General features: G+C 49.1%; 1 protein-coding gene and 1 pseudogene across 1 annotated transcript; one reads left to right on the top strand and one right to left on the bottom strand.

Moving 5' to 3' along the window:
* Positions 1-27,685: 27,685 nt before the first annotated feature.
* LOC116972911 (E3 ubiquitin-protein ligase TRIM39-like) lies at positions 27,686-35,848 on the bottom strand. The gene is made up of 6 exons (XM_033020498.1): positions 35,347-35,848; positions 35,162-35,257; positions 32,017-32,250; positions 31,446-31,468; positions 31,230-31,348; positions 27,686-28,382 (listed from the first exon to the last, which is right to left on the bottom strand). The coding sequence occupies exons 1-6, from the start codon at positions 35,755-35,757 to the stop codon at positions 27,853-27,855; spliced, it is 1,413 nt and encodes a 470-aa protein (XP_032876389.1). The 5' UTR covers positions 35,758-35,848; the 3' UTR covers positions 27,686-27,852.
* A 34,859-nt stretch (positions 35,849-70,707) lies between these two features.
* Positions 70,708-70,887, top strand: LOC116973862 (annotated as a pseudogene).
* The last annotated feature ends 1,202 nt before the right edge of the window (positions 70,888-72,089 follow it).

Genomic DNA, 72,089 nt, shown 5'->3' with positions numbered 1-72,089 from the left:
TCCTATACAACTAGAGAGCAGCGCTGAACTAGTATCTTCCTCATTGGTGACCCTGGGTCGATCCTTCTTTACACTGACTGGATAGCACGCAAACAAAAGCTTTTCACTGCATCTCGGTACGCGTGACAATAAACTAATGTAAACTACACTTACAGCCAGCTCTAATTGGTCCCGGACTTTCCTCGCCTCCAGATCTCCATTCCCACCCCACCCACCCCTCTCGTCTGAATAACGGACTCGACCCGAAACGTCACCCACCCTTTCACTCCAGAGATGCTGCCTGACCCGCTGGGTTACTCCAGCATTTGTGTCTATGTTTGGTATAAACCAGCATCTGCAGTTCTTTGTTTCAACACCAAGACTCAGGGCTTCTTATGTCAGGGCAGAGGGCGGCATTCAAAGTCCGTCCTCGAGGATTAGGGAGAAGGAGGGAAGCAACAGGGGCAGATGATCAGGGTTGTAAAAATGTCAAGGTATTGGACCTTTCAAATGAAATGTACTTGCAGTATCATTAATTCCATTCAATGTAATAGATGAATTCAATGGAGATATTCAATGTCACTTCACTGAATTTGGATAATGTGCACGTCTGTACAGCTTGTTTATGCTGGAGAGGCAGCATCTATGCAGCGAAGGAAATAGGAGACGTTTCGGTTCGAAACCCTTCTTCAGACTGATGTGGGGGTGTTTCTATGTTTCTAATTGTTCCATGCCGACCAAGATGCCCCATCTAAGCTAGTCCCATGTGCCGCGTTGCCCCCCCCCCCCCCCCTCCCCCATTACATGCCTCAAATACCCGCCACGATGTAGCTGAGAAAGCGGCGAGGGAGGGATGTGGCTACAACACAAACAAGGAACGTCACCCGCATTGTACAGAGAGGCAGACAGAGCCCACCCGGAACACCACAATGTGTCGACGGGCTTTAGGACCCGGGGGAGCCCGGAGCTGTGGAGCCGCGGCGGCTGCTGCTGAACCCGCGGGTTTCGGGCGCGAAACGGCGGCGGAACAATCAATGAAAGGGGCGGGGCCCGGCTGAGGAGAGGCGGAGCTCAGTCCCGTCAATCACATCCCTGACCAGAAAGTGGATGTCATTTGATATAAGCTTCGGGTAAATTTCATTCCCTTCAATTAAATGCATCAGTGTTTCATATCGTGAATTGTTCATTATGTTAGTCTGCTCAATAACATCACTTCAATACCAGACACTGTAATGAAGAAGGGTCTCGACCCGAAACGTCACCCATTCCATCTCTCCAGAGATGATGCTTGTCCCGCTGAGTTTCTCCAGTATTTTGTGTCTATCTTCGACTTAAACCAGTATCTGCAGTTCCTTCATATACGCTCGATTTTTATTTAATAATCTCATGTGTAAACTTGAATTCAATGATTCAATTATACTCTATTGTCACATGTACCTCGTGACAGTGGAATTATTTGCTTTTGCATGCAATCCGGTAAATTCCAGACCTCGCCTCCTCCATGGCCAGCGTGAGTCCCACCGCAAATTGGAGGAGCAGCACCTCATATTTCACTTGCGTAGTTTGCACCCCAGCGGTATGAACATTTACTTCTCCAATTTCAGGTAGTCCTTGCTGTCTCCCTGCTTCCCCTCCTCTTCCCAGCTCTCCCACATCCCACTGTCTCCGCCTTTCCTTTCTTCTTCCCGCCCCCTCCCCTCCCCCACACCAGTCTGATGAAGGGTGATAACTTCACTTCAATACCAGACACAATAACATCACTTCAATACCAGGCACTGTAATGAAGAAGGGTCTCGGCACTAAACGTCACCCATTCCTTCTCTCCAGAGTATGTTGGGAGTGAACGGTTTCTCCAGCATTTTTGTCTACCTTCGATTTTTCCAGCGTCTGCAGTTCTTTCTTAAACATTCATACTCTATTGTTCAATATTACCTCGGATCAGTGAAATGCCTTGTTTTTACAAGCAATCCGGTAAAATACAGGTCTGACCTGGGCGGTACAGTGGGCGCCGACTAGGTTGCGAGAAGTTCATGGAACAGTCAAAGAGGAGAGGACATCGATTTTAGCACAGTAGAGGGATCATTCAAGGAGATGTGCCGGGCATGTTTCATTACACAGGGCGGCGGGTGCCTGGAACGCGCTGCTGGAGTGGTGGTCGGAGCACATACGGTAGAGGCACTGCGGTCTGATGTGGGCTGAAGGAGCTGTTCTATTCCATTAACATAACCGACAGGTTCATTATAGCTCCCATTCCCAGCTCCTTACCCACAACCATTAGGTTCTTGAACCGACCTGCACTGCCCGCGTTTGGCCCATATCCCTCTAAACCTGTCCTATCCATGTACCAGTCTAAATGCTTCTGAAACGTTGCGATAGTAACCCCCTCATCTACCTCCTCCAGCAGCTCATTCCATACACCCACCACCCATTGTGTGAACAAAGTTACCCCTCCGGTTCCTATTTAACCTTTCCACCCTCACCTTAAACCTATGTCCTCTGGTACTTGATTCCCCTCCTCTGGGCAAGAGGTTCTGCGTCTACCCGATCTGTTCCTCTCATGATGTTTTACATCTCTTCTAAGATCATCCCTCATCATGGAAAAGCAGCCAACATAATCAAATACTTGTTCTACCCCGGTCATTCCTTCTTCTCACTGTTCTTGTCGGGCAGATACAGGTACAGAATCTTAAAAGCGCCTGCTACCAGTCTCAGGAAGAGTGTCATCCCCTCTGTCATCCCCTCTGTTATCAGGCTTCTGAATGCTCCTTCCATAAACTAGACATTGTGGGTTGAAGGGCCTGTTCCTGTGCTGTATTGATGACGTCTTGTTTTCTGTGTTGAGCGGCAGTGCAAGGTTGATTTTCTGACCAGAGTGGAGCTTACTTTACTTTAGAGATACAGCATGGAAGTAGGCCCTTCGGCCCACCGAGTCCACATCGACCATCGATCACCAATTAACACTTGGTCTCTGTTATCCCACCTTTCCGTTCACTCCCAACACACTTGGGGCAATTTACAGAGGGCCAATTACCCTAGAAACCCGCATGTCTTTTGAATGTGGGAGAAAACCGGAGCACCGGGAGGAAACCCACGCGGTCACAGGGAGAATGTGCACCTCCGAACAGTGAACATGGTCAGGATCGAACCCGGGTCTCTGGCCCCGCGAGGCAGCGGTTCAATCTGCTGCTCCATATTACCTCAGAAATATTAACCCTTACCTATCCAGATACTGTACACTGCCCGACCTGCTGAATGCCGACAACGTTTTCTGTTTTTTGTTGGCATTTTATGGTCAGACTCACGTTCCAATCACCCATTTAACTGGAAAAACTTTGAAAACATTGACGCCATTCCCGCCAGTCCGAGACGCTGCCTCACTCTCCCTCCACGTTAGCAGCGGCGGCGCAGTACTGGATTCCACTGCTGGCGGCGCTGAATTCCAAAATTTTAGGAAGGACATTCTAAATTCCAGTTTATACAAGCCCAGCCGTTCCATTCTCTCTCAGCACATGACAGTCCCGCCATCCCGGGAATTAACCTTGTGAATCTACGATGCACTCCCTCAATAGCAAGAATGTGCTTCCTCAAATTGGAGACCAACCCCACACACAATCAGGGCTCTTGCATAACAGTTTTTCCCTGTTGCCAGCCGGGCAACCTTGGCAGCTTTTTAGGTTACCAAATGACAGTTTAGATGGTCATTTAAGACGGCTTGCATGACGCGTGCGATAATGTGCTCGGACGAAGTGCGTAGTTACTGTCAGGTCTCGCGTTTGATCTAGTTTCTGTTTCTTATTGGTTTTTAGTATTAGAGTTTGCATTCTTGTTTTATTTTGGTGTCTCACATCTCCTCTTGTTTCAGGTCCCATTTCCTGTCAGGTTGTTTACCCTCATGTGATTGTTGGCCCCGCCCTGATGTGTTTCATCTGTGTCTCGTTATCCCCTGCTAGTCTGTATTTAAGCCTTTGTGTTTTAGTTCTCATTGCCAGTTCGTTGTGTATGCTACTTGGTATCACCTCGTTCCAGCTCTAGAAATCTTGTGACCTTGTGATCTCGACCATTGCCTGTTTTTCGACCACTGTTTTTTGCCTGCTCCTAGATTGTACTGTTGCCTCTGTTTTTGCTTACCTGTGTACCGACGGACCGATTAAACTCTGAAGACTGATCTGCCCTGTGTCTGAGCCTGCATTTGTGTCCTCCTCCTCGTTCAGTTCTGATAGTTACCAGTCGGAAATTATGGTCAATGAAGCATTCACATATTATTTCTGCTTCAAATAAAGTCACAAACTAAACATATTCACCAATCAAGACATGATATATACCACAATGACATGCAGCAAAATTATAATACAGTATCTGAACTCTTTTTACACATTGCAATATGCAATTTCTATTATTTCTTTCCACTTCCAAACAAAAATCTGGTTGGATTATTCACTGTATGATCAACCTCAGTGAGACCAAGCGCAGGCTTGGCGATCGCTTCGCACAACACCTCCACTCAGTTTGCAATAACCAACCTGATCTCCCGGTGGCTGAGCACTTCAACGCCCCCTCCCATTCCGAATCCGACCTATCTGTCCTGGGCCTCCTCCATGGCCAGAGTGAGGCCCACCGCAAATTGGAGGAACAGCACCTCATATTTTGCTTGGGTAGTTTGCACCCCAGCGGTATGAACTTTGACCTCCAATTTCAGGTAGTCCCTACTTTCTCCTCCGCGTCCCAGGTCTCCCTCAGCCCACTGTCTCCGCCTCTTTCTTTCTTCTTCCCGCCCCCCCCCCCCCTCCCCCGCACCCTCACATCAGTCTGAAGAAGGGTCTCGACCCGAAACGTCGCCTATTTCCTTCGCTCCATAGATGCTGCCTCACCTGCTGAGTTTCTCCAGCATTTTTGTCTACCCATTCACACAAGTTCTGTTATCCCACTTTCCTCACCCACTCCCTGCACATTAGGGGCAATTTTACAGAGACAAGTGAACCTACAAAGCCAATGCATCTTTGGGATGTGGGAGGAAACCCACATGCTTGCAGGGAGAATGTGCAAATTCAACACAGACGGTGCCCGAGAACAGGATCAAACACAAATCTCTGGCGTGTGAGGCAGCAAGTCCACTAGCTATGCCACTATATCTTGTTTTCCAACTCACAAAAAATTATACGTTGATAACTATGGTTACAAAAAAAAGGAAACTATTAATTTTCAGTCTTAAATCTCTAAGTGACGCTATGTCCCCCTTTACAGCTACTGTATGTTTTAATTCAGTTCAAGGCTATTGGGGCAGTACATTGGCCATAAAGTTGCTGCCTAAAATTGCCAGTGATCCGGAATTGATCCTGAATATGGCTGCTGTCTGTATGGAGTTTTGTTTACTCGTTTATAACATTGTTTACAGAGTACTATGTTTACATATTCTGTTGTGCTGCTGCAAATAAGGATTTCATTGTTCTAAGTGGGTCGTGAGAGAATAAAACCTCTTGACTCTTGACTTATGTCGCTAATGTGTGGGATAGAACTAGTGTACGGGTGATCGGTGGTCGGCTTGGACTCGGTGGGCCGAAGGGCCTGATTCCATGCTGTAATAACTAAAATCACTAAAACCAGAGGGAGTCTAAAGAAGGGTATCTACCCGAAACGTCACCCAATTTCTTCTATCCAGAGATGCTGGCTGCTCCATGGAGTTCCCCCGCACAATTAAAGCATGGAATAGTCTTCATCCTACCAAAGGTACCCAACCAGACGCAACTAAATTTAAGGTGACTCTTTTTTCCCCAAAAACCCTTTTTTGCTTAAGTCCAAGTCAAGAGTCAAGAGAGTCTTATTGTCATGTGTCCCAGATAGGGCAATGAAATTCTTGCTTGCTGCAGCACAACAGAATATGTAAACATAATACACAACAGGAGATAAAGGTTCAGTGTGTCTATATACTACAGACCATATATATACACAAACAAACTGATAAAATGCAAGAGGCTGTTATTTTCCAGAGTTTCAAGTTTGGTTGTGGTGGGTCCACTCCAGTTTCAATTCCATTTGGGGCACCTGCAGGGTAAGAGGGAGGTGGGCACTGGTCACTCCGGACAGTGTGGGCACCGGTCACTCCAGACAGTGTGGGCACCAGTCACTCCGAACAGTGTGGGCACCGGTCACTCCGGACAGTGTGGGCACCGGTCACTCCGGACAATGTGGGCACCGGTCACTCTGGACAGTGTGGGCACTGGTCACTCCGGACAGTGTGGGCACCGGTCACTCCGGACAGTGTGGGCACCGGTCACTCCGGACAGTGTGGGCACCGGTCACTCCGGACAGTGTGGGCACCGGTCACTCCGGACAGTGTGGGCACCGGTCACTCCGGACAGTGTGGGCACCGGTCACTCCGGACAGTGTGGGCACCGGTCACTCCGTACAGTGTGGGCATCGGTCACTCCGTACAGTGTGGGCACCGGTCACTCCGGACAGAGTGGGCACCGGTCACTCCGGACAGTGTGGACATCGGTCACTCCGGACAGTGTGGGCACCGGTCACTCCAGACAGTGGTCAATGTTGTCAGCGAGGGCACCACACTCCCCCACCCGTAACCTCCACAAGCGTCCGCTCAAATGCCTTCCCCCTCACTCTCCTCTCTCCCCTCATTGACCCCAGACTCTCCCTCACTCTCCTCTCTCCCCTCACTCACCCCCGAATGTCACCCCTCCACCCTCGTTAAATACAGGAGAGGTGCCGGAAGACAGGAGGGTGGCAAATGTTGTGCCTCTTTTCAAGAAGGGCTGCAGGGAAAATGCTGGGAACTACAGGCCGGTGAGCTTAACATCTGTAGTTGGAAAGTTACTGGAGTATTCTGAGGGATAGGATGTATGGGCATTTGGATGGGCAAGGGCTGATTAGGGACAGTGGGCTGATTTTGTACGTGGGAGGTCGTGTCTCACAAATATGATTGTTTATTGAAGACGGGACCATGTAGATGTTGTGCACATGGACTTCAGTGAGGCGTTCGACAAGGTTCCGCATGGTAGGCTGCTCTGGAAGGTTAGATCCAAGGAGAGATAGCTAAATGGATAGCAAATTGGCTCCATGGTAGGAAGCAGAGGGTGATGGTGGAAGGTTGCTTCTCGGACTGGTGGTCTGTGAATAGTGGTGGCCCTCAGGGTTCGGTGCTGGGCCCGTTACTGTTTGTCATCTACATCAATGATTTGGATGAGAACATACAGGGCAAAATTGGCAAGATTGCTGATGATACAACAGTTAGTGGTTTTGCAGACAGTGAAGATGGTTGTGAACGATTGTAGCAGGATCTGGATCGATTGGCCAGGTGGGCGGAGGAATGGTGGATGGAATTTAATACAGACAAGTGTGAGGTGTTGCATTTTGGGATGTCGAACAAGGGCAGGACCTACACAGTAAATGGTAGGTAGTGTTGTAGAGCAGAGGGATCTAGAAGTACAGGTGCATGGTTCCTTGAAGGTTGAGTCGCAGGTGGTCAAAAAGGCTTTGGCACATTGGCCTTCATCAGTCAGAATATTGAGTATAGAAGTCAGGAGATCATGTTGCAGTTGTATAAGAAGGTAGACAAAAATGCTGGAGAAATGCAGCGGGTGCAGCAGCACCTATGGAGCGAAGGAAATAGGCAACGTTTCGGGCCGAAACCCTTCTTCAGACCCGAAACGTTGCCTATTTCCTTCGCTCCATAGATGCTGCCGCACCCACTGAGTTTCTCCAGCATTTTTGTCTACCTTCGATTTTCCAGCATCTGCAGTTCCTTCTTGAGCAGTTGTATAAGACGTTGGTGAGACCGCATTTAGAATATTGTGTTCAATTCTGGGCACGACGTTATAGGAGAGATATTGTCAAGCTTGAAAGGGTTAAGCAAAGACTTACGAGGATGTTGCCAGGACTAGAGGGTGTGAGCTATAGGGAGAGGTTGAGTAGGCTGGGTCTCTATTCCATGGACCGCAGGAGGATGAGGTGTGATCTTATGGAGGTGCATAAAATCATGAGAGGAATAGATTGGGTAGATGCATGGAGTCCCTTGCCCAGAGTAGGGGAATCGTGGACCAGAGGACATAGGTTCAAGTTGAAGGGGAACAAATTTGATGGGAATCTGAGGGGTAACTTTTTCACACACAGGGTGGTGGATGTATGGAACAAGCTGCCAGAGGAGGTAGTTGAGGCTGGGACTATCCCAACATTTAAGAAACAGTTAGACAGATGCATGGATAGGACAGGTTTGGAGGGTTATGGACCAAGCGCAGGCAGGTGGGACTACTGGGACATGGTTGTCCAGTGTGGGCGAGTTGGGCCAAAGGGCCTGTTTCCACACTGTATCACTCTGTGATTCTATGACTCTTATCACCCCCACTCCACTCCTCCCTTCACTCAGTGACCCCTCTCTCCCCACTTCCATGTGACCCTAGACTGCCCCCCCTCCTCTCCGCTTCCCCCCTCTCCCCGCCCCCCCCCCCCCCCCCCCCCCACGATGTTGCCACCTCACGGCGTTTAGTTCAGGGTAGACAAAAATGCTGGAGAAACTCAGTGGGTGAGGAACGAAGGAATAGGTAACGTTTTGAGTTTAGTTTAGTTCAGTTTAGAGATACAGCGCGGAAACAGGCCCTTCGGCCCGTACACTAACCCTGCCCTACACACACTAGGATCAATTTTTACGTTTACACCAAACCAACTAACTTGCACACTTGCACGGCTTTGGAGTGCGGGAGGAAACCCACGCACGTCACGGGGAGAACGTACAAACTCCGTGCAGACAGCACACGTGGCCGGGATATAACCCGGGTCTCCGGCGCTGTGAGGCAGCAACTCGACCGCTGCGTCACCGTGTTGACCCCCCCCCACCTCACGCTTAACCCCCATGTGGTTAAGTGCACGTTGTCAGATTTTAATAAATGGCATTTTTATACATTTTGGTTTCAACATGTAGAAATTACAACAGTGTTTATACATAGTCTCCCCATTTCAGGGCACCATAATGTTTGGGACACAACAATGTCATGTAAATGAAAGTAGTCATGTTTAGTATTTTGTTGCATATCCTTTGCATTGAATGACCGCTTGAAGTCTGTGATTCGTGGACATCACCAGTTGCTGGGTGTCTTCTCTGATGATGCTCTGCCAGGCCTGTTTTGCAGCATCTTTAGCTTATGCTTGTTTTGTGGGCTAGTTCCCTTCAGTTTTCTCTTCAGCTTATAAAAGGTATGCTCAATTGGGTTCAGGTCAGGTGATTGACTTGGCCCCTCAAGAATTGACCATTTTTTAGCTTAGAAAATTGAGCAGATAGGACACTTCAGAATTCATTATGCTGCTACCATCAGCAGTTGTATCATCAATGAAGATATGTGAGCCAGCACCTTCAGCAGCCATACATGCCCAGGTCATAACACCCCCACCACTGTGTTTCACAGATGAGGTGGTATGCTTTGGTTCTTGGGCAGTTCCTTCTCTCCTCCATACTTTGCTCTTGCCATCACTCTGATATAAGTTAATCTTCGTCTCATCTGTCCACAAGACCTTTTTCCAGAACTGTGGTTGCTCTTTTAAGTACTTCTTGGCAAACTGTAACCTGGCCATCCTATTTTTGCGGCTAACCAGTGGTTTGCATCTTGCAGTGAAGCTTCTGTATTTCTGTTCATGAAGTCTTCTGCAGACAGTGGTCATTGACAAATCCACACCTGACTCCTGAAGAGTGTTTCTGATCTGTCGGACAGGTGTTATGGGAATTTTCTATATTTATAGAGATAATTATTCTGTCATCGGCAGTGGAGGTCTTCCTTGGCCTGCCAGTCACTTTGTGATTAGTAAGCTCACCAGTGCTCTCTTTCCTCTTAATGATGTTCCAAACAGTTGATTTTGGTAAGCCTAAGGTTTGGCTGATGTCCCTAGCGGTTTTAATTCTTGTTTCTTAGTCTCATAATGGCATCTTTGTCTTTCATTGGCACAACTTTGGTCCTCGTGTTGATAAACTGCAATAAAAGTTTCCAAAGGTGATGGAAAGACTGGAGGAAAGATTAGGTGCTGAGAGCTCTCTTATACCTGCATTAAGGAGGCGATTAAACACACCTGAGCAATTACTAACACCTGTGAAGCCATGTGTCCCAAACATTATGGTGCCCTGAAATGGGGGCACTATGTATAAACACTGCTGTAATTTCTACATGTTGAAACCAAAATGTATCAAAACACCCTTTAATGAAATCTGACAATGTGCACTGTAACCACATGTGATTTTTTCTATTACAAATCTCAAATTGTGGAGTACAGAGGCAAATAAATAAATAACAGGTCTTTGTCCCAAACATTATGGAGGGCACTGTATATCTAACGCTCTCTTGAAAACATCCCGTGAATTGTCCTCCACTGCCTTCTGTGGCAGAGAATTGCACATTCACAACTCTCTGGCTGAGAGAGGGGAGGGTGAGAGTGCGAAGGGGAGAGCGGAGAGGGTTAGGGCTGGAGAGGAGGGGAGGGGGTAGAGAATGCGGAGGGGAAAGGGGAGGGGGGGGTGAGTGCGGAGGGGAGAAGAGAGAGGAGAGTAGGGGAGGGGGAGAGTGCGGAGGGGAAAGGGAAGGGGAGAGGGGGGGTGAGTGTGGAGGGAGTGATAGGGTAGTGGGGAGGGGGTAGAGAGTGCGGAGGGGGAGTAGGGATAGGGGAGTGGAGAGCAGGGAGAGGGGGGTGGGGACCGGGATACGGTGGGGGGGAGAGGAACGGGGGTGGGTGATGTAGTTCAGTGGCCCCAACTCCTCCCTCTCACTCCCACACCTCGCTCTCTGATTTCCCCCCTCCCTCTGACCCCCCTCTCTCCCTCACTGACCCCCTCTCTCTCTCTCTCTCTCTCTGTGGGGCAGGTACATGGCCACATCGGGCCTGGATCACAAGCTGAACATCTTTGACCTATGGCCCCTGCACTCCTACTGGGTCTATACCGTCGGTTAAGAAACAGTTAGACAGGTACATGGATAGGTCAGGATTGGGGGGATATGGACCAAGCACAGGCAAGTGGGACTAGTGTAGCTGGGACATTGTTGGCCGGGGTGGGCAAGTTGGGCCGAAGGGCCTGATTCCACACTGTATCACTCTATGACTCTAATTGGCTTTGGTAAAAATGTTAAATTGTCCCAAGTGTGTGTAGGAAACTAGGTCACACAAAGTAGGAGAAACACAGTGGGACGGGCAGCATCTCTGGAGACAACAGACAACAGACAATAGGTGCAGGAGTAGGCCCTTCGGTCCTACAAGCCAGCGCCGCCATTCAATGTGATCATGGCTGATCCCCAATCAGTTCCCCGTTCCTGCCTTCTCCCCATATCCCCTGACACCGCTATCTTTAAGAGCCTTATCTAGCTCTCTCTTGAAAGGAATGGGTGGTGTTTTGGGTCGAGACCCTTCTTCAGACTCGGGATAGTGCTAGTGTGCGGGGATCGCTGGTCGGAGCAGACTCAGTGTGAGGCAGCAGCTCTACCCGCTGCACCACTGTGCCGCCCTTTGTAGTTTAATGGTGTCAATGTACAATTTGTTTTACAATTTAAACCCAAAAGAATAAACTACAAGGCGGCACGGTGGCGCAGCGGGTAGTTGATGCCTCGCGGCGCCAGGGACCCGGGTTCGATCCTGACCACGGGCGTTGTCTGTATGGAGTTTGTACATTCTCCCTGTGACCGCGTGTTTAGTTTAGAGATACAGCACGGAAACAGGCCCTTTGGAACTCCGGGTCCGCGCCGACCAGCGATCCCCACACGCTAACACTATCCTACACCCACCAGGGCCATTTTTTAATTTACCAAGACAATTAACCTACAAACCTGTACGTCTTTGGAGTGTGGGAGGAAACCGAAGTTCTCGGTGAAAACCCACGCAGGTCACGGGGTGAACGTACAAACTCCGTACAGACAGCACCCGTAGTCAGGATCGAACCTGGGTCTCTGGCGCTGCATTCGCCGTGTGGCCACCGGTGATCGCCCCGTACACTAGTTTACTTTAGAGATGCAGCGCGGAAACAGGCCCTTCGGCCCAATGTATCCGTGCCGACCGGTGATCGCCCTGTACACCAGCACTATCCTACACACACCAGGTACAATATACAGGGCAGGTTTGTAGGTTCATTGGCTTTGTCCAGAGTGTCGAGCTCTCATCCTGGGGGGGGGGGGGGGGGTCAGGGGTGGAGGTAGAGTTGGGTGGTCCATGTGCAGTGACCGGTGACCTGTTATCTGCTGTCATCCTGTGCAGAGGTGGGAGAGGAGGGGGAATTTGGTGATGGGGATGGGGGGGGGGGGGGGGTGGGGGAATTTGGTGATCGGGGATGGAGGGGGGGAGGGGGGGGGTTAGGGTGGTCGGGGAGGGAGTGACCGGTGCTCTCGTCCCCTACAGGGACCGGAGAGGCAAACTTTGATGGGCTGGAGTGTAACCCGTACCGCAGCAAGAAGCAGCGGCAGGAGTGGGAGGTGAAGGTCCTGCTGGAGACGGTGGGTGTGAGAGGGAGGGGTGGAGGGGAGGGAAGGAATGGGGCCAGGGATGGGTAGGGGGAGGGGGGGTACACAGTGCAGAGGGTGGATGATGTGCGGGGGAGGGGGGCGTTTCTCCCCCGCGTGCGGTGGTGCCCCTGTGCGTGAGGTGGGGGCGAGGTGGTCGCCATGCGGGCGGAGGGGGAGGATCCCGGGTACAGGAGGAGGAGCAGAGGGGAGGGTTCCTCGTATGGGGGGAGGAGGAGAGGGGGTCTCCACGCAATAGGAGGGCGGGGGGTTCCCTGTGTGAGGGTGGGGTTCCCTGTGTGAGTGTGGGGGTCCTTGTGTGTGAGGGTGGGGGTTCCTGTGAGTGAGTGTGGGGGTCCCTGTGTGTGAGTGTGGGGGTCCCTGTGTGTGAGGGTGGGAGTCCCAGTGTGTGTGTGGGGGGGTCCCTGTGTGTGAGGGTGGGGGGGGGGTGGGTTCCTGTGTGTGTGAGGGTGGGGGTCCCTGTGTGTGAGGAGGGAGTCTCTGTGTGTGACGGTGGGGTCTGTGTGTGTGTGTGGGGGGTCCCTGTATGTGAGGGCGGGGGTCCCTGTGTGTGAGTGTGGGGGTCCCTGTGTGTGAGGGTGGGAGTCCCAGTGTGTGAGTGTGGGGGTCCCTGTGAGTGAGTGTGGGGGTCCCTGTGAGTGAGTGTGGGGGTCCCTGTGAGTGTGGGGGTCCCTGTGTGTGAGTGTGGGGGTCCCTGTGTGTGAGTGTGGGGGTCCCTGTGAGTGAGTGTGGGGGTCCCTGTGAGTGTGGGGGTCCCTGTGAGTGTGGGGGTCCCTGTGTGTGAGTGTGGGGTCTCTGTGTGAGAGAGGGGTCCCCGTGTGAGTGTGGGGTCCCTGTGTGAGGGAGAGGTCCCCATGTGAGTGTGGGGGTCCCTGTGTGTGAGTGTGAGGGTCCCTGTGTGTGAGTGTGGGGGTCCCTGTGTGTGAGTGTGGGGGTCCCTATGTGAGGGAGGGGTTCTCTGCGTGTGAGTGTGTGACCCCTGTGTGTGAGAGTGGGGGTCCCTGTGTGTGAGTGTGAGGGTCCCTGTGTGTGTGTGTGGGGGTCCCTGTGTGTGAGTGTGGGGGTCCCTGTGTGAGGGAGGGGTTCCCTGTGTGTGAGTGTGGGGGTCCCTGTGTGTGAGTGTGGGGGTCCCTGTGAGGGTGGGGGTCCCTGTGAGGGTGGGGGTCCCTGTGAGGGTGGGGGTCCCTGTGTGAGGGTGGGGGTTCCTGTGTGTGGAGGTCTCTGTGTGAGGGTGGCTAATCTGTATGGTGGAGGGGTTCCCCGTGTGTGAGGGGGGGTCCCCATGTGTGAGAATGGGGGTCTGCGTGGGGTGGGGTCCCTGTGAGGGTGGGGTCTCTGTGTGAGGGTCGGCGTCACCGCGAGGGTGGGGTTTCTGTGAGTGTGGGGGGGGGTCCTTGTGTGAGGGTGGGGGGGTGGGTTCCTGTGTGTGTGAGGGTGGAGTCTCTGTGTGTGACGGTGGGGTCTCTGTGTGTGTGGGGGGTCCCTGTGTATGTGTGGGGGTCCCTGTGTACGTGGGGGGTCCCTGTATGTGGGGGGGGGGTCTGTGTGTGTGTGGGGAGGATCCCTGTGTGTGTGTGGGGGGTCCCTGTGTGTGAGTGTGGTGGTCCCTGTGAGTGTGGGGTCCCTGTGTGTGTGGGGGGTCCCTGTGTGTGTGTGTGTGTGGGGTCCCTGTGAGGGTGGGGGTCCCTGTGTGTGTGTTGGGTCCCTGTGTGTGTGTGTGTGTGGGGGGGTCCCTGTGAGGGTGGGGTCCCTGTGTGAGGGTGGGGGTCCCTGTGTGAGGGGTCTCTGTGTGTGAGGGTCGGGTCTTTGTGTAGGTGGGGGATCCCCGTGTGTGAGGGTGGGATCCCGTAGCAGGGGGGTGGCGGGGGTCTGGGTGTGAGGGGGGGAGGGTGGGGGTCTGGGTGTGAGGGGGGGAGGTGGGGGTCTGGGTGTGAGGGGGGTGGTGGGGGTGTCTGGGTGTGAGGGGGGGAGGTGGGGGTCTGGGTGTGAGGGGGGGAGGGTGGGTGTCTGGGTGTGAGGGGCGGAGGTGGGGGTCTGGGTGTGGGGGGGGAGGTGGGGGTCTGGGTGTGAGGGGTGGTGGGGGTGTCTGGGTGTGAGGGGGGGAGGTGGGGGGTCTGGGTGTGAGGGGGGGGGGGGGGGTCTGGGTGTGAGGGGGGGGGGTGGGGGTCTGGGTGTGAGGGGTGGTGGGGGGGTCTGGGTGTGAGGGGGGGGAGGGTGGGGGTCTGGGTGTGAGGGGGGGGAGGTGGGGTCTGGGGGTGATGGGGGGGTGGTGGGGGTGTGCTGGGTGTGAGAGGGGGGATGGGGTGGCTGGTATGCGGACAAACTCATGTGTGAGGGTGAGGGGCGAGGGTGGGGTTGGGTGATGAGGGGGGGGAGGTGGGGGGGTAATGAGTGTGAAGGGACGCGGTGGTCGGGGGTGGTAATGGTTGTGGAGGGGGGGAGGGTCGGGTGTATGTGGTGAGGGGGGGATAGGTGGGGTCTGGGGTTCTGAGGGGGCGGGTGGTGCGGGGTTGTCTGGGCTTGTGAGGGGGGGAGGTCGGGGGTGCTGGGTTGAGGGAGGGTGGTGGGGGGGTGTGTCTGGGTTGTGAGGGGGGAGGTGAAGGGTTCTGGCTAGTGAGTGGGTGGTGGGGGTATGGGTGTAGGAGCGGGGGGTGGTGAGGGTCTGGGTGTGAGGGGGGTGGTGCGGGTCTGGGTGTGAGGGGGGTGGTGGGGGTCTGGGTGTGAGGGGGGAGGGTGGGGGTCTGGGTGTGAGGGGGGGTGGTGGGGGTCTGTGTGTGAGGGGGGTGGTGGGGGTCTGGGTGTGAGGGGGATGGTGGGGGTCTGGGTGTGAGGGGGGGAGGGTGGGTGTCTGGGTGTGAGCAGGGGGTGGTGGGCGTCTTTGAGTGTCGCTGACCCTGCCTGTGATGCAGCTGGAGCTCATCTCACTGGAGCCGGACCACTTGGGGCAGGTCGACCCCATCTCAATGGTGCAGAGACAGGGTGGAGCGTCTGGTGAGTGTCTGACCCCTTTCCCCCCCCCCCCCACCCCGCCACCGTACCCTCTCACCGTACCCTCACACAGTACCCTTCCCAATACCCGACCCTCTCCCCCCTCTGACACCCCCCCCTCTCTGGGGCACCATCGTGGGGGGTAAGGGTCTCCGTGGATTGTCACCTTGTCCGTGGTGGAGAAGCTTGTGTGGTCCTGAGATCCTGAGAGCGATGCCGTCTGGTAAGGTTGAGGGGGGAGGACTCGGACAGAGAGCAATCCAACCAACACCTCAACGGTGGAAAGGGCGGAGGACGATGGCTGACCTTAGTGGAGCGTCACAGGAAGGCGGATGAAGGCTGCAGCAGAAAAGCGTCTCCGGTCGTCTTGGACTCTATGCCACTGGATCCTGACCCAGATCTGTCAAGGGCCGTGGGGTGGCTGCCTGTGTACCAGTCTCCCCACGTTAAACAAAGTCACGCACAGGCATCCTCCATGAGAGGACAGTCATATTTGTTTCGAGTGATCGCCGATGATGACACCACCCCCCGAGCCCCCTCACCCCCCACCCACCCTCATCCCTCACCCCCCCTCACCCCTCCAGCTGGTGAGTATCAGACAATAGACAATAGGTGCAGGAGGAGGCCATTCGGCCCTTCGAGCCAACACCGCCATTCACTGTGATCATGGCTGATCATCCACAATCAGTAGCCCGTTCCTGCCTTCTCCCCATATCCCTTGACTCCGCTATCTTTAAGAGCCCTATCCAGCTCTCTCTTGAAATCATCCAGAGAACCAGCCTCCAGCGCCCTCTGAGGCAGAGAATTCCACAGATTCACAACTCTCTGAGTGAAAAAGATTTTCCTCATCTCCGTTCTAAATGGCCGACCCCTTATTCTTAAACTGTGTGGCCCCTGGTTCTGGACTCCCCCAACATGGGGAAGATGTTTCCTGCCTCTAGCTTGTCCAAACCCTTAATAATCTTACACGTTTCAATAAGATGCCCTCTCATCCTTCTAAACTCCAGAGTGTACAAGCCCAGCCGCTCCATTCTCTCAGCATATGACAGTCCCGCCATCCCGGAAATTAACCTGGCGAACCTACGCTGCACTCCCACAACCCCCCCCCCCCCCCGAACCCCCTCATTGTCCCGAACCCCATCACTCTCCCCCACCGACCCACCTCCCTGGGGCAGAGGCACCGTGACAGGGTGCAGAGCCCGGTGCGTGTTAGTCCCCGCCCCCCTCTGAACCCCCTCCCCGCCCCCCACTGCACCCACACTGCTCTTGAATCCCCGGCCGTTCCCCCCTCACAGGGCTATGACCCCACGGAGAAGGAGAGGTTCGAGCCCAGGAAAGGCCGGATTTACGTATAAACTAGACAAGTTTAAGTTTAGGGCCTCGAGATCTAGAGGGGCCTCTGCTCGCTGCACCAAGGTGTGTTAAACTTTTGAAATAGTGACGTTGTTACAAACTCTACCATCGGTGGCGCCGTGCTTGCGATTCCGGAGGCTTTAGTGGGTGGGGGGGGGGGGGGGGGGGGGGAGGGGGATTAAAATGCAGGTGAGGTTTATATTCGTTGTGGAGAGGAATTTGCTCCACAGATCCTTGGATCATTGGAAGTGCAGGACAAAGGAAAAGGTATGTAGTTTATTTAACCCTTTTCCCCCGCCGAACCTCGCCACCACACGGGGGGCCTACACACCTCCACACCGCACGGGGGGCCTACACACCTCGCCGACTGGCCACCAAATGGTCGGGAGAGAGGTCTTTTTCAAGACTCAAAAGAATTAAAAATGAATTAAGGTCCACAATGTCTCAAGAGAGGTTGTCTGCAATGAGCATTCTGTGCATTGAGAGTGACAAACTTAGACAAACACTTCTTGGTGAACATCTGGATGATTTTGCTGAAGAAGGCGAGAAAAAAACATGTTTGCTCTTAGTGTATTTATAGTTTCTTTATTTCTTAATATTCCACATTCAATTCAAGAGACACTTATTGTCACATGCACCAATTGGTACAATGAAATTTGGGGGTCACCATCCGATATCGGAACGGGAGAACATTCTCAGTGGCTTGGACTTCCGAATTGGCCACTTCCTACCGGAGACCGCGGTTCCCGACGTCCACAGGCTGAGCAGGGCGGAGATTCACGCTGGCGGCTCTCGGCAAAGGGTTCCCAGGGCTCCACGATGTTGAAAACAGTGCGGCCCGAGGCTGGGAGCTCCGCAAACCACAGCTCAATAATGTTCAAGCAGCAGGCCCAACATTCCAGAGCTTCAAACGGCAATCCAGGTAAGGCATCGCCCGCTCCGCGGTGAATCCAATATGTATTTTAAAACCAACTGTTTAATGACAACATACAGTAGGATCTAAAAGTGTCACACTGGCACTGTCGGGTAGTCATGGTCCTCTAGTGTGGGGGTGGGGGTGGGGGATGGGGGGGGGGGGGGCCTCACAAGTGAAATAGCTTAGGGCCTCTCTTCATCTAAATCCGGCCCTGAGCCCAGGCGGCAGATGAAGGGCCGCAGCTCGAGCGGAAACCTGGAGCGCAGGAAGAAGCTGGTGACCAGCGGGGACTGGAGGGCGAGGGAGGGGAAGTGCGAGGGAGGTAGAGAGGGAGTGAGGAGGAAGAGGGAGAGAGATGGAGATGGGGGGGGGGGGTGAGAGCGGATGAGGAGAGAGGGAGAGAGAGGGAGGGGGAAGGAGGATATGACGAGGGAGAGATGGGGTGGAGGGGGAGGGGTGACGAAGGGGGGAGACTGTAGAGAGGATGAGGAGGAGAGAGGGAGATGAGGATGAAGGAGAGAGAGGGAGATGGAGGGTGAGGAAGAGGGAGCAGGGTGAGGGGGAGGGGATGAGGAGGAAGAGGGAGAGAGTGGGAGATGGGGGGGAATGGAGGGTAGAGGGGATAAGGAGGAGATAGGGAGGATGAGAAGGAGATGGGGTGGGGCAAAGGGGGAGGGGTAGGAGTGGGAGGGGGAAGGAGAGGGAGGGTGAGTGGGGAGAAGAGGGTGAGGGGATTGTGGAGGTCACCGTGTCCCCCTCCCCCGGGGGTCAGGGGTTAACGTCTAACGGGCCGCTCCGTCCACAGGACGGGGTTGCGGAGGAGAGTGGAGCAGAAGGTGAAGATGCAGAAGCAGCAGAAGATGGAGGCTCCCACCCCCTCCCTCCCTCCCTCAGCCCTCACTCGCTTCAACAAGTAACCCCGCCCACAGCTCCCCCCCCCACCCCCCCCACCCCCCCCCCCCCCCCCCACCCACCCCCCCCACCCACCCCTGCCCTGTACCCGGGACCCCCGGTAGCGGTCAGCTGGCCCACACCACAGCCCAGTGGCGCAGCGGGTAGAGTTGCTGCCTCACAATATACACAATACAATACAATATTTATTACATGTCATTTGAACCTCAGTGAGGCTCAAACGAAACTGCGTTACAAACAAAGACAATTCCTACAGACATACACACAATTCAATTTACAGAAACATCCATCACAGTGAATCTCCTCCTCACTGTGATGGAAGGCAAAGTCTTTTCTCTCCCCTGTTCTCCATTTTTCTCCCGATGTCGAAGCCCCAGGTGGGCGATGTTAAGTCCCACGGCCATTTTAGGCCGCGCCGGGCGATGTATGGCCCCTCTCCTGGTTTAAATGTCACAACGTTGGAGCCCCCGGCGGGCGCTGGAATGTCCCGCGGCCATTAAAGCCGCGCTGGGCGATGTACGGCCCCGCTCCGGGTCATTCCAACCCCGCGACACAGGCTGGAGAAGTCGCGTTGCGGGAGCTCCGGAAAGCGGTCTCCACCCGGACCCGCAAGCTCCCGATATCCCGACAGTCCACAGAAGCTGCGTTGCTGGAGCCTCCGAGCTCCAGAGTCGGGCAGCAGCAGCGAGCCACCACCGCTCCCCACGCCCCACAGAGACCCGGCTTCCATCCTGACCTCGGGTGCTGTCTGTACAGAGCTTGTATGTTCTCCCCGGGACTGCGTGGGTTTTCTCCAGGTGCTCCGGTTTTCCTCCACGCCCCAAAGACGAGTAGGTTAATTGGCCCTCTGTAAATTGTGTTCGAAGTAGATGGGAAAGTGGGATAACAGATAACGAGTGTGTGACTGGGTGATCGCTGGTCGGCTTGGACACGTTGGGCCAAAGAGCCTAAACATGTGGCGGCACAGTGGCGCAGCGGGTATTGATGCTGCCTCACAGCGCCAAAGACACAAGTGCTGTCAGTTACGGAGTTTGCATGTCCTCTCAGTGACCGAGTGGGGTTTCTCCGGGTGCTCCGGTTTCCTCCGTACAGGTTTGTGGGTTTTGGTAAAATTGCAAATTGTCCCTAGTGTGTGGGATGGAACTTGTGTAGGGTAATCGGCACGGACACGATGGGCCGAAAGGCCTGTTTCTGTGCTGTGTCTCTGAAACTGTAAACTAAACATGAAAAGGCACAAAGTAACTCAGCGGGTCAGGCAGCAACTCTGGAGAACATGGATATCTATGTTCCCCACAGATGCTGCATGCCCCGCTAAGTTACTCCAGCACTTTGTGTCCTTTTCTGTATCAACCAGCCTCTGCAGTTCCTTGTTCCTGCATGAAAAGACAAAAGTTGTAACATGAAGAGAAGAGGAGAAAATTATCTTCTTGTTTCACACCTTCTGTCTTTTCATCTCTGGTCTTTGTCTGTGACCTGTCAGCCTACCAACTTCCGTCCTCACCCTTATCCACCTATCACTCTCCGGATTTTGTCCTGCCCCTCTTCTCTTCCAGCTTCACCCCCCCCCCCCTCTTCACCATAAGCAGTCTGAAGAAGCGTTCGGACCCGAAACGTCACCTATCCATGTTCTCCACAGATGCTGCCTGACCCGCTGAGTTACTCCCGCACTCTGAAACGTCACCTATCCATGTTCTCCACAGATGCTGCCTGATCCGCTGAGTTACTCCAGCACTCTGAAACATCACCTATCCATGTTCTCCACAGTGCAAACTATACCCAGCCACTGACACCCTCCTCCGCCTAGCGGAGTTGGTCCTCACCCTCAACAACTTTACGTTTGACTCCTCCCATTTCCTCCAAACACAAGGCGTAGCTATGGGCACACACATGGGCCCCAGCTACGCCTGCCTCTTTGTCGGGTACGTTGAACAATCCTTGTTCGAGGCGTACCAGGGCCCCATCCCCGACCTCTACCTCCGTTACATTGACGACTACTTTGGGGCCACCTCCTGCACCCACACACAACTGACTGACTTCATCCACTTCACCACCAACTTCCATCCGGCACTCCAATACACCTGGACCATTTCCGACATTTCCCTACCATTCCTTGACCTCACCATCTCCATCGCAGGGGACAGACTTCTGACCGACATACACTACAAACCAACTGACTCACATGGCTATCTGGACTACACGTCTTCCCACCCTGCCCCCTGTAAAGACTCCATCCCCTACTCCCAATTCCTCCGCCTACGCCGCATCTGCTCCCAGGATGAGACGTTCCACACCAGGGCATCGGAAATGTCCTCGTTCTTCAGGGAACGGGGATTCCCCTCCGCCACCATAGATGAGGCTCGCACCAGGGTCTCATCCATACCCCGCAACACTGCTCTCTCTCCCCATCCCCGCACTCGCAACAAGGGCAGAGTCCCCCTAGTCCTCACCTTTCACCCCACCAGCCGGCAAATACAACACATAATCCTCCGCCACTTCCAACGTGACCCCACCACTCGCCACATCTTCCCATCCCCCCCTATGTCTGCCTTCCACAAAGACCGCTCCCTCCGCAACTCCCTTGTCAATTCTTCCCTTCCCTCCCGTACCACCCCCTCCCCGGGCACTTTCCGTTGCAACCGCAAGAAATACAACACCTGTCCCTTCACCTCCCCCCTCGACTCCATTCAAGGACCCAAGCAGTCGTTCCAGGTGCGACAAATGTTCACCTGCATCTCCTCCAACCTCATCTACTGCATCCGCTGCTCTAGATGTCAGCTGATTTACATCGGTGAGTCCAAGCGGAGGTTGGGCGATCGTTTCGCCGAACACCTCCGCTCAGTCCGCAATAACCTACCTGAACTCCCGGTGGCTCAGCACTTCAACTCCCCCTCCCATTCCCAATCCGACCTCTCTGTCCTGGGTCTCCTCCATTGCCAGAGGGATCAACACCGGAAATTGGAGGAACAGCACCTCATATTCCGCCTGGGGAGTCTGCATCCTGGGGGCATGAACATTGAATTCTCCCAGTTTTGCTAGCCCTTGCTGTCTCCTCCCCTTCCTTAACCCTCGAGCTGTCTCCTCCCATCCCCCCGCCCTCGGGCTCCTCCTCCTCCCCTTTTCCTTCTCCCCCCCCCCCCCCCCCCCCCCCACCCCCTGTCAGTCTGAAGAAGGGTTTCGGCCCGAAACGTTGCCTATTTCCTTCGCTCCATAGATGCTGCTGCACCCGCTGAGTTTCTCCAGCCTTTTTTGTACCTTCTCCACAGTGCTGCCTGACCCGCTGAGTTACTCCTGCACTCTGTGAAACGTCACCTATCCATGTTCTCCACAGATGCTGCCTGACCCACTGAGTTACTCCAGCACTTTGTGTGTCTTTTTTCTTTTGTAAAACCAGCATCCACAGAGCCTTGTATCTACTGCCTGAAGAGATCTTTGTACCGTGACGCGGAGACTCGGAGAGAACTCGGCCACTGTTTTAAAAAAAAACTTTTTAAACGTCAAAGGTGAAGAGTTACAAGCGTGAGCGGAGCTACAGCGGGTGATGTGCGAGCCTGCGATGTTGTAATGAGGTGTTGCATTTTGTGACTTCGAACACGGGCAGGACCTACACAGTGAACGGTAGTCCTCTGGGGAGTGTTGTAAGGCTTTTGGCACATTGGCCTTCATCAGTCAGAGTATTGAGGATGGAAGTTGGGAGGCCATGTTGCAGTTGTATCAGACGTTGGTGAGACCACATTTAGAATATTGTGTTCAGTTCCGGGCACCATGTTAAAGGAAATATGTTGTCAAGCTTGAAAGGGTTCAGGGAAGATTTACGAGGATGTTGCCAGGACTAGAAGGTGTGAGCTACAGGGAGTGGTTGAGGAGGCTGGGCCTCTATTCCTTGGAGCGCAGGAGGATGAGCGGTGATCAAATAGAGGTGTATAAAATTATATAGAGGAATAGATTGGGTAGATGCACAGAATCTCATGACCAGAGTAGGGGAATCGAGGACTAGAGGACATTGGTTCAAGGTGAAGGGGAAAAGATTTAATAGGAATCTGAGGGGTAACTTTTTCAAACATGTGGGTGTATGGAACAAGCAGCAGGATGAGGTAGTTGAGGCTGGGACTATCCCATTGTTTAAGAAACAGTTAGACAGGTAAGAGTTGGGGGGGGGATGGGTCACTTGACGCAGATTCTCCTTGAGGCACATGGTGGGGGGGGGGGGGGCGATGGGTCACTTGACGCAGATTCTCCTTGAGGCACATGGTGGGGGGGGGGATGGGTCACTTGACGCAGATTCTCCTTGAGGCACATGATGGTGGGGGAGGGGGGGGGGTCATAAGTGCACTATTTTCCTTTGCTCCCTTCTCGAACAGCGAAGTAATATTTACAATTTTCCAATTGTCCGGAACCACTCCTGACTCCAGTGATATTTGAAAGATCGGCACTAATGCCTCCAGTCGCTAAAGCCACCTCTTTCAGAACCCTGGGGTGCAGTCCATCCGGTGCAGGTGACTTATCCACCTTCAAACCTTTCATCTTCCCACATTCCCCCTGGTTTTATTTCCGCGCTCACTGGGGTTTCACGACGCGGAATTTGGGAATTAAATGGGAGCCGTTCAGCGCCGACCTGTTGTCCACTGGGTTTCTGCCCCACAGCCCCTGGCTGAGCCCCGCTCCTGACGCCGGTCCCGGGACCCGACCCTTTTACACACCCGGAGCGGAACCGGAGCAGATTCTCAGCCACTGGTTTTCATCCCAAGGCCCGAAGAGAGGATAAAGTTTCTCTGTGAATTTATTCCCAGTGAAGGTGTGGAGATGGGACTTGGTGTCCGCGTCGTAAAATGAAACTGTCCCGGACTCGGAACTGAGATAAACTCCCACCCTCCCGGGGATGGGACGGGCGAAGAGATGGAGTGGAGGGGAGGTGACTGCATTAAACTCGTCAAACCACCGCTTGATGCTCCAGGCTCCAGGGTCGGTGTGACTCGTCCTTTCTCCACAGCATCTGCGGCGACTCCCAGACTCCACAACTGACTCCCCGCCATCTCCATCTCCCAATAATGTCTCCCCGATGTGAATCCCTCCGATCCCAGCACACATGGCCAGATTGTAAACCTCTTCCCGGTGTCAGGGAGACTCCTCCGAGTCCATCTCACCCTCTTCCGATCCTCAGACACCTCGAGCTGCGGATGCGCTGTTTCCACATCCAGGGTGACGGAGACTGGGGGGAGAAGCAGAGAATCAGAGAGTCCCCGGGGGTCGGTCAGGGGGGGGGACTCGGGCAGCGCGGCCCCGGGACCGGGGTAGAAGCCGCTCGGCCTTAGGCACAAGCGGGCGGACAACTGACACCTTGTCCGGGGTTGGCCCCACATAAACATCGGATGGACAACAGGAGTTTTTAACCGGGCAGGAGAGGGGAAATTCCGCGGGTTATCGGCAACAGGAGAGGGTGGTCCGTGCGGATGGGGAAAACGAATGCGGAAAGTGAGGATGAACGAGACATTGTGGGTGGGGATGGAGAAATAAGGCAGGCATTCAAATACCTTGCCAGTAGATGGCGAGGGAGGGACAGATTGGATGATGAGGAGACGGGTGTGTGTGGTAATTAGAGGTCGTTAAAGAGAATGTAGAGATGTGGGGTGGAGTTGCCGTGGTCATACTGAACAGGAGTGGACTAGACGGGCGAGGTAATCTGCTACTGTTTACTTGCTTTCCTGCGTGGAGGATGAGACAGAGGGAGGGGTGACTCGAACCATGTTGAGCAGAAGTTGACTAATCGGTAGTTGTATAGGATGTGTGGAGTTTTGTGGTTGTAGGGTCGCTGGAAGAGCGGAGATTTACGCGTGGATTTGATGCGTCTGTACAACCAAGAACACGCGGATCTCACTGTGAACCAATATATGATCTTCACTGAGGGAATTAATAATGTTCTGCATGTAAGGCTGGTCCAGATAGCGAAGGCAGGTGGGATCCAAGCGAGCTGGTGAAATGGATACAAAATTGTCTTTGTGTTTGGAGGTAGAAGGTAGTGGTAGAAGGATGATTTTTCTGCTTGGAGGTCTGTGACTGGTGGTGTGTAGCAGAGATCTGTGTTGCAACATTTGCTGTCGATTTTATGGTTTCATACCTTGGATGTGAATGTAGCAAGTGTGACTACTAAGTTTGCAGAGAATGGGTAATGTACATAGCGAGAAAGTCTGTCATAGAAACATAGAAAATAGGTGCAGGAGGAGGCGATTTGGCCCTTCGAGCCAGCACCGCCATTCATTGTGATCATGGCTGATCGTCCCCAATCAATAACCCGTGCCTGCCTTCTCCCCATATCCCTTGACTCCACTAGCCCCTAGAGCTCTATCTAACACTCTCTTAAATCCATCCAATGATTTGGTCTCCACTTCCCTCTGTGGCAGGGAATTCCATAAATTCACAACTCTCTGGGTGAAAAAGTTTTTTCTCACCTCAGTCTTAAATGACCTCCCCTTTAATTCTAAGACAGTGGCCCCTGGTTCTGGACTCGCCCAACATTGAGAACATTTTTCCTGCATCTAGCTTGTCCAGTCCTTTTATAATTTTATATGTTTCTATAAGAACCCCCTCATCCTTCTAAACTCCAGTGAATACAAGCCTAGTCTTTTCAATCTTTCCTCATATGACAGTCCCGCCATCCCAGGGATCAATCTCGTGAACCTACGCTGCACTGCCTCAATCACAAGGATGTCCTTCCTCAAATTAGGAGACCAAAACTGTACACAATACTCTAGATGTGGTCTCACCAGAGCCCTATACAACTGCAGAAGAACCTCTTTACTCCTATACTGAAATCCTCTTGTTATGAAGGCCAACATTCCATTAGACTTCTTCACTGCCTGCTGTACCTGCACGCCAACTTTCAGTACAAGGACACCCAGGCCTGGCTGTACCTTCCCCATACCAAATCTAACCACATTGAGATAATAATGTGCCTCCTTGTTTTTGCCGCCAAAGTGGATAACCTCACATTTACCTATTTTATACAACATCTGCCACGCATCTGCCCACTCACTCAACCTGTCTAGGTCACCCTGCAACCTCCTAACATCCTCTTCACAGTTCACACTGCCACCCAGCTTTGTGTCATCTGCAAACTTGCTCGTGTTGCTCCTAATTCCCTCTTCCAAATCATTAATATATATGGTAAACAGTTGCGGCCCCAACACCGAGCCTTGCGGCACTCCACTCGCCACTGCCTGCTATTCTGAAAAGGGCCCGTTCACTCCTACACTTTGCATCCGGTCTGCCAACCAATTTTCTATCCATGTCAACACCCTACACCCAATACCATGTGCTCTCATTTTAGTCACCAGTCTCCCGTATCTTAACAAAGGCTTTCTGAAAGTCTAGATACACTACATCCACTGGCACCCCTTCATCCATTTTAATTGTCACATCCTCAAAAAATTCCAGAAGTTTAGTCAAGCATGATTTTACTCGAAAACTAGACTGAATAAAATGTTTCCAAATGTCTCTCCCATCTGTGACAAATGTGCGTCTCAAAACGCCACTATAACACACTCTTTTGTCTCCTGTACAAAACTGCATAAATTCTGGAATGACATTTTTGGAACTTTTACAAAACTATTTAACACAAAACTGAACCCCGATATAGAACTGATTATCTTCGGATCAATGGAAGACGGTTGTAAACTAAAGACGTCTCAAAAATCTCTTCTTAACTTTGGCTTAATAACGGCAAAAAAACTCATACTTAAATTTTGGAAAAATGCAGCCACACCAACTCTCAAAATGTGGATAACAAATATGTCTGAAATGTTACATCTTGAAGAAATGAGACCCCTCCTGATAGGCAAAACATACTAATTGTTAATGATTTGGTCTTCTTTTATCGACTTTTTACAAGCAGACGGTGCAACACAACCTTAGAAATTAAACGTTTCAGAACCGGGTGAGCGGTGGATAAAGATATTAAATAGGTATATCTCTTTCAATCTCTATATTTTTATTTCCTTTCTCTCTGTCTTTTTTTTTTTCTCTTTTTTCTACTGTATCTCCTTCTACCTCTTCTTTGGGTTTTCTTTACCATCTCACGAACTAACACTACAGCTTATGATATTCTTCTCTCCTCTATCTTGACTACTCTCATTTTCTGTTCTATTCTGCTAAATTTGAAAAAAAGAAGTTGTATTATCTCATTATGTATTAGATACTTATGTACTACATTATTGTACTTCTAATTTTTAAAATAGCATGATTTCCCTTTCATAAATCCATGTTGACGGACTAATCCTTTTACTGCTATCCAAATGCCCCATTATTACCTCTTTAATAATTGACGAGCATCTTTCCCACCACCGAAGTCAGGCTAACTGGTCTGTAATTCCCCGTTTTCTCTCTCACTCCTTTCTTGAAAAGTGGGATAACATTAGCTATCCTCCAATCTACAGGAACTGATCCTGAATCTATTGAACATTGGAAAATGATCACCAATGTGTCCACTATTTCTAGAGCCACCTCCCTGAGGACCCTGGGATGCAGACCATCAGGTCCAGGGGATTTATCATCCTTCAGTCCCATTAGCCGACTCAATACTATTTTTGGCCTAATTAAATTTTCTTTCAGTTCCTCTACCCCCTTACATCCTCTGTCCTCCAGTACATCTGGGAGATTGTTTGTGTCTTCCTTAGTGAAGACAGATCCGAAGTACCTATTCAACTCTCTGCCATTTCCTTGTTGCCCATAATAATTTCACCCGTGTCTGCCTTCAAGGGACCCACATTTGACTTTGCTACTCTTTTTACCTTAACATATCTAAAGAAGCTTTTACTGTCCTTCTTTATATTGCTGGCCAGCTTCCCCTCGTACTTCATCTTTTCAGCCCCTATTGCCCGTTTTGTTTCCTTCTGTTGTCCTATGAAAGTTTCCCAATCCTCTCGCTTCCGGCTACTCTTTGCTGTGTTATACATCTTTTCTTTTAGTTTTATTCTATCCCTAACTTCTCTTGTCAGTCACGGTTGCCTCCTACTACCCTTAGAATCTTTCTTTCTTTTTGGAATGAAATGATCCTGCGTCTTCCAGATTATGCCCAGAAATTCCTGCCATTGCTGTTCCACCGTCATTCCTGCTAGCATCCCTTTCCAGTCTACTTTGGCCAGCTCCCCTCTCATGCCTACATAGTCTGCCCCAAAGCCCCTGGCTGAGCCTCGCTCCTGACGCTGGTCCCGGGACCCAACCCTTTTACACACCCGGAGCGGAACCGGAGCAGATTCTCAGCCACTGGTCTTCATCCCAAGGCCCGAAGAAAGGATAAAGTTTAACCGTGAATTTATTCCCAGTGAAGGTGTGGAGATGGTACTTGGTGTCCGCGTCGTAAAATGAAACTGTCCCGGACTCGTAACTGAGATAAACTCCCACCCTCTCGGGGATGGGACGGGCGAAGAGATGGAGTGGAGGGGAGGTGACTGCATTAAACTCGTCAAACCACCGCCTGATGCTCCAAACTCCAGTCTCCGGGGTCGGTGTGACCCGTCCTCTCTCCACAGATTCTGCGGCGATTCCCAGACTCCAGCCCCGACTTCCCGCCACCTCCACCTCCCAGTAATGTCTCCCTGATGTGAATCCCTCCGATCCCAGCACACACGGCCAGATTGTAAACCTCTTCCCCGTGTCAGGGAGACTCCTCTGTGTCCCAGTCAGTCTCACCCTCTTCCGATCCTCAGACACCTCGAGCAGCGGATGCGCTGTTTCCACATCCAGGGTGACGGAGACTGGGGGGAGAAGCAGAGAATCAGAGAGTCCCCGGGGGTCGGTCGGGGGGAGACTTGGGCAGCGCGGCCCCGGGACTTGGGGAGAAGCCGCTCGGCCTTAGGCACAGGCGGGCGGACAACTGACACCTTGTCCGGGGTTTCACCCACAACAACATCAGATGGACAACAGGAGTTTTTAACCGGGCAGAAGAGGGGGAATTTTGTGGGTTATCGGCAACGAGAGAGGGTGGTCCGTGCGGATGGGGAAAACGAATGCGGAAAGTGAGGATGAACGAGACATTGTGGGTGGGGATGGAGGAATAAGGCAGACATTCAAATACCTTGCCAGTAGATGGCGAGGGAGGGACAGATTGGATGATGAGGAGACGGGTGTGAGTGGTAATTAGAGGTCGTTAAAGAGAATGTAGAGATGTGGGGTGGAGTTGCCGTGGTCATACTGAACAGGAGTGGACTAGACGGGCGAGGTAATCTGCTACTGTTTACTTGCTTTCCTGAGTGGAGGGTGAGACAGAGGGAGGGGTGACTCGGACCATGTGGAGCTCAAGTTGACTAATCGGTAGTTGTATAGGATGTGTGGAGACTTGTGGTTGTAGGGTCGCTGGAAGAGCGGAGATTTACGCTTGGATTTGATGCGTCTGTACAACCAAGAACACGCGGATCTCACTGTGAACCAATATATGATCTTCACTGAGGGAATTGATAATGTTCTGAATGTAAGGCTGGTCCAGATAGCGAAGGCAGGTGGGATACAAGCGAGCTGGTGAAATGGATACAAAATTGTCTTTGTGTTTGGAGGTAGAAGGTAGTGGTAGAAGGATGATTTTTCTGCTTGGAGGTCTGTGACTGGTGGTGTGTAGCAGAGATCTGTGTTGCAACATTTGCTGTCGATTTTATGGTTTCATACCTTGGATGTGAATGTAGCAAGTGTGACTACTAAGTTTGCAGAGAATGGGTAATGTACATAGCGAGAAAGTCTGTCATAGAAACATAGAAAATAGGTGCAGGAGGAGGCGATTTGGCCCTTCGAGCCCGCCATTCATTGTGATCATGGCTGATCGTCCCCAATCAATAACCCGTGCCTGCCTTCTCCCCATATCCCTTGACTCCACTAGCCCCTAGAGCTCTATCTAACACTCTCTTAAATCCATCCAGTGATTTGCCCTCCACTGCCCTCTATGGCAGGGAATTCCATAAATTCACAACTCTCTGGGTGAAAAAGTTTTTTCTCACCTCAGTCTTAAATGACCTCCCCTTTATTCTAAGACTGTGGCCCCTGGTTCTGGACTCGCTTAATATTGAGAACATTTTTCCGGCATCTAGCTTGTCCAGTCCTTTTATAATTTTATATGTTTCTATAAGATCCCCCTCATCCTTCTAAACTCCAGTGAATACAAGCCTAGTCTTTTCAATCTTTCCTCATATGACAGATCCCGCCATCCCAGGGATCAATCTCGTGAACCTACTGCCTCAATCACAAGGATGTCCTTTCTCAAATTAAGAGACCAAAACTGTTCGCAATGCTCTAGATGTGGTCTCACCAGAGCCCTATACAACTGCAGAAGAACCTCTTTACTCCTATACTGAAATCCTCTTGTTATTAAGGCCAACATTCCATTAGCTTTCTTCACTGCCTGCTGTACCTGCACACCAACTTTCAGTCACCTGTGTACAAGGACACCCAGGTCTCGCTGTACCTCCCCCATACCTAACATAACCCCAATGAGATAATAATCTTCCCCCTTGTTTCTGCCGCCAAAGTGGATAACCTCACATTTATCTATATTATACTGCATCTGCCACGCATCTGCCCACTCACTCAACCTGTCTAGGTCACCCTGCAACCTCCTAACTTCCTCTTCACAGTTCACACTGCCACCCAGCTTTGTGTCATCCGCAAACTTGCTGGTGTTGCTCCTAATTCCCTCTTCCAAATCATTAATATATATGGTAAACAGTTGCGGCCCCAACACCGAGCCTTGCGGCACTCCACTCGCCACTGCCTGCCATTCTGAAAAGGACCCGTTCACTCCTACTCTTTGCTTCCGGTCTGCCAACCAATTTTCTATCCATGTCAACACCCTACACCCAATACCATGTGCTCTCATTTTAGTCTCCAGTCTCCCGTGCGGGACCTTATCAAAGGCTTTCTGAAAGTCTAGATACATTACACCCACTGGCACCCCTTCATCCATTTTAATTGTCACATCCTCAAAAAATTCCAGAAGATTAGTCAAGCATGATTTTACTCGAAAACTAGACTGAATAATCTTGACTACTCTCATTTTCTGTTCTATTCTGCTAAATTTGAAAAAAGTTGTACATGAACTGTATTATCTCATTATGTATTAGATACTTATGTACTACATTATTGTACTTACGACGTCTCAAAAATCTCTTCTTAACTGTGGCTTAATAACGGCAAAAAAACTCTTACTTAAATTTTGGAAAAATGCAGCCACACCAACTCCCATTCTCCCAGGAAAAAGGATTTATTCAAGCGCAAACTAACTTCGTTTTGAGTCTGCGATGCTTCCCCCAGAGTCCATTAATAGTATCGATCTTCACGTCTAAGTATTACATGGAAACATAGAAAATAGGTGCAGGAGTAGGCCATTCGGACCTTCGAGCCTGCACCGCCATTCAATATGATCATGGCTGATCATCCAACTCAGTATCCCGTACCTGCCTTCTCTCCATACCCCCTGATCCCTTTAGCCACAAGGCCCACATCTAACTCCCTCTTAAATATAGCCAATGAACTGGCCTCAACTACATTCTGTGGCAGAGAATTCCAGAGATACATAAAGATGTCTTTAAAAAGAACAATGGAAAAGGTATTAGTTTTACCTCGTTTGATGATATCAGATGTTTCTCTCAATGCCATGTTGTAGAAAAAGGTGCGATCAAACTTTTCAATCGGTAACGCACCATCTTCCACCGACATTAGTTTGGCTTCATCACTAACCCTGCAAATATTTAACAGCTATTTATTCACTGAGCATTCGCAAATTGTTCAGCCGTTCTATTAAAACATACATTGTTGCAGTCAAAAACATGTCGTACCTCCTCTTGCGACCAACTTCCTCCTGAAATAAACAAAAACACAAATCTTAATTGATCGAGATGGATCATCTTGATCCTGACAGCTGCTTTTTCACAAAATTGCTCCATAAAAATCATAGGAATGTCGATGAAAATAATTGAGAGTATTTAACTTACTTGTAACAGCGGGCAGGTTGTGGGATTATATCTGAAGAAGATGTCAGAGATAATTCGATTGAGCATTTTAAGACCAATGGCGGATTTAAATGGGTGGGGGTTAGAAATATTATCACTACTTTTGGGGAGACCAAAAACCTAAGCTGAAATGTAAGGTGGCCTTTAATGAATTCCATAAGAAATGCAGTAAACAGAACTCACAGGTCAGACTGAAGGCAATATTGCAGATAAATATGGAATAAATACACGTGGATTCCTGGAATTTGAGGAATTATTATCGGATGTGGTGAGTAGATGGAACAGACGGAACATTCACCCAGTTCTGAATTACTGGTAAATGCTACATTTATTTCAGAAACCCACCATTTTATGACTGTGCATTTTCACTTCACCAAACTGTAGTGTAACCCCTCACCTTCAGAAATATCATGCCATCCTTGTGGTCTGTGTGTTCCTGTAACTTTGAGAGATCCTCCTGAATGGATTTTAAATATTCTTGAATCTCCTGAAGATTTTTCTCCATTGTTTTTACAATCTTCTTCTCCTCTTCCCGGATATCTCTGAGTAAGCGCTGCCCTTTCTCAGTGAGAATCTGGTGCAGTTCAACAAACTGGGATGTGACCTGTGACTGAAGGTTGTGTGACTGTTTCTGTCAGATGAAAGATGAGAATTAATATATTGTGTCACTCTGTTGTGTTTCCTCATGACATGGAAGGTGACATTTGGCTGGTCAATGTCGAGCCATGTAGCGCAGAAATAGGTCCTTCGGCCCAACATGTCCATGCTGGGCTCTGTACGTATCTACACTAATCCCATTTACCTCAATTTAATCCATAGCTGTAATTACCGTGGTAATTTAAGAGTTTGTCTTAATAATTCAGAAATATTTGGTGAAAGTAATGTACAAGCACATCATTTCCATTTCCCCAATTCAAGTCCCTGCATCCAGGGGCGTAAACCGCTATCAAAACATGGGGGGATGCATTTTCTTGGCGGCCGCTGCGTACGCACACACTCACACACACACACACACACACACGCACACGCACACGCACACGCGAGGCTTCAGCCGTGGGCACTGCGGACGGTAATTAGCTCAGGATTCTTCCAGTTTCCAACCCCGCAATGTGGATACTTCTACTATGGGGCTGTTAGAATGAGTTAACTAGTGCAGATCTGTACCACAGATTTAAAATACACTGGACGACATGCTGGACAACATAATATAGGACAGGGCACTTTCAAGCTGTACTGTGGAAACCAAGCTATTAGGCAACCTAAAACTTTGAATTCTCGGATGTATTAAACACAATTATCTATATTACTAAAAGTCTGATCTTGACCGCTTTTGGCTCGCTGTGCTGTGATTTCCGAGAGAAAGCCGCCACCTACGGCCGTCATTTTTTGGCTACCTCGCTCAGAGCCCCCCTCCGCTTTCCTGGACCGGAGGAATTTTCCCGTCGATGAAAAATCAGAGAGTTATTAATGTTTTTATTTTTTAATTGCTATTCTCTCTGCTGCCCCTGCTGGCGGCAGGGGGTAGGAACTATAAAACCCGGAAGTGTTGTGCCTCACTCAGTCTCTGCCAGACCCAGGAAGCCAGAGGGTCACGGCTCTCTGATCTGCGAATAATAATTAACACACGTCTAATCCACGGTGAGCCCCCGGGATGTGATTTTCAGCAAATGTGTTTTGTGAGCTTGCTAAGTGTTTTGGCCCTAATTGGCTTTTTTTTTTTAAGTGCTTTTAGCACACTGAATGTCTTTTGTTGGCTTGCTTGCTGAGTGGTTTTGCCCTAAATTGGCTTTTTTTTAAGTGCTTTTCAGCGGACGGATGTGTTTGTCGGCTTGTACGGTGTTTTTTCCCCAATTGCTTAGCTTTTTTAAAGTGCTTTTCAACGGACGAAGTGCATCCGCTGAAACGTGTGTCATTTCCTGTTTGTGGAAAGCAGTGAGAGGGTGACGTCAAGATGGCGCCGAGTGCCGGTGCCGTTTAATAATTCAGGAGCTGACTGATCTGTCTATGGTGAGTGTGTTTGTTGGATGTTATTTAAAGCATGATTTTGCTTCAGCAGCAGTCTGTACAGCAGGCTTTAAAGATTTGTTTTACACACTGTATATTCAACAAGTTCTGAAGTTACTTGTATTGGGTGTGTGTGTGTGTGTGTGTGGCTTCACTGTGTGTGTGTGTGCGTGTGTGTATGTGTGTGTGTATGTATGAGTCTGTGTGTGTGTGTGTGTGTGAATGAGTCTGTGTGTGAATGAGTCTGTGTGTGTGTGAATGAGTGTGTGTGTGTGTGTGTGTGTGTGTGTGAATGAGTCTGTGTGTGAATGTGTGTGTGTGAATGAGTGTGTGTGTAAATTAGTGTGTGTGTGTGTGTGTATGTATGTGTGTGTGTGTATGTTGGAATGAGTCTGTGTGTGTGTGTGTGTATATGAGTCTGTGTGTGTATGTATGTGTGTGAATGAGTCTGTGTGTGTATGTGTGAATGAGTCTGTGTGTGTGTGTGTGTATGAGTCTGTGTGTGTCTATTGCGTCCAGTTTTGGTCTCCTAATCTGAGGAAAGACATTCTTGCCATAGAGGGAGTACAAAGAAGGTTCACTGCCCTTTGAGCCAGCACCGCCCTTCAACGTGATCATGGCTGATCATCCACAATCAGTTCCCCGTTCCTGCCTTCTCCCCATATCCTCTGACTCCGTTATCTTTAAGAGCCCTATCTAGCTCTCTCTTGAAAGTATACAGAAAACCCGCCTCCACCTCTCTGAGGCAGAGAATTCCACAGACTCACAACTCTCTGTGTGAGAAAGTGTTTCCTTATCTCCGTTCTAAATGGCTTACCTCTTATGATTAAATTGTGGCCCCCGGTTCTGGACTCCCCCGACATCAGGAACATGTTTTCTGCCTCTAGCGTGTCCAAACCCTTAATAGTCTTATATGTTTCAATAAGATTCCCTCTCATCCTTCTAAATCCCAGAGTGTACAAGCCCAGCCGCTCCATTCTCTCAGCATATAGTCCCGCCATCATGGGAATTAACCTTGTGAACCTCCGCTGCATGCCCTCAATAGCAAGAATCAATGCTGCACTCCCTCAATAGCTGTTAGATACTGACCAAGATGCCCCAACTGCGCTATTTCCACCTGTCTGCATTTGGCCCAGATAGTTCTAAAACTTTTCTCTCCATGAACTTGTTCAAATATATTTTAGATGTTGTTATGGTACCTGACTCAACTACCTCCTCCGGCAGCTCGTTCCATATACCCACTACAAAAGTTGCCCTTCTTGTTTGTATTACATCCTTTCCATCTCACCTTAAACCAATGCCCTCACATTCTCGATCGCCCTACTAAGGGTAAAAGACTGAGCATTCACCCTATCATTTTGTTTCATGATATTATACACCTGCAATAGACCAATCTTCAGATTACTGAGTTCCAGGGAGTAAAGTCCTTGACCGCTTGGGTCCTCTACTACTGAGCTGTATAGAGTTGCCCATTTATTACACGCATCACATGGATCAAATCTACTCAGAATAATTACATCGATAGTACAAAGCCTCACCTGAACTCCAGAAATGCTCTCTTTCTGTTTCTGCTCCATTTTCTGGATCTCTGATGTTTTTTCTGTGAGAGATCCGAAAGAAGATTGCGCCTGATCCTGGGGTTGGGTTCAGATCAGAGAATAAAAATGTCAGACAATAAAGAAAAGATTAGACAATTATGTGATCAAAATTGATTTGTTTTTACCTTGTATATTTCAACAGCTACTTCTATCGGCTCGAAGCTGTGAGACGTGTGTTCCTGCGCAGACGCGCAAATCAAACTGATCATTTTCTTGTCGGTTTTACAAAACAGCTGCAGTTCTTTCTGATGTTTCTCGCACTGACGTTTACTTTTCTTCGCTGTGAGATTCGGGCTCAGTGCTCGAGCTTTCTCAGACAGTCTAACCAAGGCCCGATTCACCGTGAGGGAGCGGCCTGTAAACTCTTCTCTACATTCCGGGCAGGGGTTTCTCCCCTCCCTGTCCCAACTCTGTGTGATACAGGAGCGGCAGAAGTTGTGCCCACACTCCAGTATAACCGGATCGGTGAAGATATTCTGGCAGATGGAACAAACTACCTCCTCGGTCCAACTCTCGACCGGGTCTTTCGCAGCCATTCCGGCACTTCCTGGTTCAAAGTGTTTCCCACTGCGCACGCAGGCGTCTCGGGGAATGAATGTTATTTGGCTGCAAGTGTTCAGCAAAGATCCGCTATAAGATCTTTGGTGTTCAGTGTCCTGGCCACTCCCAACTAATCTCACACGAGGGAGGGGTTAGTTAGACATCAAACCGGCCTGAATATAGACGAAAGCGGAGAGATTGCCCTGAGATTGTCTAAGGCAGGACAGAAAGGGACTGGGACCAGCGCTAAGGAGGTGTAACTGAGGAGACGTTCCACCTGTTGGGCGGTGGAACCCGCCGCCCGCATCTCCGTTCACAGCCCGGGATCAGGATGGAAGTAAACATAAAGCCGGCTTTAACTCAAGGGCCACAATCCAATAGGAACTGGTGAACTCGAGGCATCAACTGGAGGTTGGGGTGCGGTGGCGAGGCAGCGATTTTCTTATCGAACGAGGAATCCAGCAGCACAATACAGGGACACAATTTTATGTATTTCCCCCACTTTAAATACAGTTAATCATCTCAAATGCTTGAAACTAATAAACGGTCTGAAATACGATGATCGCAACACTTTTATTTTGTTTAAGATCCAACTCGCTCAAAGTGGTTGAAGATCAAATGTCCTTGGAATTGTCCGAGCAATCTACTCAGAGGGCAACTAGTGATTTGTAATAAATGCTGTTCTTGTAGCGACATCTACATCCTGAGAAATTGATCAGCTACTTACATTATCTTCTTAATAAGAAGGTTAAGTTTTGTTTATTAAGAACAGTGTTGTATTAACTCATGAAGTTGATGAAAAACAAGTAAATAATAGCACAGTGTATTACTCAAGTTAGACAACCGGGTAGCTCTTGCGGTCTCTCCTGTTCGTTTCTCTGTGTCTCAGTCACCGCCACTGCTCCCACGTCGATGCCGGCCTCCAGCATCGGAATTTGTTCATTCTCTCTGCTCCAGATTCACCATCTCCACGGGCAATGGGTTAATATATCGGCAGATTATGCAGTATCGGGTTTTACCAGCAGTTGGGGACCCTGGGCCGCGCAGACATTTAGACAGGTGGGAGATAGACAAAAATAGGTGACGTTTCGGGTCGAGACCCTTCTTCAGTCTGAAGGTCTCGACCCAAAACGTCACATATTCCTTCACTCCATAGATGCTGCCTCACCCGCTGAGTTTCTCCAGCATTTTTCTCTACCTTCGATTTTCCCGCATCTGCAGTTCCTTCTTAAGCATTTAGACAGCTTGGCATCAGTTGAAAGCGGCACTGCAGCGAACTGAACTGAACATGCATGAGGTTGCGTGCATGAAATTGGTACTAACCTTCTTAACGTGCTACATATGTTTAAACCATGTTCTACTCTTTTGAAGTTATACAAGCATGCGATTTGTTTCATGTAACAATTCGCACGACCAATAAAACGCACAAGAACCTATGTCCCTGTCCCACTTAGGAAACCTGAACGGAAACCTCTGGAAACTTTGCGCCCCACCCAAGGTTTCCGTGCGGTTCCAGGAGGTTGCAGGTGGTTGCCGGAGGTTGCAGGTAGTTGAAGCAGGTAGGGAGACTGACAAAAACCTCCGGGAACCGCAGGGAAACCTTGGGTGGGGCGCAAAGTCTCCAGCGAGTTCCGCTCAGTGGGACAGGGGCATAATAGAACCTAATAGAAAAGTTTTGTTTATTCGAATTTCGTGCCTTGGTGCTTTCAGTGTTTAAATGAAATAACCCCCAAACTGTATGGACTTTAGAGCTTGGTTTTAAAATCTGGTAGGGTGAAAAGCTTTTGTTGCGTGCACTCCAATCAGCGGAAAGACAATGCATGATTACAATCGAGCCATAATCATAATCAGAGCCGCCTGCTCCATGATGTTAGGCCGCAGAGCGACCGGAGATATGATCCGGAAAATAATCGCATCTCCGGCAAGGTAAGAGTTTGAAAAAAGGTTTCTCCCGACCCTTCCCGCCCCCCCCCCCCCCCCCCCCCCACCCCCAGAAAACAAACCAGAGAAGATTAACGCACACTTTAAAAACACACTGAATATAACAAAAAAGTCGAGACGGCAGACAGACTGTTGTATGATGCAGATCTGCCAATGAGGTAGATAGTAGTTCAGCACTGCTCTCTGGTTGTGGTAGGATGATTCAGTTGCCTGATGACAGTTGTGGGAAGAAACAGTTCCTGAATCTGGTGGTGCGCGTTTTCACGCTTTCAACAAGCCAATGGGATACAAAATTCGCCTGAAGGTCGGATTCCGAGGGCGATTGTAGAGGGTTGCTCCTCAGAATGGAGACAGACGGCAGATGGTTTGCCGCAGGGCTCGGTGCTGGCTCAACTGTTGACCATGTTTTTAAACGTAAACGATGTGGATGTGTATGTAGGTGGCATGCTAACATAGATACGTAGAAAATAGGTGCAGGATTAGGCCATTCGGCCCTTCGAGGCAGCACCGCCATTCAATGTGATCATGGCTGATCATCCAGTGAGATCTATCCAGTGAATCGGCCTTCATTGCCTTCTGAGGTAGAGAATTCCACAAATTCACCTAACTCTCGAGGGTGAAAAAGTTTGTCCTCATCTCAGTTCTAATGGCTTGTCAGTTTGAGATGAGACTAACATTGGTTAAAACTATTGTCCCTTGTATGTGGGATAGTGTTAGTGAACGTGTTATCGAGAATGGACCGACAGGGTTAATATTCACTGGAATTTATAAGGATGAGATGGGATCTTGTAGAAACATATAATTTTTTTGCGGTTTGGACAGGCTGGATGCAGGAAAAATGTTCCCGATGTTAGGGGAATCCAGAACCAGGGGTCACAGTTTAAAATTAAGGGGTAGGTCATATAGGACTGAGATGAGGGACAGCTTTTTCACCCGGAGAGTTGTGCATATGTGGAATTCACTGTCACAGAAGGCAGTGGAGGCCAATTCACTGGGTGTATTCAAGAGAGAGTTAGATATAGCTCTTAGGGTTAACGGAATCAAAGGATATGGGCGAGAAAGCAGGAACAGGGTACTAATTTTGGATATTCAGATGTGATCAAATTAAATGGCGGTTCTCGCTCGAAGGGCCGAATGACCTACTCCTGCACCTATTTTCTATGTTTCAATATTTCTACGTTTCTATGGTGACATTTTGGAGAGTGAATCCATTTATCTGGGAAGGAACAAGAATTTCATGAACTGGGTCTATGGGCGGATTAAAGGCTAATTTATTTATCTTTGATAAAAGTGATGCAAGTTGGTAAAACATGCCAGGGCAGATTATACACATTAAAAGTTACGCCCTGTGTTGTTTTTAGCAGACTAGAGAGACATTGGAATGCAGACACACAGCTCCATGAAAATTGCACCAGGGATGGGCAGGGTGGTGACGAAGGCGTTTGGCGCATTTCCTGGGGTCCGTAAGGGTATGAAATACATGATTTGATACAACTGTACAAGTCACTAGTAAGAAGCACACCTCCAGATTCAGGGACAATTTCTTCCCAGCTGTTATCAGGCAACTGAATTCTCCTGCCACAACCAGACAGCTGTGCTGAACTACTATCTATCTCTTTGGTGACCCTCGGACTGTACTTGATGGGACGTTGCTGTCTTTACTTTGCACTGAACATTCTTCCCTTATCGTGTTTCTACACACGGGAAATGGCTTGATTTTCTGCTGACTGGACAGCACGGAACAAGAGCTTTTCACTATAGCTCGGAACACGTGACAATAAACCAAACTGAACAACTGAACTGACCCACCTCCTTCCAGGGATCACAGCCGTCCTTCCGAATGAGACAGAGGTTCACGGTCACCTCATCTACTGCATCCTGTATTCCTGGTGACGCCTGGTGCACATTCGTGTGAAAGTCCAGAGTCGCCGACCATTTGGCTGGACACTTGCACTCGGTTCGCCAAGGGCTGTCGGATGCCAACCATTTTAACTCCTCTTCCCATGTTGACCTTTCTGGCCTGGGCCTTCTCCGTTGGCAGAGTGAGGCCACACACAAACAGGAGGAACAGTACCTCATATTCCCAACAACATCAATAACAGTATTTTTTTTATGTGCAGCAGGACTGACAGGGTGAGGCAATTTCGCCCAGAGACTCGGAATGCTAACTCATGTCCTCTCTCCGCAGATCCTGCCTGACCAACTGCGGACCCATCCCAAGCCCACTTGACTATCTCAGCTTTGTCCACCCGCACAACAGAGGTCTGGGCTCAGATAAAAATGCCTGAGTCAGAGATTTTGCAACCCACTTTGTTGTGAGTTGGGAATGCTGATTACAAATCCGGAAGATTATGGAGGATGGAATAGCAACATTCCTTGAGTGAGGAGTGAGGATTTTTACTAACATTGGAGTAAGGAAGACAAGTTGTGTGGCTCGCAGTTGAAGGAGGAGTGTGATTTCGATGCAAACTCAGATTAAGGACATGTAAGAATGTAATTACTCCGCCTCGGTATATATAACAATTAAAAACTCATGGCTCTTTCTCTCTCTTGGGCTGAGGGCGGCGATTAAAGTTTCACCTGGTGGATTGGGTGAAAGAAGGGAAGAAACAGAGGCAGATAATCAGAGAGGAAAACATGTAAAAAAGGGTTGGTTCATGGAAATCAAACCCACTTACAATATTGTAGGTCAGTAGATTAATACAACAGATACATCTAATACCCTGTTGGTGAAGTTGGATAATTTGTACAACCAATAACATTCATAAGAACCGAAGAGAAATATTGTGATTATTCGAGTTATGTGCTTGGTGCTTCTAATACTGCAATTGAAATAAACCCAAATTCGTTGCACTGTATAGCTTGCTTTTAAACTCTGTTGTGTATCTCCCTGCCTGCATTTCAGTTGCCAATTCGTGGCTGCACTTCAAAGAGATTTACGCCGGAAAAACACTTTGCGGTCTCCTGAAAGATATGCGAGGACATTGTGTAAATGTAAGGGGTTTGTTGCTGTACGTACTCGATCTTGGAGCGGATATTCCATTTCCTATGCACAAACTGGGGTAGTGGATAGACGAATGGATAGGGTGAATGCACAGTCTTTTACCCGGAGTAGTGGAATCGAGAACTAGAGGACACAGGTTTGTGGTGAGAGGTGGTAGATTTAATCGGAACCTCAGGAACAACAATTCCACACAGAAAGTCATGGGTATATGAAACAAGCTACCAGATAAGGTTAGCGAGACTGGACAACAACGTGTCGACGGGCTTTAGGACCCGGGGGAGCCCGGAGCTGTGGCGCCGCCGCGGCTGCTGCTGAACCCGCGGTCAATGGGGTTTCGGGCGCGAAACAATCAATGAAAGGGGCGGGGCCCGGCTGAGGGGAGGCGGAGCCCAGTCCCGTCAATCACAGCCCTGACACAGTGGATGTCATTTGATATAAGCTTCGGGTAAATTTCATTCTCTTAAATTAAATACATCAGTGTTTCATATCGTGAATTGTTCATGATGTTAGTCTGCTCAATAACATCACTTCAATACCAGACACTGTAATGAAGAAGGGTCTCGACCCGAAACGTCACCCATTCCTTCTCTCCAGAGATGATGCTTGTCCCGCTGAGTTACTCCAGTAGTTTGTCTTCGGTTTAAACCGGCATCTGCAGTTCCTTCCTGCACGCTATAATTTTGTTTACGAGTCTCATGTGCAAACTTGAATTCAACTCAATTATTAAATTATTGTCACATGTACCTAGGGACAGTGAAATTCTTTGTTTTTGCATGTAATCCGCTAAAATACAGACCTCACTGAGGCGGTACACAAAGCGTGGCCACGATCATCCACAATCAGTGCCCCGTTCCTGCCCTCACCCCATATCCCTTGATTTTTCTAGCCCTAAGAGCTCTATCTCACTCTATTTTGAATGCACCCAATGAATCGGCCTCCATTGCCTTCTAAGGTAAAGAATTCCACAAATTCTCAACTCTCTGAGTGAAAAAGTGTTTCCTCATCTCAGTTCTAATGGTTAGTCAATTTGAGATGAGACTAACATTGGTTAAAAGAATCGTCCCCAGTGTAGAGGATAGTGTTGGTGTACGGGTGATCGAGAATGGATCGACTGGGCTAATATTCACTGGAATTTAGAAGGATGAGAGGGCATCTTACAGAGACATATGTTTTTTTTAGCGGATTGGACAGGCTGGATGGAGGAAAAAATTTCCCGATGTTGGGGTAATCCAGAACCAGGAGTCACAGTTTAAGAATAAGGGGTAGGTCATATAGGACTGAGATGAGGGAGATCTTTTTCACCCGGAGAGTTCTGTGGCATTCTCTGCCACCGAAGGCAGTAGAGGCCAATCACTGGGTGCATTCAAGAGATGGTTAGATAAAGCTCTTAGGGTTAATACAATGACGAGATATGGGGGAGGAAGCAGGAACAGGGTGCTAATTTTGGATGGTCAGCCATGATCAAATTAATGGCGATGTTTGCTCCTGCACCTATTTTACTTCGGAGTCACGTGAGTGACTACGTGAAGAACCCCGCCAGGACGCATGCGTGCCATATCGTTACATGCATTGCAACGAGTCACAGCAGGGGGAACAACGTTCCCCTTAGCGGCAGAATTTAAAAGCCGGGAACAGCAGGTAAGGAGACTCTGCGTTCTTTCCACTTACTTTACAGGTGGAGGCATGGACAGATCCACGAGAAACAAGAAGGCTGCGAAAAAGCTGGCGGAGGAGAACCGCGGAGTTGCGGGCAGCCAGCAGCAACCAACGGCACACCAATCTCCCGTAATGGGAACAGCTGTGCCCGACTTCGCTCCCGCACCGGCCAAATCAACACCACGGCCGGGCGGTAAAGCGAAGCAAAATACAGACAGAGTCGTTGACTCCGATGAGTCTGACTTTGAACAGCCGCGAGCGGCCAGTGCCCGTGAGCATTGGAGCCGGTTGGAGCGGCTGGGGGAACAGGAGCAGCCGCGAGTGGCCTGTGCCCGAGAGCATTGGAGCCGGTTGGAGCGGCTGTTGGAGCAAATACTCCAAAGTGACAGGCTCCGGGAGAGGGAGCCTAGTCACAGTGGGCAGCTAGTAAGTCCTACAGCAGTACCTCTTGTAGGGCTGCACAGTGTTTCTCCCTCATCAGAGGGGAGTACGGGGGTCAATTCTGGGCTGACCCTCAAGAGGGGTGTGCAGAACATACCCCTAGTGTGCATGGGGTGCAAGAAAACCTATTGGGTATGGTGTCCCAGTTAATCTAACCCGACCAAACTGGCCAAAACCTGAAGCCCAAAATAGCTGCAAGTATCGACTACATGTCATTCAATCAGCTACAAGGACAGGCATTATTGGACACCACAGCAAGACACTTACCGCCAGGGAACTGCAAATCACTAAATGTTCCCAGTGTCAACCAGTGTATTTGGAAACATGTCGGAGCATCAATCAGAGCCAGGGACTTGAAAATACAAAAAGTTCTGAAAGTCCTAACAGCGGCAATTACGGCTTTCGCCCGCACATTAAACGAACAAGACATGACACAAGATCACCAAGATGCACTGGCTTTATTTTGCAACTCCCAATACGAGTTAAATAGTATTAGGAAGAGTGCCATCCAACCGGCTTTAGACCCCAAATTTGCAGGCCTCTGCAAACCTGGAACCTCCAAACCACCAATATTACTATTTGGAGGTGACTTATCTAAACAGGTAAAAGAACTTGACGAAGAGGCTAAAACCCTGGGGCTCATTAAAGCAACGTCCAAAAACTACTTCGGCCAGAAACAGCACCCCTACGCACCCACCAGTCGACCAAGACAAACTGGTGAAAGCTCGAAGGCCAGGAACACTCAACATCGGTCTTTTTTAGGCCATGGTCCAGACCGGCCTTCCTGGAAAATGCGCAAACCCTCAACACCGACCCAACTACAGACCCAGACACCGGCGCCTCAACGTCCACGGAGGATGCCGAAAAAGTAACAAACCTACCACTGGTAACCATGGAGGTAGGTGGGTCTGGTTCCTTACGAATTGAAGGGGGCATGGAGGTTGGTGGGAGATTACACTTCTATCTGGATGCATGGAATAAGTTAACTACCGACACTTATATTTTAAGCAGTATCCAGGGTTATACCATAGAATTTATACAAAAACATAACCCTCCAGTTCAGCATGTACCGAACCGAATGTTCGTGCTTACAGGCAAACAAAAATCAAAAGCACATGCTGAACTACAGCTGCTTTATAAAAAAGGAGTAATTGAGAAAACCCAACACGAATCACAGGAATTCGTGTCCAATATCTTTATCAAAAACAAGAAAGATGGTGGTTGCCGCATCATCATAGATTTGACTAATTTGAATACTTTCGTACAATATATTCATTTCAAGATGGAAACCTTTGTTACTGCTAAGCAAGTGATTTCCAAAGGTTACTACATGGTAAGCATCGATTTAAAAGATGCTTACTATACAGTACCCATAAGAGGTGACCACAGATGTTATTTAAAATTCAACTGGATGCGTCAGCCCTGAAAGTACAGGGCACTACCTAATGATCTAACATCAGCCCCCACGCTGTTCACTAAAATTTTGAAACCAGCCCTAGCGTTTCTGCGGAAATGAAAACACATGGTAATGGCATATCTAGATGACATACTTATTGTGGGCAAAACTTTGGAATTGGCTAAACAAGCGGTAACAGCCACAAAACAATTATTTGAAAAACTGGGGTTTATCATCCATCCAGTTAAATCTAAATTAACGCCTTCAACCACAATGGATTATCTGGGGTTCACCATTAACTCAGTTCACATGTCAGTGACTTTGCCGAAAGAAAAGGTTACAGCCTTAATAGAGGCTTGCAGCAAAATCATTGACATCACTAAACCATCCATCAGACTGGTAGCAAGAATAATTGGCAAAATAGTGGCTGCGTTTCCAGCCACACAATTCGGACCTTTACATTATCGAAATTTACAGAGGGCTAAAATACGAGCACTCAAAATTAATGGTGGTCATTTTGACAGACCAATGAAGCTACCAACAGAAGCCAAAATGGAACTAAAATGGTGGAAAGATAACATTAGGCATTGTTCCAATCCAATCATTATCAGCAACCCGTCTATGGTACTACAAACTGATGCCAGTGCACTTGGTTGGGGTGCTACCAATTCCATCTCCAGCTGTGGAGGGAGATGGAATGCACAGGAGGCATCAATATTACAAACACTGGGCATAAACTACCTGGAGATGTTAAGTGCATTCCATGGCCTTAAGTCATATTGTTCTGGGTTATTTCACCAGCATGTTAGACTACAAATTGACAACACCACCGTGGTAGCATATATCAACCAAATGGGTGGAAACAAATCGACATCATGTGACAATCTGGCCAACACAATTTGGCAATGGTGTATCCAGAGAGATATTTGGATATCAGTTACCTTCTTACCAGGTAAACTAAATTTAGTGGCAGACACCAGGTCACGCAAAATCAATGAAAACACTGAATGGATGTTGGATAAAAATGTATTTGCTGAAATTACAGCACGGTATGGAACACCAGATATCGATCTATTCGCATCCAGGCTCAATCACCAGTTATCGAATTATGTTTCATGGGAACCAGACACCGGGGCAGCGGCAACAGATGCATTTTCGCTGCATTGGGGAAATTGTTTATTTATGCATTCCCTGCTTTCTGCCTCATCAGTCGGGTATTAAGGAAAATACAGCAAGACTCCGCGTCTGGTATTTTGATAGTACCCAATTGGCCTACTCAACCATGGGTCCCGGTGATACTCGACATGGTATTAGAACCATGCATCACCATCCATCATAGACTTAATTTACTGGTTCATCCCGCAACAAGGGGAAGTTACCCATGTCATAATTATATAAACCTATTAATTTGTGGAGTTTGAAAGCACCTCTACTACACCTGGGACTGACGGACCGAACAGTGGATATTATTTCAGCAGCCCACAGACAGTCCACCAAAAAACAGTACTTGGTGTACATCAAGAAATGGGAAATGTACTGTCACAACAATAACATCACCCACAGATCTATGAACATCCCGTCTGTTCTGGAATTCCTGGCAAGCCTCCATTACGATGAGGGGCTCAGTTATAGTGCCATCAACTGCGCCAGAAGTGCTCTGTCAACATACCTGTGGCAAGGAACAGAGCGGCATTCTGGTGGGACACACCCCCTGGTAACCAAACTTATGAGGGGCATTTTTAATGTTAATCCCCCAAGAACCAGGTACTCCCAAATATGGGATGTGAGCATTGTACTGACCATGTTAAGAAACTGGTCTCCAGCTACAGCTCTGTCCCTACAGAAACTGACTATGAAAACAGTCATGCTGATGGCCTTGGTAATGGCACAAAGGGTCCAGTCGCTACAGAAACTAAGGTTGGACAACATGACTATTTCATCTGGAAATTTAACTTTTCACATCAATGAATTAGTCAAACAGAACAGACAGGGGTCAGCAGGCCTAAAAATAGAATTCAGGGCCTACCCGACAGATGATCGTCTCTGTATTGTAACACACTTACTATTATATATGGAGTATACTAAGATCATCAGAGGCAAAGAAATGGCACTTTTAATCAGCTACAAACAGCCACACAAAAAAGTGACAGTCCAGACCATCTCGAGATGGCTAAAACAGGTCCTAAATAAAGGCTGGAGTAGTCACTAACATTTTAAAATCTCACTCCACCAGGGCTGCAGCTACATCGGCAGCTATGAAGTTGGATGTTCCTATGGACCAAATCCTCAAGACAGCAGGATGGGTCAGAGTACAGAAGAGAGATCGATTAACTGTCCATATGGTGCCAGCGCAATAACCTGGCCCTCAACACCAGCAAAACCAAGGAACTGATTGTGGACTTTGGAAGGAGTAGGAGGGGGACCCACAGCCCCATTTATATCAATGGGTCGATGGTTGAAAGGGTCAAGAACTTCAAATTCCTGGGCGTGCACATCTCTGAAGATCTTTCCTGGTCCGAGTACACTAACGCAATTATCAAAAAAGCTCATCAGCGCCTCTACTTCCTGAGAAGGTTACGGAGAGTCGGATTGTCAAGGAAGACTCTCTCTAACTTCTACAGGTGCACAGTCGAGAGCATGCTGACCGGTTGCATCGTGGCTTGGTTCGGCAATTTGAGCGCCCTGGAGAGGAAAAGACTACAAAAAGTAGTAAACACTGCCCAGTCCATCATCGGCTCTGACCTTCCTTCCATCGAGGGGATTTATCGCAGTCGCTGCCTCAAAAAGGCTGGCAGTATCATCAAAGACCCACACCATCCTGGCCACACACTCATCTCCCTGCTACCTTCAGGTAGAAGGTACAGGAGCCTGAAGACTGCAACAACCAGGTTCAGGAATAGCTACTTCTCCTCAGCCATCGGGCTATTAAACCTGACTCGGACAAAACTCTGATTATTAGCAACCACTTTCTGTTATTTGCACTACCAGTTTATTTATTCATGTGTGTATATATTTATATCATGGTATATGGACACATTTATCTGTTTTGCAGTAAATGCCTACTATTTTCTGTGTGCTTAAGCAAAGCAAGAATTTCATTGTCCTATACAGGGACACATGACAATAAACTCACTTGAACTTGAACTTGAACTTGGTCAACGGAGAAAACTTTCCAACGATTTTATAACAAACCAGTAATTGAACCTGGAACATTTGCAGAAACAATTTTAAGTTCTGTAATATAATTTTACCCCATAAATAGGGGCTACAATTTGGTGTTAATAAATTTATCGTTGTTTTTCAATATCGTATTGATGTCTAATGATGTTAACACTATTCTCCCCATAATCAAGGCAGATGTGATGCATGGACTCGTTTCCACGGCATGAAATCACAGAGCTTTAAAATCTTCACGTAGTCACTCACGTGACTCCGAAGTAAAATAGTAAGATTAAACGAGTACTTACCAGTTCGAAGTTTGATCGTTATTTTATGAGGAGTAACGTTGAGGGAATACGTGCCCTCCGCTCCCACCCTTGATCATATGATCAACTGGTATCTCTGCTCTAATCTTACTATGTTTAGTCATTACAGTTATCTGTGATTTCACACCGCTGCTTTGAAGAATGACACGCATGCGCCCTAGCGGGGTTCTTCACGTATTCCCTCAACGTTACTCCTCATAAAATAACGATCAAACTTCAAACTGGTAAGTTCTCGTTTAATCTTACTATTTTCTATGTTAAAATGTTTCTACGCTTCTATGGTGACATTTCGGAGAGTGAATACATTAATCTGGGATGGAACAAGATTTTCATGAACTGGGTCATGGGCGGTTTAAAGACTCAGATAAAAGTGATGCAAGTTGTTAAGACAGGCCAGGGCACATTGTACATATTAAAAAGTCACGCCCTGTGTTGTTTTTAGCAGACTAGAGAGACATTGGAATGCAGACACACAGCTCCATGAAAATTGCACCAGGGATGGGCAGGGTGGTGACGAATACGGTTGGCACATTTGCTGGGGTCCGTGAGGGAATGAAATACAGGATTTGATACAACTGCACATTCCATTGGTAAGAAGCACACCTCCAGATTCAGGGACAATTTCTTCCCAGCTGTTATCAGGCAACTGAATTCTCCTTCCACAACCGGACAGCTGTGCTGAACTACTGTCTACCTCTCTGGTGACCCTCAGATTATACTTGATCGGACTTTGCTGGCTTTGCCTTGCCCTGAACGTTCTTCCCTCATCATATACCTGTATAATGGAAATGGCTTGATTTTCTGCTGACTGGATAGCACGCAACACGAGCTTTTCACTGTAGATCGGTGCACGTGACAATAAACTAAACTGAATAACTGAACTGAACTTATAGTACCTTCCCCCTCACCTCCATCAGGGACCACAGCCGTCCTTCCAAATGAGGCGGAGGTTCACGGTCACCCCATCTACCGCATACTGTATTCCTGGTAACGTCTGTTTACCATGCACTTTAGCTGCTGTTGTCCCTTCAGCTCTCGCTTCTCTTTACCTTCATTTCGCTTCACTTTTGGAATTCTAAAGTTGGGTACTTGTCTCTCACTTGCCCCGACTTCCACATTTTCTTTTCAGCGCAAAAATTCAACATTTTGGCAGTTTTTAACAGGTATGAAAGCAAGGCTGCCAACATTGGGTGAGAGTTTGGAGTGAGAAATTTGCGAGAGACCAATCCCGAGGGAGCATCGTGACCGGGGGTGGGAGGAGGGTGCCCCCTCCCATTGGTACGGAACATTTGTATTTTTCAGCTTGAAATTGTGCAATATGGTGCATGCTGTAGCGAGTCTTATAACTTACACTTGAATGCAATATATATGCTTTAAATTGGATTGGAGCGTTTTTGAAAGGGGGGAGGCTGTGCGATCACTAATCACTGGCCTTGGGGGTACCCGGTGAGGGAGTGGAGCAACCGAGTGGGGAGAGGGTGTGGAAGAAGGGTAGGAACTTTTTGAAATTTGATGTATTAAAATCATGTTTTAGTGCACTGTAGGAGTATGATTTCAATGTTTTTTGTATGAAGTATTTTTAAGAGGTAACTTTTTAAGGGGTAACTTTATCCACACAAAGGATGATGGATATATGGAAGAAGCTGCCAGAGGAGGTAGTTGAGGCAGGGACCATCCCAACATTTAAGAAAAAGTTAGACTGATACATGGATAGGACAGGTTTGGAGGTATGGACCAAAAGCAGGGACATGTTGGCGGGTGTGGGCAAGTTGCGCCGAAGGGCCTGTTTTCACACTGTATCACTCTATGACTACATTATACCTCCACCATGCATGAATGCTTCAAAATCAAGTGATCGAGTTTTATTGCCATATACTCAAGCATAGAAACATAGAAAGGTGCAGGAATAGGCCATTCGAGCCAGCACTGCCATTCAATATGATCATGGCTATTCATCTAAAATCAGTACCTCTTTCCTGTTTTTTCCCCATATCCCTTGATGTCGTTAGCCCCAAGAACTAAATGTAACTCTCTCTTGAAACATCCAGTGAATAGGCCTGCACTGCCTTCTGTGGCAGAGAATTCCACAGATTCACAACTCTCTACGTGAAGAAAGTTTGTCCTCATCTCAGTCCAAACTGCGCCCCCCTCCCCCCCTTTATTCTTAAACTGTGACCCATGGTTCTGAACGCCCCCAACATCGGGAACATTTTTCCTGCAGTTACAGTAAGTGAAAATCTAGCAGGCAAGCAGGATGCTTTCTCCAACCACCCCCATTTGAAGTCCACTACCTTCCACCGTTTCTACCCAGTGCTTGGTACTTACTTCCAGCAGCCACTGGTTGTCCTCCAGGATGCACCGAGCCGCAGCCTGATCCATGCCGGTCACCTGGGCAAATTCGACACAGACTCTCTCTCTCTCTCCCCCCTCTCTTCAGCTCTCTCTCCTCTCACCCCCCCCCCTCTCTCTCTCTTTCCCCATCTCACCCCTCCCCCTCTCTCTCTCTCCCTCTCTCCGCTCACCCCCTCTCTCTCCCCTCCCCCTCTCCCCTTCCCTCTCTTCTCTCTCCCTCCCACCTTACTCTTCCCCCTCTCTCTTGTCCCCTCTCCTCTCTCTCTCTCCCCCTCTCCCTCTTTCCCCTAACTCTCTCTCCCCCTCTTTCTTCTCTCTCTCCCCCCTCTCTCCTCTCTCCCCCTCGCTTCCCCCCAACCTCTTTCTCCCTCCCTCTCTATCTCCCCCCTCCACACACTCTCCCCTCTCTCTTTCCCCTCTCTCTCTGTCTCTCCTCACCTCTCTCTCTTTCCTCCCTCTCCTCCTCTCTTCCCCATTTCTCCCTCCTACCTCACTCTTCCCCTTGCCCTGTCTCCCCTCTTTCTCCTCTGTCTCTATCTCTTTTTCTTTGTCCCCTTATCTCTCTTTCCCCCGTTTCTCTTCCCCCCTCTCCCCTTCTCTTTTACCACCCCTCTCTTCCCCTTCTCTCCTACCGTCTCCACCCCCCCCTCTCTTCCCTCTTTCATCCCTCACTCCCTCTCTCTCCCCTCTCCCCCCCTCCCTCTTCTCTCTCTCCATTCACTCCACCCTCTGTCTCTCCCCTCTCTCTCCTCTCACCCCCTCTCTCTCTCCCCATTGTCTCCCTGTCTCCTTCCCCTCTCTCTCTCTCCACCTCCCTTTGAGAGTCTGTCCCTTCGGCACAGAGACTCTCACGGCAGCGGCAGTGGCGCAACGCTTCGGACGCCTCCGACGGACCGGGACATGCACTGTCCGGAGTGCTCCATGGCCAGAGCTGCAGTGAGCGACACGCCGGCCCCGGCAAACACTCGTCCGTCCCGGCTCCCCACATCTGTTCCGGCCGCTGGTTCTGCTCCCATCCCTCCCGCAGCCCCGGCTCTCCAACACCCGCGGACCAGGCAGTTTATCCGAGTTTTGAAATTTTCGTTGATCACAAAATTTCTCACTACTGAGCGTGAGAAATTTCTGATGAGCGTGAGAGTTTGCTTGAGGGCGTGAGTCTCACGCTCAAAGCGTGAGAGTTGGCAGCCCTGATGAAAGTACGCGTTTCTTACATTAATAACATATACCGGAAGTTACGGATGTCCTCCAGATGGATTGAGCGGCTCTGTGCGTCAAGCCCTATGACCCAGTGACCTTACGTGCAACCCCCCTATTAACAACTCATGACTATTTCTCTCTCTTGGGCTGAGGGCGTCGATTAAAGTTTCACCTGATGGATTGGGTGAAAGAAGGGAAGAAACAGGTAGATAATCAGAGAGAAAAACATGTAAAATGCTTTATTCTTTGGAGCGCAGAAGGTTAAGGGAGGACTTGATAGAGGTTTTTAAAATGATGAGAGGGATAGACAGAGTTGACGTGGAAAAGCTTTTCCCACTGAGAGTAGGGAAGATTCAAACAAGGGGACATGACTTGAGAATTAAGGGACTGAAGTTTAGGGGTAACATGAGGGGGAACTTCTTTACTCAGAGAGTGGTAGCTGTGTGGAATGAGCTTCCAGTGAAGGTGGTGGAGGCAGGTTCGTTTTTATCATTTAAAAATAAATTGGATAGTTATATGGATGGGAAAGGAATGGAGGGTTATGGTCTGAGCGCAGGTATATGGGACTAGGGGAGATTATGTGTTCGGCACGGACTAGAGGGGTCGAGATGGCCTGTTTCCGTGCTGTAATTGTTATATGGTTATATGGTTAAAAGGGGTGGTTCATTGAAATCAGATCCACTTACAATATTGTTGGTCAGTAGATTAATAAAACATATATATTTAGTACCCTGTTGTTGTAGTTGGATAATTCACACGACCAGTAACATTCATAAGAACCGAATAGAAAGATTGTGTTTATTCGAATGATGTGCTTGATGCTTCTAATACTCCAATTGAAATAAACCCAAATCGGTGTGGACAGAAAAGCTTGCTTTTAAACTCTGTCTGTGAATGTTCCTTTCTTTTAAAAAAAATATTTTTATTGTTTTTTTTTCCAAAAACCCCCAAAATAAAACATAAAAAAACAGCAAAAGAATAATGATAAACATAACAATGATATTGATACTTAGGGATCAGGATTACATTAATAACAGGTATAACCTAATATGAGACCAGTGTCAAAATACACGATGAATATAGATCCCGGTCTCTATGTAAATATAGTTAAATCTAAGGAAACTTATAAATGTAAAAAAAACACAAAGTTAAAAAGACAAAAAGAAAAAGAAAAAAGGTAAAAACAAAACCCTCCTAAACTAAAGGAAAAAAATGTATAACAATAAAATAAGAATAAAAATAAAATAAATAAAAAAACAAAGTAAAGCAAAACCGAATCTGAACTGAGAATTTCAACAATTTATGTCTGTTTGTCGTCAAGTCCGTTCCACACTATAGAGGTAAAATAATTTTTATAACGGTTGAAGAGCAATTTATGTTGTATGAAAGTGTTCAATAAATTTTCCCCAAGTCTTATCAAATTTAACCAAGGGTTCAACAATGTCACTCCTGATTTTTTTCCTAAATTTAAATATGATATCGTTTCAGAATACCACTGGAGTGTGGTCGGAGGGTTGTAGTCTTTCCATTAAAATAGAATAGAATAGATCTTCTGGTGATTAATGTGGTAAAAGCGGCTTTAGATTGTTGTAGGCCGCAGGCCGACGGTCGAGATTTAAAGTCCCCGCCGCAGCCAGAAGCACCGTAGACTGCAGGGGAGGTTGTAAATCTATACCTAATACTACAGAAATCATATCAAAAATTTATTTCCAATATTTTTCCAAAAGAGGGCAGGACCAAACCATATGGGTCAGTGAGACCACTTCAGCGTTACATCTGTCACAGGTAAGATTTATATGACCATTAAAACGAGCTAACATATGTTTTGACATATGAGCTCTGAACCACCTTGAATTGTATCAAAGCGTGTCTTGCACACATTGAAGAGGTATTAACTAATTGAAGAATCCTCTCCCATTTCTCCATAGATAAAGACATTTTGAGTTCTCTTTCCCAGCCATTGTTAATTTAATCAAATGTATCTATTTGTAATTTGAAAATCAACTCATAAATAGTCATTATTAATCCTTTTTGATAAGGGTTCAACTGTAAAAAAAATTCAAAAATTTCGGATTGATGTGGTAGCGGAAAAAATGGTAGAGTAGCCTTCAAAAAATGTCTAATCTGTAAATATCTAAAAAAAATTGAATTAGGTAAGTTATATTTATTGGAGAGTTGTTCGAAAGACATAAAACAACCCTCCAAAAACAAATCAGGAAAAGCTACTAATCCCTTCCTCTTCCATAACAAAAATACTTGATCAGTACTAGATGGTTGGAAGAGAAAATTGGATAAAATAGGACTCGATAAGATAAAATCATTTAGTCCAAAAAACTTACGAAATTGAAACATTATTCAGAACGTATGTCTTATTATTGGGTTAGTCGTATATTTATTCAATCTCGTAATTGTAAAAGGTAACGAGGCCCCTAGAATAGAAGCCAATGATAACCCTTGTCAGGAACCACGTTCTAGGTTTATCCATCCTGGGCATTGTGTATCTTCTAAATCTTTTGTCCAAAATGTTAAATAACGAACATTGACTGCCCAATAGTAGAGTCAAACCACCATCTTTTTTTGATTTCTGTAAGTTTTTTACCTAGTCTGGGATTTTTATTCTGCCATATATATGAAGAAATTTTGGAGTCTATAATATCAAAGAAAGAATTGGCAATAAAAATTGATATCGTCTGAAATAAATACAGAAATATAGGTAAAATGAACATTTTAATAGGATTGATTCGGCCAATTAACGATAAGGACATTGGTGACCATTTAGTAAACTGACGTTTAATATGGTCAATTAAAGGCATAAAATTAGCTTTAAATACATCCTTGTATTTCTTGGTGATCTTAATACGTAAATAAGTAAAACTTTTGGTAGTCAATTTAAATAGAAAATGTCCATAATTCAAAACAAGTTTATTTAATGGAAAAAGCTCACTCTTACTAAGATTTAGCTTATAACCAGACAAACTACTAAATTGATTAAATAATGCTACTATTGCCAGAATAGATTTCTCAGGGTGAGAAATACATAATAACAGATCATCTGCATAAAGAGATAGCTTATGTGTCTTATTCCCGCGGACAATACCAAAAATATTAGGGGATTCCCTAGTAGCAGTGGCTAAAGGTTCCAAAGCAATATCAAATAGTAAAGGACTTAAGGGACAGCCCTGTCTAGTACCTCGAAAGAGCCTGAAAACAGGGGATCTCTGATTATTAGTAAATACAGAAGCCTGAGGTCTAAGATATATCAGCTTGATCCAAGAGATAAATAAGTATTGAATAAGTATTCCCATCTACTCTATCAAAGGCCTTCTCTGCATCACGTGAGATGACACATTCTGGGGTTTTATTAGACGCTGTATATACAATATTCATTAATCTCCTAACGTTAAAGTATGAGTAACGATTTTTAATAAAACCTGTCTGATCTTCAGAGATAATTTGCGGTAAAATCTTCATTGAATTCAATGAAAAAATTGCCTTCTGTATTTCTTCTTCCGTGATGGGTTCATCTAACAACAGAGATTCATTATAAGGTAAATTTGGTAAGTTCAGTTTCTTTAAAAACTCATGCATTATATTGGAATCAGTAGCACAATCTGATTGGTATAGGGAGGAGTAAAATTCCTGAAAGGATTTATTAATTTCGTCATGGTCTACAGTTACTGTACCATCCCGTTTACTCACTTTAGTAATCTGATGCTTGGCCGACATTGCTTTCAATTGATTAGCGAGTAATTTACCAGATTTTTCGCCATGTATATAAAATTGACATTTGGTTTTAAGTAACTGGTTCTCAATCGGTGATACTAATAACAAATCATGTCTCAATTAAAGTTCAACTCTATTCTTATAGAGCTCTAAACTTGGAACTTTTGAATATTTTTTAATCAATTTCTTTAATCTCGTCAGCCAATGTACGTATTTCTTTTTGTGTTTGTTTTTTTTTAAACCCGCGGAGTATGAAATAATTTGTCCACGAATATATGCCTTAAAAGCATCCCAGACTACACCATTGGATATCTCTTCAGTAGAGTTTGTCACAAAGTAAAAATCAATCTGATCTTTCATAAATTTAATAAAGTTTAAGTCTTGAAGCAAAGTAGCATTAAATCGCCATTGTTTAGCACTAAACTTGGAATCAGGTAGTTTGATTGATAGTTTCAATGGTGCGTGATCAGAAATAGTAATTGCATCATACTCACATGCAGTGACCGATGGAACTCGCCAAGAATCTAGTATAAAATAGTCGATTCTAGAATAACTATGATATACATGAGAGAAAAATGAAAATTCTTTGTCATTTAGGTGTAAGAATCTCCAAATTTCTAACATTCCCGAGTCGAGTAAAAAATAATTAATAAAATTAGCTGATTTATTTGGAAGCACATGATCAGATGTAGATCTGTCAATCGTGGGATTCAGACAGCGGTTGAAACCTCCACCCATTATTAAAAAGTGTTCATTTAAATTAGGAAATTAATTGTTCTTTATGCCCACCTCATCGTCTATATCTCTCGTTTCCCTTCTCTCTAACCAGTCGGAAAAAAAGGGTCTTGACCCGAATCGTTACCCGTTCCTTCTCTCCAGAGATGCTGCCTGTCCCACTGAGTTGATGCAGCTGCATAGTGGGTTCAGACACTCGAGGGCATCGTTCACAGGGCCACACAGAGGGAGCTCTGCGCCGTGGGAACAAGTACTGGGCATGTCTGCCGGCCCTCCCTTTATAAGGAGACCGTTCGTACCTGGATTATTCTGGAGTTTGCATCCATCCGTGTATCTCATCTCCACTTTCCCCGCTTCTGTTCGGCACCATTTCGTGCCGATCCCGAGCACTTTCTGCTGGGCTGGAAACTGATCTGAAGACAACATTCACTGGGCAGTAAGTTCACAAGTTATAGATGAATTAGGCCATTTGGCCCATCGAGTTCACTCCGTCATTCAATCATGGCTGATCTCTGCCTCCTAATCCCATTCTCATTCTCCTGGCCCCTCCCCATAACACTTGACACCCGTTCTAATCAAGAATGTGTCCATCTCTGCTTTAAAACGGGGTCGGGGAGATGGGGTTGGGGGTGAGTGGCGCTGACTGCTGGGGGGCATTTTGCCATCTGTCCCTGGCACAGTGTGTGAAATCCCCAGAGGGTGCAAGCTGTGGGAACCCCAGCAATGGGGGCTGCAGGAGGGGCAGATGCAGGGGTGGGGAGATGAGAGTGGTTGTGGACACCGTGAACTGGTGCGTAAAAGGAAACAAAGTGCTGGAGTAACTCAGCGGGTCAGGCAGCATCTCTGGAGAACGTGGACAGGTACAAAGTGCTGGAATAACTCAGCGGGTCAGGCAGCATCTGTGGAGAACGTGGTGGGGTGAGGAATGTATGAAGTATATGAAATGTGTCAGTGTGTGTGTGTCAGAGTCTACACGCCTGTGATGAGCCGCCAGTCTACACGCCTGTGATGAGCCGCCAGTCTAGACCTGTGATGAGCTGCCAGTCTACACGCCTGTGATGAGCCGCCAGTCTACACGCCTGTGATGTGCCGCCAGTCTACACGCCTGTGATGAGCCGCCAGTCTAGACCTGTGATGTGCCGCCAGTCTACACGCCTGTGATGAGCCGCCAGTCTAGACCTGTGATGAGCCGCCAGCAGCAACAATGACAGAGACGAAGGTACACAATAATGCTGGAGAAACTCAGCAGGTGCAGCTGCAACTATTGAGCGAAGGAAATGACAGAGACGAGGCTGCAACTGGATATCAAACAGGGTCACGTGTGAGGAGGCGGCTCCGATTGGCGGAGGGCGCTGTCTGTCCGAGGGGCGGGGCTACGGCTCGACCAATAGGACTCGGTCACCGGCGGCGGAGACGCGGCTCTGATTGGTCGGAGGTTATGAGGGGCGGGACTGTCTCCCATTGTCCGCGGGCGCTGCCCGTCAGTGGAGGGGGCGGGACCTAATGGCCGGTCACGTGAGGCGGGACGATGCGTCGCCGCGAACGACGGGAGGAAGGAAGAAAGATCTGCTCCGCTATAGGATCTCTGGGAGGGAGGAGGAGGCCCCGCTCAGGCCAGCGCCGCCCGGGAGCTCAGGTAAGACCAGCCGCCGCCGCCGCCCGGCCCCGCGTACATCCTGCGGCCGGTGACCCGAGGAGCCGGAGCCCGAGGCGGGCGGTGAGGAGCGGGGGAGATGTGAATGAGTGAGTGAGGAAGGAAGGAGAGGAGGTCTGGGCGCTGTCTGGTCCTCCGAGAGCAGCGTCTCTGGTCCTCCGAGTGCAGCGCCACCTGGCGGCGGGTGGAGGGTTGAGTTTAGTTTATTGTCACGTGAACCGAGGTCGAGTGAAAAGCTTTGATGTTGTTGCTAACCAGTCAGCAGAAAGACAACACGTGATTACAATCAGTCTGAAGAAGGGTTTCGGCCCGAAACGTTACCTATCTCCTTCGCTCCATAGATGCTGCTGCACCTGCTGAGTTTATCTGGCATTTTTGTGTACGTGATTACAATCGATCCGTCCACAGTGTACGGATACAGGATGAAGAGAATAACATTGAGTGTAAGACTTGTGTGACTCGAGTGCGGAGACAAGGTTTCTCCCTGTATAAGGTCAAAAATGATAGGAGCAGAATTAGGCCATTCGGCCCATCAAGTCTATTCTGCCATGGCTGATCTATTTCTTCCTCTTAACCCCATTCTCCTGCCTTCTCCCCTACTCGGTACACGGAAGCATACAAATTAGCCAGAAAAAGCAGCCTACCAGGGGACTGGGAGAAATTCAGAGTCCAGCAGAGGAGGACAAAGGGCTTAATTAGGAAAGGGAAAATAGATTATGAAAGAAAACTGGCAGGGAACATAAAAACTGACTGCAAAGTTTTTATAGATATGTGAAGAGGAAAAGATTAGTTAAAACAAATGTAGGTCCCTTACAGTCAGAAACAGGCGAATTGATCATGGGGAACAAGGACATGGCAGACCAATTGAATAACTACTTTGGTTCTGTCTTCACTAAGGAAGACATAAATAATCTGCCGGAAATAGCAAGGGACCGGGGGTTAAATAAGATGGAGGAACTGAGTGAAATCCAGATAAGCCGGGAAGTGGTGTTAGGTAAATTGAATGGATTAAAGGCAGATAAATCCTCAGGGCCAGATAAGTTGCATCCCATAGTACTGAAGGAAGTAGCCGCAGAAATAGTGGATGCATTAGTGATAATTTTTCAAAAATCTTTAGATTCTGAAGTAGTTCCTGAGGATTGGAGGGTAGCTAAAGAAGGGAGGGAGAGAGAAAACAGGGAATTACAGACCAGTTAGTCTAACATCGGTAGTGGGGAAAATGCTGGAGTCAGTTATTAAAGATGGGATAGCAACACATTTGGAAAGTGGTGAATTCATTGGACGAAGTCAGCATGGATTTATGAAAGGTAAATCATGTCTGACGAATTTTATAGAATTTTTCGATGATGTAACTAGTAGAGTGGATAAGGGAGAACCAGTGGATGTGTTATATCTGGACTTTCAGAAGGCTTTCGACAAGGTCCCACATAAGAGATTAGTATGCAAACTTAAAGCACACGGTATTGGGGGTTCAGTATTGATGTAGATAGAGAACTGACTGGCAGACAGGAAGCAAAGAGGAGTAAACGGGTCCTTTTCAGAATGGCAGGCAATGACTAGTGGGGTACCGCAAGGCTCTGTGCTGGGACCCCAGCTATTTACAATATATATTAATGATCTGGATGAGGGAATTGAATGCAACATCTCCAAGTTTGCGGATGGCACGAAGCTGGGGGGCAGTGTTAGCTGTGAGGGGGGTGCTAGGAGGCTGCAAGGTGACTTGGATAGGTTGGGTGAGTGGGCAAATGTATGGCAGATGCTGTATAATGTGGATAAATGTGAGGTTATCCACTTTGGTGGCAAAAACAGGAAAGTAGACTATTATCTGAATGGTGGCCGATTAGGAAAAGGGGAGATGCAACGAGACCTGGGTGTCATGGTACACCAGTCATTGAAAGTAGGCATGCAGGTGCAGCAGGCAGTGAAGAAAGCGAATGGTATGTTGGCATTCATAGCAAAAGGATTTGAGTATAAGAGCAGGGAGGTTCTACTGCAAAAGGATTTGAGTATAAGAGCAGGGAGGTTCTACTGGTCTTGGTGAGACCACACCTGGAGTATTGCGTACAGTTTGGGTCTCCTAATCTGAGGAACGACATTCTTGCCATAGAGGGAGTACAGAGAAGGTTCACCAGACTGATTCCTGGGATGGCAGGACTTTCATATGAAGAAAGACTGGATAGACTCGGCTTGTACTCGCTAGAATTTAGAAGATTGAAGGGGGATCTTATAGAAACTTACAAAATTCTTAAGGGGTTGGACAGGCTAGATGCAGGAAGATTATTTTCCGATGTTGGGGAAGTCCAGAACAAGGGGTCACAGTTTAAGGATAAGAGGGAAGTCTTTTAGGACCGAGATGAGAAAGTCATTTTTTACACAGGGAGTGGTGAATCTGTGGAATTCTCTGTCACAGAAGGTAGTTGAGGCCAGTTCATAGGCTATATTTAAGAGGGTGTTAGATGTGGCCCTTGTGGCTAAAGGGATCAGGGCGTATGGAGAGAAGGCAGGTACAGGATACTGAGTTGGATGATCAGCCATGATCATGTTGAATGGCGGTGCAGGCTCGAAGGGCTAAATGGCCTACTCCTGCACCTATTTTCTGTGTTTCTATGTTAATGAGCCAATATTAGGAGGAGGTGCAACGAGATCTGTGTGTCCCTGTACATCAGTCACTGAAAGTACACATGGATGTACAGCAGGCAGTAAAGGAAGCTAATGGCATGTTGGCCTTCATTGCGAGAGGATTTGAGTTTAGGAGCAAGGAGGTGCTACTGCAGTTGTACGGGGCCCTGGTGAGACTGGTATTTTGTGCAAGTTTGGTCTCCTAATTTGAGGAAGGGCATTCTTGCTATTGAGGGAGTGAAGCGTAGGTTCACAAGTTTAATTCCCGCAGGTAGACAAAAATGCTGGAGAACTCAGCAAGTGAGGCAGCATCTTTGGTATGAAGGGATTCCTTCGCTCCATAGATGCTGCCTCACGAGCTGAATTTTTCCTGCATTTTTGTCTACCTTCGATTTTTCCAGCATCTGCTTGTCTTACTTAAACAGGTTAATTCCCGGGATGGCGGGACTGACATATAATTAAAAAATTGGTCGACTGGGCTTGCATTTGCTGGAATTTAGAAGGAAGAGAGGGGATCTTGTAGAAACATATAAAATTATTAAAGGATTGGACAGGGTAGATGCCAAAAACATGGCCCTGATGTTGGTGGAACCCATAACCAGGGGTCACAGTTTAAGAATAAGGGGTAGGCCATTTAGGACTGAGATGAAGAAAAACTTTTTCACACAGAGAGTTGTAAATCTGTGGAATTCTCTGCCTCAGAATTCTCTACTACAAACCCACTGACTCTCATGGCTATCTGCACTACACTTCTTCTGACCCTATTTCCTGTAAGGACTCTATCCCCCTACTCCCAATTCCTCCGTCTACGCCGCATCTGCACCAGGGCATCGGAGATGTCCTCATTCTTTATAGAAGGGGGTTCCCCTCTTCAACTATAGATGAGGCTCTCACCAGGGTCTCCTCTATATCCCGTAGCTCTCATCTGCTCTCATTCCCCATCCCCCCCACTCTTAAAACAAGGGCAAGCTCCTCTTGTCCTCACCTTCCACACCACTAGTCGTCATAAACTACAGATAATCCTCCGACATTTTCGCCACCTCCAACGGGATCCCACCACTGGCCACATCTTCCCATCTCCTCCCCTTTCGGCTTTCCGCAGAGACCGCTCCCTCCGTAACTCCCTGATCAATTCGTCCCTTCCCACCCCCTCCCCTGGTACTTTTCCATGCAACCGCAGGAAATGCTACACTTGTCACTTTACCTCCCCCCTTGACTCCATCCAAGGACCCAATCAGTCTTTCCAGGTGAGGCAGAGGTTCACCTGCACCTTCTCCAACCTCATCTACTCCACCACCTACCAAGGCCCCTCCTTTCAACATCTCCACTGACCTCCTTACCCCTCCTCCACACTGCTTCCTCTCCCAGTTTGACCTGGTCACCCCTACTGAAATCTCGAAACTCATTAGCTCTTCCAAACCCACTACCTGCTCCTACGACCCTCTCCCCACTCCCCTGCTGAAGTCCTGCCTCCCCGTTCTCTGCCCCTACCTCATTAATCTCTTCAACTCCTCATTGTCCCAAGGAATTGTCCCCTCTGCTTTCAAAACTGCTGCTGTCACACCAATCTTAAAGAAACCTGGTCTTGATCCCTCCTCTCTCATTAACTACCGTCCAATCTCAAACCTCCCCTTTCTTTCAAAAACCCTGGAACGTATCGTCGCGTCACAACTTCATTCCCACCTCCTCGCGTATAACCTATTCGAACCCCTCCAATCTGGATTTCGCCCCCTCCATAGCACAGAAACTGCTCTCCTCAAAGTCCTCAACGACCTCCTCACCTCTGCTGACACTGGTTCCCTCAACATCCTCATCCTCCTCGACCTGAGTGCGGCCTTCGATACCGTGAACCATAACATCCTGCTTACCAGACTTAAAGACCTCGGCATTGAAGGTTCTGCACTCAGCTGGCTCCGTTCCTACCTTTCCAACCGATCCCACTTCATCTCTCTCCATAACCACACCTCTGCTACAGCCACTGTCACTCAAGGCGTTCCCCAAGGCTCTGTTCTCGGTCCCCTCCTCTTCATCATCTACATCCTCCCCCTTGGTCATATACTCCGTCACTTCAAACTGGACTTCCATTGCTATGCTGATGACACCCAGATCTATCTCAGCACCAAGTCTCCCATATCAACTCCTGCCTGTCAGCCATCAAATCTTGGATGCAACTCAACTTCCTTAAATTAAACAGTAACAAAACAGAATTTCTCCTCATTGGCTCCAAATCAACACTTACCAAAATTAACAACCCCACTCTCACTATTGACAGCACCACTGTCTCCCCATCTCCTCAAGCCCGCAACCTTGGCGTGATCTTTCACTCAACCCTCTCCCTTGAGCCTCACATCCGCCATGTTGTCAAGATTAGATTAGATTAGATAGCCTTTATTGTCATTCAGACCGAAGTCTGAACGAAATTGAAGCAGTCATACATACAATACAATACAATAAAAAACAACAATAAACACATATTAACATCCACCACAGTGAGTCCACCCAACATCTCCTCACTGTGATGGAGGCAAAAGTCTTAGGTCACCAGTCTCTTCCCTCCTCTTCTCCCTCTGCGCTGAGGCGATACCCCCCCGGGCGATCTTACAACTGTCCCGCGGCTCAAACACCGCGGCCCGGGGTGGTCGAAGCTGCCGCTCACCAGTCCTGCTGACGCAGCCGCTGGCCCGCGGCCGAACCCCGGACTCAGGCCACCGCCGCCAGAACACCGTCCAAGCCACCGGAGCATCGTTCCAGCCCCGAGCCGGATCGCCCTCACGTGAGTGCCGTTACCGTCTCAGCCTCGGGCTGGGCCGCCCCGACCGGGCACCGCTCCTCCCTCGGGCTGGGCCGCCCCGACCGGGCACCGCTCCTCCCTCGGGCTGGGCCGCCCCGACTGGGCGCTGCTCCTCCCTCGGGCTGGGCCACCCCGACTGGGCACCGCTCCTCCCTCGGGCTGGGCCGCCCCGACTGGGCACCGCTCCTCCCTCGGGCTGGGAACGCCGTACCTCCCCGAGCTCGGCCAATCCGACGGGAGCACCGTTCCTTCCTCGGGCCGGCCGTCCTCACGGTAGCGTCACAGCCCCTCACGAAAGCCCTGTTCCAGCCCCGAGCCGGGCCGTCCTCACGGGAGCGAGCTCAGGGCGAGTCCTGGCGGGCTCTGCCTCCTGAGCCTCGGGGTCGCCAGCTCCGCCATTAGGCCTCAGCGCAGACGGAGGCAGAGAAGGGGAATACGACATAAAAGTCGCATTCCCCCGCAGGGAGAGACAGCAAGCCCCGTTTCAACCCCCCCCCCCAAACAGAAACTAAAAACCAAAACTAGACTAACCAAAACGAATATAAACAACCCAAAAAACACAAAACAAACAGGACTGCCGGAGAGCCGCTGCAGCCAGAGCCGCGCCGCCACTAGGTCAAAACATCATTTTTTCACCTCCGCAACATTGCCAAAATCAGACCCTCTCTCACACCCCCCGCTGCTGAAAGACTCATCCATGCCTTCATCTCCTCCCGACTGGACTATTGTAACTCTCTTCTCTTTGGCATCAATTCCAGCAACATCAACCGACTCCAACTGGTCCAGAATGCAGCCGCCCGACTCATTACCCACACCAAATCCTGGCACCACATCACCCCAGTCCTCAAAGAACTTCACTGGCTTCCCATTTCCCACCGATCATCTACAAAATCCAGGTCCTCACCTACAAAGCCCTCAACCACTTGCTCCCCCCCCTTATCTCACTGACCTCTCCCCCTATCAACCCTCACGGTCCCTCAGATCCATTTCAGCCGGTCTCCTCTCCATTCTGAAATCCAACCTCTGCACTTTTGGAGACAGAGCCTTCTCCAGGGCAGCTCCCAGGCTCTGGAACTCCCTCCCACAATTGATCCGAACTTCTGAGTCCCTCACCATCTTCCAGTCCCGCCTCAAGAACCATCTCTTCACCTCTGCATACCCTTAGTCCCATGTCCCCCTCCCCTTTGCATCTCTGTCTTACTGCTCTATTTTGTTTTGTTCTTGACTCACCATGTAAAGCGACTTTTGAGTCCTTGAAAAGCGCTATACAAATAAAATGTATTATTATTATTATCTATTGCATCCGCTGCTCTAGGTGTCAACTGCTCTACATCGGTGAAACCAAGCGTAGGCTTGATGATCGCTTCGCCCAACACCTCTGCTCGGTTCGCAATAACCTGCCTGATCTCACGGTGGGTCAGCACTTCAACTCCCCCTCACATTCCGAATCCGACCTTTCTTCCCTCGGCCTCCTCCATGGCCAGAGTGAGTCCCACCGTAAATTACAGGTGCACCTCACATTTTGCTTGGGTAGTTTGCACTCTAGTGGTATGAACATTGACTTCTCCAATTTCAGGTAGTCCTTGCTTTCTCGCTCCTTTGCCTCCCCTTCCCAGCTTACCCACAGCCTACTGTCTCCGCCTCATTCTTAATTTTCTATTCCTATTCATAATTTATTTGTAAAAATATATTTAATCTGAGGAGCGGGGCTGCCAGTTAGTGGGAGAGCCGAGGTGTAACAGCGAGAGAGAGAGGGGGCAGATGCGAATGGGTGACAGGGAAAGACATTCTCGGCAGCTGCGCGTACACAGACCCGCACCTCATCCGCAGCCAGGATCAAACCCGGGTCCCCGGTGTCGCAAGCGCAGCCGAACCGTCACTGGACCGTCCCCGTCCCCCCGTGTGTCCCATCCACGCCCAGAGAGAGGCCGGAGATGTCTGGGGTGACCCAGGACCGATGGGACACCGGCCCGGTGCAGCGGCGTCCCCAGGCCCACAACCAGCGCGGAGAAGAAGCGCAAACCGCAGCCCAACCCCGCTCCAACTCCCGAGGATCCCATTCCCCGACGAGCTGGGGACCGCCAGCCGCACTCGCCGCCCCACCCAGAGGCCGCCGACAAACTCCCCTGGGCGCCGGTGAAAGCCGAGCACCAGCCATCAACGGGGGGGGGCACAAAACGCTGCAGCAACTCAGCGGAACAGGCAGCATCCCCGGAGGAAAGGAATGGTTGACGTTTCAGAGATGTTGCCTGACCCGCCGAGCCGCCGCAGCATCCCGTGTGCTTCCCCACCGATGACCGGCGCTCGGCTCCCGCCGGCACCGAGGTGGCCAACCGACAGCCACTGGACAAGGCGAGAGGTGCAGCCGAAGGCCCCCGGCCCGCCCAGGAATAGGTCCTCCGGGAGCTGGAGCAGAGCCGAGCCGGAACCAGGCTGGAACCCCCCCCCCCCCCCACTCTGGCTGCAAATCCGGGGCCACCACTGCTCAGGGCCGGCGCCCCACCAGTCCAGGGCTGCGACCAACCCGGTGGGACAGGTAGATCCGAGCTGGAGTCAGTGCCTCCACCCTTTCCCGCGCCGGCTTCAACCCCGGGGCCGCCACCACCCCGCCAGCTCAGGGCCAACACGGAAACTCCGGACACTCCCGGACAGGGACGGGACACCCGGGAGGGGACGGGGAAGGTCCAGCAGCAACTCAACAGCGCCCTGTGACCTTCTTCCTATGATGCATGCTGCCCCCCACGTGACTGCGCAATGGCAGGGTGCGTGGCCGACAGTCCCCCTCGGATTGGGGGTAACGTCAGAGTGCTGGTCGTGCAGCCCTCCCTTCTCCCACTTGCTTCCTCACCCCCTCCCTTCTCCCCCTCCCCCCTCACTCAACTCCCTCTCCCCCCGCTCTCTCCTCATAACCCCTCTCCCTTCTCCCCCTCCCCTCACTTCCACCATCCTCATCCCACTTCCCTCCCATGCCTCCTCACCACCTCTCCCATCCTTCCCCCCTCATACCTCCTCACCACCTCTCCCTTCCTTCCCCCCTCATACCTCCCCCATTTACCTCCTCCTGCCCCAACCTCCACATTCATCCCCACTCCCCTCCCCACCACCCTTCCCACCCTTCAAGCACCAGTAATGTTCACGTGTCAAAGGTAAAATAGTTATAATGGGAGACTTCAATCTACATATAGATTGGGTGAATCAAATTGGCAGGGGTACTGAGGAAGAGGATTTCTTGGAATGTATCCGGGATAGTTTTCTAAACCAACATGTAGAGGAACCAACGAGAGAGCAGGCTATTCTAGACTGGGTATTGAGTAATGAGGAAGGGTTAGTTAGCAGTCTTGTTGTGCGTGGCCCCTTGGGCAAGAGTGACCATAATATGGTTGAGTTCTTCATGAGGATGGAGAGTGACATAATTAATTCAGAAACAAGGGTTCGGAACTTAAAGAAAGGTAACTTTGAGGGTATGAGACGTGAATTGACCAAGATAGACTGGCAATTGATTCTTAAAGGGTTGACGGTGGATATGCAATGGAAGGCAATTAAAGGCTGCTTGGATGAACTACAACAATTGTTCATCCCAGTTTGACAAAATAATAAATCAGGGAAGGTAGTGCATCCGTGGATAACAAGGGAAATCAGGGATAGTATCAAAACAAAAGATGAAGCATACAAATTAGCCAGAAAAAAGCAGCCTACCAGAGGACTGGGAGAAATTCAGAGTCCAGCAGAGGACGACAAAGGGCTTAATTAGGAAAGGGAAAATAGATTATGAAAGAAAACTGGCAGGGAACATAAAAACTGACTGCAAAAGTTTTTATAGATATGTGAAGAGAAAAAGATTAGTTAAAACAAATGTACGTCCCTTGCAGTCAGAAACAGGTGAATTGATCATGGGGAACAAGGACATGACAGACCAATTGAATAACTACTTTGGTTCTGTCTTCACTAAGGAAGACTTAAATAATCTGCCGGAAATAGCAGGGGACCGGGGGTCAAATGAGATGGAGGAACTGAGTGAAATCCAGGTTAGCCGGGAAGTGGTGTTAGGTAAATTGAATGGATTAAAGGTCGATAAATCCCCAGGGCCAGATAGGCTGCATCCCAGAGTACTTAAGGAAGTAGCCCCAGAAATAGTGGATGCATTAGTGATAATTTTAAAAAACTCCTTAGATTCTGTAGTAGTCCCTGAGGATTGGAGGATAGCTATTGTAACACCACTTTTTAAAAAGGGAGGGAGAGAGAAAACGGGGAATTACAGACCAGGTAGTCTAACATCGGTAGTGGGGAAACTGCTAGTCAGTTATTAAAGTTGGGATAGCAGCACATTTGGAAAGTGGTGAAATCATTGGACAAAGTCAGCATAGATTTATGAAAGGTAAATCATGTCTGACGAATCTGAGTGGATAAGGGAGATAAGGGAGAACCAGTGGATGTGTTATATCTGGACTTTCAGAAGGCTTTCAAAAAGGTCCCACATAAGAGATTAGTATACAAACTTAAAGCACACGGGGTTTAGTGTTGATGTGGATAGAGAACTGGCTGGCAGACAGGAAGCAAAGAGTAGGAGTTAACGGGTCCTTTTCAGAATGGCAGGCAGTGAATAGTGGGGTACCGCAAGGCTCATTGCTGGGACCCCAGCTATTTACAATATATACTAATGATTTGGACGAGGGAATAGAATGCAACATCTCCAAGTTTGCGGATGACACGAAGCTGGGGGGCAGTGTTAACTGTGAGGAGGATGCTAGGAGGCTACAAGATGACTTGGATAGGCTGGGTGAGTGGGCAAATGCATGGCAGATGCAGTATAATGTGGATAAATGTGAGGTTATCCACATTGGTGGCAAAAACAGGAAAGTAGACTATTACCTGGATGGTGGCCGATTAGGAAAAGGGGAGATGCAACAAGACCTGGGTGTCATGGTACACCAGTCATTGAAAGTAGGCATGCAGGTGCAGCAGGCAGTGAAGAAAGCGAATGGTATGTTCGCCTTCATAGCAAAAGGATTTGAGTATAGGAGCAGGGAGGTTCTACTGCAGTTGTACAGGGTCTTGGTGAGACCACACCTGGAGTATTGCGTACAGTTTGGGTCTCCTAATCTGAGAAAGGACATTCTTGCCATCAAGGGAGTACAGAGAAGGTTTCCCAGACTGATTCCTGTGATGTCAGGACTTTCATATGAAGAAAGACTGGATAGACTCGGCATGTACTCGCTAGAATTTAGAAGATTGAGGGGGGATCTTATAGAAACGTACAAAATTCTTAAGGGGTTGGACAGGCTAGATCTAGGAAGATTATTCCCGATGTTGGGGAAGTCCAGAACATGGGATCACAGTTTAAGGATAAAGGGGAAATCTTTTAGGACTGAGATGAGAAAAACATTTTTTTACACAGAGAGTGGTGAATCTCTGGAATTCTCTGCCACAGAATGTAGTTGAGGCTAGTTCATTGGCTATATTTAAGAGGGAGTTAGATGTGGCCCTTGTGGCTAAAGGGATCAGGGGGTATGGAGAGAAAGCAGGTACAGGATACTGAGTTGGATGGTCAGCCATGATCATATCGAATGGCGGTGCAGGCGTGAAGGGCCGAATGGCCTACTCCTGCACCTATTTTCGATGTTTCTATGTTAGTAATGTCCTGTTTGCCAACTTGTTGACCCTCTGTGTTCCCCTCGTGCAGGGATTAGGAGCCATTGCTGTGGATGGCGAGAAGGGGACGTAACGGCCATTGAGGGCGGCCGGTGAGCCTCCCCCCTTTCCATCTGCTTGGTGTGCGGGCTTAGCTTTGAGGGGCTGAGCTTCGGTGGAGGACCACATGACGGGGTACAAGGAGAAGCGTTATGAGTGCGACGTGTGTGGCAAGGCCTGGCAGTACCCGAGCCTGCTGGACAACCACCGCCGGGTGCACACGGGAGAACGTCCCTTTGACTGCTCCGACTGTGGCAAGACCTTTACCCAATTGTCGGGCCTGCAGGTGCACCAGCGGGTGCACACGGGAGAACGCCCCTTTGAATGCTCCGACTGCAGCAAGAGCTTCAAGACGGCGCAGGAACTGATGATACACAGGCGGGTGCACACGGGCGAGAAGCCCTATGGCTGCTCCATCTGCGGCAAGAGGTTTACCGGTTGGTCGGGGCTGCAGGGGCACCAGCGCGTGCACACGGGCGAGAAGCCCTATGGTTGCTCCACCTGCGGCAGGAGCTTTACCCATTTGTCGGCGCTGCAGGGACACCAGCGCATGCACATGGGCGAGAAGCCCTATGATTGCCCCACTTGCGGCAAGAACTTTACCCATTTGTCGGGGCTGCAGGTGCACCAGTGGGTGCACACGGGAGAACGCCCCTTTGACTGCCCCGACTGCGGCAAGAGCTTTACCAAGTTGTCGGGGCTGCAGGTGCACCGGCGGGTACACACGGGAGAACGCCCCTTTCAATGCCCCGACTGCGGCAAAACCTTTACCCAATCGTCGGGGCTGCAGGGGCACCGGCGGGTGCACACGGGAGAACGCCCCTTTGAATGCTCCGACTGCGGTAAAAGCTTCAAAACGGCGCGGGAACTGAATATACACCAGCGAGTGCACACGGGCGAGAAGCCCTACGGTTGCTCCACCTGCGGCAAGAGCTTTGCCCAGTTGTCAGGGCTGCAGGTGCACCAGCGGGTGCACACGGGCGAGTAGCCCTATGGCTGCTCCACCTGCGTCAAGAGCTTTGCCCAGTTGTCGGGGTTGTGGGAGCACCGGCGGGTGCACAGCGGTAAGCGGCCCTTCACCTGCTCCGATTACGGCAAAGGCTTTAAGTCGTTCACGCAACTGAAGGTGCGCATGCGCCTGCACACCAGGGAGCGGGCCTACAACTGCAGTGACTGCGGCAAGGGCTTCACCTGCTCCTGCAACCTGCTGAAGCACCAGCACACCCACACCAGCGAGCGCCCCTTCACCTGCACCCAGTGCGGCAAAGTCTTCACCCAGTCCAGCAACCTGCTGTACCACCAACGGGTGCACGCCAGCAATTGTCCCTTCCCCAGCCCGGTGTGTGGAGAGCACTTTTCCATGGCCGCCCATGCCCTGTCTCACCAGCGGGTGCACACCAGTGGCCAGCCCTACGACTGCCCGTACTGCGGTGAGTCGTTTGACACCTCGTGGGGGTTGCGGCAGCACCGGCAGGCTCACGCCAGCAAGAGCACACATGGGATGCGGGAGCACCAGCGGATACACACCAGGGAGACCCTTTGAGTGCACTGAGTGGCAAGGGTTTCACCCGCATGTCCAGCCTGTGGCAGCACCGGCGGTGAGCGTCCCTTCCCCTGCCTGTCAATAGACAATAGGTGCAGAAGGCCATTCAGCCCTTGGAGCCAGCGCTGCCATTTACTTTGATCATGGCTGATCGTCCACAATCAGTACCCCTTTCCTGCCCTCTCACCATATCTCCTGACTGCGCTATCTTTAAGAGCTCTATCTAACTCTCTTTTTAAAGCATCCAGAGAATTGGCCTCCACTGCCTTCTGAGGCAGAGAATTCCACAGACTCACTACTCTCTGTGTGAAAAGGTATTTCCTCATCTCCGTTCTAAATGGCTTACCCCTTATTCTTAAACTGTGGCTCCGGTTCTAGACTCCACCAACATCGGGAACATGTTTCCTGCCTCTAACGTGTCCAAACCCTTAATAATCTTACATGTTTCAATAAGATCACGTCTCATCCTTCTAAATTCCAGAGTGTACAAGCCCAGCCGCTCTCTTCTCTCAGCATATGAGAGTCCCGCCATCCCGGGAGTTGATCTGTGTGAACCAAGAGGCTGCACTCCCTCAATAGCAAGAATGTCCATCCTCAAATTTGGAGACCAAAACCGCACACAATACTCCAGGTGTGGTCTCACTAGGGCCCTGTACAACTGCAGAAGGACCTTTTTGCTCCTATAATCAACTACTCTTGTTATGAAGGCCAACAGGCCTTTCTCGCTTCTCGGCCTTTTGGCTAAGATCAAGTGTAGTATCTGTTGTTATCAGTTTAATGAAGGCCAACAGGCCATTCGCTGTCCACTGCCTGCTGTACCTGCATGCTTACTTTCAGTGACTGATGAACAAGGATCCCTGGATCCCGTTGTACTTCACTTTTTTCCAACTTGACACTATTTAGATAATAATGGCTATAGCCACTGGCTCTCCCTTGTCCATTTTCCTAATTACGTCCTCAAAAAATTCCGTGTCCTGTGGTGAGGGTTTCACCCGCCTTGACCACCTGCTGGAGCACCGGCGAGTCCACACTGGCCAGTGCCCCTTCACCTGCCCGCTCTGTTGCAAGGCCTTTGCCCGCTCCTCCAGCCTGCTGGCACACCGCAACGTGGATAGGCACTGTTTAGGTAGACACAAAATGCTGGAAGGAATGGGTAACGATTCGGGTCGAGACCTGCTTCAGTTTCGACCCAAAACGTCACCCATTCCTTCTCTCCCGAGATGCTGCCTGTCCCGCTGAGTTACTCCAGCATTTTGTGTCCTTTTTTGTAATCCAGCAACTGCAGTTCCTTGTTTTTAAACCATTCTGGTAAACCATCTCTGCACCTTCCCAAAAGCCTCCACATCATAGAAACATAGAAAATAGGTGCAGGAGTAGGCCATTCGGCCCTTCGAGCCTGCACCGTCATTTAATATGGACATGGCTGATCATCCAACTCAGTTCAGTTCAGATTTATTTGTCATATGTAGGTTAACACAGGGTCAACGGTACAATGAAATGTGTTTTACAAGACAACGGGTCCCTCACCAATGATATTACAAGGATAAAATAAGATTAAAATGACATTGGTAGGTAAAACGACAATAATAAAATAATCAACATATATGATGTGAAATGTGTTTATGAGTTCAGAAGCCTGATGGGCTGATAGTAAAAACTGTCCTTAAGTCTGGTGGTACGTGCAGCCCTGCCCCTGAATCGTCTGCTTGACGGTAACAAGGAGAACAGTCTGGGTGCTGGGTGGCTGTGGTCCTTGATGATGCAGTGTGCCTTCCGCAGACACCGCCTGTGGAAAATATCCTGAATGGCCGGGAGACGGTTGCCAGTGATGTTCTGTGCCGCCTTCACCACTCTGTAGTGATTTGTGGCTGTGGGCAGAACAGTTCCCGTACCAGACTGTGATGCAGCCCGTTAGCAGACTCTCGATGGTGCATCTGTAGAAGTTTGTGAGGATGCTGGCGTTCATGCCAAACTTCCTCAGTCTTCTCAGGAAAAAGAGCCGCTGGCGGGCTTTCTTAGTTATTGTGTCCGTGTGCAGTGACCAAGAGAGGTCCTCAGTGATGTGCACACCGAGGAACTTGAAGCTGCTGACCCTTTCAACCT

Source organism: Amblyraja radiata, chromosome 5, assembly GCF_010909765.2.
Source record: "Amblyraja radiata isolate CabotCenter1 chromosome 5, sAmbRad1.1.pri, whole genome shotgun sequence".
In the NCBI taxonomy this organism is placed as follows: Eukaryota; Metazoa; Chordata; class Chondrichthyes; order Rajiformes; family Rajidae; genus Amblyraja; species Amblyraja radiata.
The sequence above is the reverse complement of the archived record's forward strand: the minus strand, read 5'-3'. Positions and strand labels throughout refer to the sequence as shown.

Excerpts from the sequence above, each read along its gene's own strand:
- LOC116972911 (XM_033020498.1), bottom strand. The coding sequence starts at position 35,757 with ATGGCTGCGAAAGACCCGGTCGAGAGTTGGACCGAGGAGGTAGTTTGT. Across the intron at positions 32,251-35,161 it reads AGAGCATTTCTGGAGTTCAG|AAACAGTCACACAACCTTCA; the intron begins GTGAGGCTTTGT and ends TTCATCTGACAG. Across the intron at positions 31,349-31,445 it reads GAAGTTGGTCGCAAGAGGAG|GGTTAGTGATGAAGCCAAAC; the intron begins GTACGACATGTT and ends AAATATTTGCAG.